Source organism: Nerophis lumbriciformis, linkage group LG34, assembly GCF_033978685.3.
Source record: "Nerophis lumbriciformis linkage group LG34, RoL_Nlum_v2.1, whole genome shotgun sequence".
Taxonomy (NCBI): Eukaryota; Metazoa; Chordata; class Actinopteri; order Syngnathiformes; family Syngnathidae; genus Nerophis; species Nerophis lumbriciformis.
Window position 1 is genome coordinate 9177297 of NC_084581.2, and position 72089 is coordinate 9249385.

At 40.8% G+C, this 72089-nt stretch overlaps 1 protein-coding gene across 1 annotated transcript in view; it reads right to left on the reverse strand.

Moving 5' to 3' along the window:
- plcb1l (phospholipase C beta 1-like) overlaps positions 1 to 348 on the reverse strand; it is a 331247-nt gene extending 330899 nt beyond the window's left edge. The window contains 1 exon segment of the mRNA XM_061929877.2: positions 1 to 348. This exon segment is cut by the window's left edge and continues 5 nt beyond it. Coding sequence (XP_061785861.2) covers positions 1 to 94 — 94 coding nt within the window. The 5' untranslated portion in view covers positions 95 to 348.
- Positions 349 to 72089: the final 71741 nt, after the last annotated feature.

Here is a 72089-nt window from a genome sequence, read left to right on the forward strand (position 1 = left end):
CCCATTTCATGAATTTGTTACCCCGTCTGAGGCTCTCAGGCACGGACACCGGCTTGAGCTGCAGCGCGTGGACTCCAGGCTGAGCCCCTGCCATTGACTCATCAAGTCCTCCACGCGGCACGGAAGGAAAACAAAGTCTCTCTTTCCTCCTCCTTCCTCGGTCCGTTTATCCTCTCAGGAAAAGACCGAGTGCGGGGTTTGTTGGGCGGCAGACGGGACGCCCACGGCCGCTGCCAGTGCGCCAAGCAGCCCGCATTGACGGCGGCGCGTCCGGGTATGGAGAGCCGTGTGTGGGTGAGGGTGGAGGCGAGGAGCGAGCTGGTTCACTGACTGACTGCATTAATGAGTGGGAGATTGAAAAAAGCTGAGAAGAGGGCGAGAGGAAGAGAGAGAGAGAGTGAGTAAAAGAGAGAGAGAGAGATGAAGTAGGGGACAGGAAGAGTGAGGTTTGAAGTCATCTAGCGCCCCCTTGCGTCAGAGGCAATAAGGAGCTTGTTTATTTCCATTTTTGACTCATCCTTTTTCAATGCTTAAAGGCCTACTGAAATGCGATTTTCTTATTTAAACTGGGACAGCAGGCCAGAGGTGTGGACTCGAGTCACATGACTTGGACTCGAGTCAGACTCGAGTCATGAATTTGATGACTTTAGACTCGACTTGACAAAATGTAAAAAGACTTGCAACTCGACTTAGACTTTAACATCAATGACTTGTGACTTCACTTGGACTTGAGCCTTTTGAATTGACATGACTTGACATGACTTGCTACTTTCCCCAAAACCCAAAGATGAAAAAGTTATTCGGGAGCGCTCCGTATTTTTCATTGTGTACTTGTCTATCAGCGTTGCGTGTGTCAGCTGGTGTGGTCTCAGTACAACAGCCAATCAAATTAGATCTACTTTGTTTTCATCACACAGCATTCATCCAATCAAATTGCAGGACAACCAACGAAGAAGACATGTCCAAACCACACGCCAGTGAACAAAAAATGATACCTAAAATAATTTTGTTTGGGTATAAAAATTACGAGGTGGTCAACACAAAACGGTTTGCAGTATGCAACACATGCGGTTCGAATATTACTGATGGAGAGGCAACAACTTCCAACTTCGTCCGGCATTTGAAGTTGCACAAAGAACGGTAAGTTTTGAATGTAAGATAACGTTTATTGGCTAAGTAACGTGACTTTTATTTGCTGTGTAGTTAAATCAGTGAGGCTGTAAACTCACTGCTAACGTTATAACGTTATTGCAAACATGGGAATCTGTTGCAGTTCACTACCTTATTCATACTTTTTGTTCAGTGATTTTTTTTAAGCAGGGTTACGTTAGTCAATATATCACACGTAACGTTAGACGGCGGTCAGCAGCACCGCGTATTTTAGCCACCTAAAAAAAGACAAAAATAGTAAAATAAAGGTCAGTTAAAATGTATACTATATTATGAATATGTGTACCGTTTTAGCTAGCTTTCTGACATACTGTTGGTTGTTTACCTCAGTGGTCCCCAACCACCGGGCCGCGGCCCGGTACTGGTCCGTGGATCGATTGGTATCGGGCCGCACAAGAAATAATTATTTTTTTTTTCTCTTTTTTTAATTAAATCAACATAAAAAACACAAGATACACTTACAAGTAGTGCACCAACCCAAAACAACTCTCTACCCCCTTTTGTTCTGGGCATTGAACATGAAGACTCTTCCTTCACTGTTCCGAGTGGCCATGAGAGTCTTGGCAGTGCCTGCCTCCAGTGCTCCAGTGGAGCGAGTTTTCAGCCATGGTGGCATCATACTACGCCCCCATCGTGCACAAATGACTGACAGACTCTTGGCTAATTTGGTCTTTTGCAGATGCAATGCAGCATAGGGCCCTGACATATAAAAAGTACAACTTTTTTGTTATGTTCACGTATATGTCATGTTTTTTCAATGTTAACACTTTTGTACAAATAAGTACATTTGCACTTTATTTTTCAATGTGTTTGTTCTGTAAAGGAATGAGTTAATGTTTAAAATGACTGGTTAATAGTGCTATTATAAAGTGCAATGTCAGCACAATTTTCTTTCCTGCAATTTAAAATGCACTTGTTTTAATAAATAAATACAGCGTTTGAAAAGCATACACAATCTGTGTTAATATATTAGTCTGTGGTTAAAAGGACTTGAAAGGACTCGAAACTCAAAATGCAGGACTTAGGACTTGACTTGAGACTTTCCAGTCTTGACTTTGGACTTGACTCGGGGCTTGCCTGTCTTGACTCGGGACTTGACTCGGACTTGAGGGCAAAGACTTGAGACTTACTTGTGACTTGCAAAACAATGATTTGGTCCCACCTCTGCAGGAGGCCCATTCTATGTGTCATACTTGATCATTTCGCCGATATTGCCATATTTTTGCTGAAAGGATTTAGTAGAGAACATCGACGATAAAGTTCGCAACTTTTGGTCACTGATAAAAAAAGCCTTGCTTGTACCGGAAGTAGCAGACGAGTAGCGTGACGTCACAGGTTGTGGAGCTCCTCACATACGCACATTGTTTACAATCATGGCCACCAGCAGCGAGAGCGATTCGGACCGAGAAAGCGACGATTTCCCCATTAATTTGAGCAAGGATGAAAGATTCGTGGATGAGGAAAGTGAGAGTGAAGGACTAGAGGGCAGTGGGAGCGATTCAGATAGGAAAGATGCTGTGAGAGGCTGGTGGGACCTGATATTCAGCTGGGAATGACTAAAACAGTAAATAAACACAAGACATACTCTATTAGCCACAACACAACCAGGCTTATATTTAATATGCCACAAATTAATCCTGCATAACAAACACCTCCCCCCTCCCGTCCATATAACCCGCCAATACAACTCAAACACCTGCACAACACACTCAATCCCACAGCCCAAAGTACCGTTCACCTCCCCAAAGTTCATACAGCACATATATTTCCCCAAAGTCCCCAAAGTTACGTACGTGACATGCACATAGCGGTACGCACGTACGGGCAAACGATCAAATGTTTGGAAGCGTACTCACGGTACAGTGTCTGCGTATCCAACTCAAAGTCCTCCTGGTAAGAGTCTCTGTTGTCCCAGTTCTCCACAGGCCAATGGTAAAGATTGACTGTCATCTTTCGGGAATGTAAACAATGAAACACCGGCCGTGTTTGTGTTGCTGAAGTCGGCCGCAATACACCGCTTCCCACCTACAGCTTTCTTCTTTGCTGTCTCCATTGTTCATTGAACAAATTGCAAAAGATTCACCAACACAGATGTCCAGAATACTGTGGAATTTTGCGATGACAGACGACTTAATAGCTGGCCACCATGCTGTCCCAAAATGTCCTCTACAATCCGCGACGTCACGCACTGACGTCATCATACCGAGACGTTTTCAGCAGGATATGTTGCGCGAAATTTAAAATTGCACTTTAGTAAACTAACCCGGCCGTATTGGCATGTGTTACAATGTTAAGATTTCATCATTGATATATAAACTATCAGACTGCGTGGTCGGTAGTAGTGGGTTTCAGTAGGCCTTTAATGATCACCAATCTTCATACTAATACTTTGGGTACTCTATATCAGTGTTTTTCAACCACTAGTGTGGCGTGAGATACAGTCTGCTATGCCGTGGGAGATTATGTAGCGAGGTCAACTTGCAGGTCAAAAGGTGTCTAATGCTTAAACAAACAAAACAAAAAAAGGTGAGTGCCCCTAAGAGAAGGCATTGAAGCTTAGGGATGGCTATGCAGAACAAAACAAAATCTGAACTGGCGACAAAGTAAACAAAAAAGAATGCTGGACGACAGCAAAGACTTACAGCGTGTGGAGCAGCAGAGGGCGTCCACAAAGTACATCCGTACATGACATGCCAATCAACAATGTCCACACGAAAAAAGATAGCAACAACTTAAATGTTCTGGATTGTAAAACAAAGCAGGTGCGGGGAATAGCGCTCAAAGGAAGACATGAAAATGCAATAGGAAAATACCAACACAACAGGAAAAGCCACCAAAATAGGAGCGCAAGACAAGAACTAAAACACTATGCACGGGAAAACACCAAAAAACTCCAAATAAGTCACGGCGTGATGTGACAGGTGGTGACACTACAACTACTTTGAGACAAGAGCTATAGTGATGCATGCTTGATAATGGTTTAAAGTCATACCCAACAATTGCGACAACCACTTTTTATTGTCTACTGAGTTTCATTTTTTAATGATTTCTGCTGGTGGTGTGCCTCCGCATTTTTTCAAAGAAAATAATGTGCCTTGGCTCAAAAAAGGTTGAAAAACCCTGGTCTATATATTGTCAAAGGACAACATTGGGGTTGTCCCAATACCAGAATTTCAGTAGTTGATACTGGTTCCTATGAATTTCCACGATTTGATACTTATTCGCCAAAATGATTCCCGAGCGCAGCCACCGCTGCTGCTCACTACTCCCCTCACCTCCCAGGGGGTGAACATGGGCATGGGTCAAATGCAGAGAATAATTTCACCACACCTAGTGTGTGTGTGACTATCGTTGGAACTTTAACTTTATACGACACCACGATGAAAAAACTGAACCTTGTACTTTTAAATTCACTAGTAAAATGCTTTATCAGTATCATGCTTCAAACCCCGCTTTGAAAAGCTATGCACTACAAAACTTGTTCATTGTAACAATTAATCCTGACTTTCTTAGAACGATTTTTTTTTTAATCAGCATACATGTAAATTGTTTTATAATTTTTGTAACACTAGAAGCTACTAGAACATACACACCAATTATTCAGTACTTTTTTCACTGAGTACTTACTCAAGTAATTATTTGGATGACTTCTTTTTACATTTACTTGAGTCATATTACCTAATCTAAAAGGCAGGCCATGAGGCAGCAAGTACCTCTGCCTCACAGTAGGGGGCGATATATTGTCAACTTGCAGTTCAATGCCTCTGCAGTACTCTGACTCGCCACACTGAGAGAAGTGGGGGCGCTCAAGCTAGCAGACACATGTCTCTCCAGCGGAAGCCAGCCTTTTGTTTTTTCTTTTTTTTTACTGTATTTATAACAAACATGGCATTTTTATTAGAGTAAGCCAGCGTTTGTGGGTGTTTTTTGTCAGATGCAAAAAATATTGTTTTATTGCTTGGAATGAAATTGAGTTAAATGAATGTGTCTGCCAATATGGAGGATTATATACTGCATCCAAGATTAAATAGTTCTCTAAACTGGACTTTAAGACAAAATGAATGTGATCATACAAAGTACGCTTTCATGGAGAATAGCTATTGCTGCTTCAGGTACAAATACACAAAGGTAAGATACACTCACAATAATTGATTTATTTTGTTAAAAGCAAAGGGGACCAAAAAGTATTAAATAACAACTTTATCAAATACTTTTTGGACCCATTTATCATATCATAACATCATTATGATAACGTTTTTATGAAAGCGAATAACTCCCTTCTTTTTCCTGTTACTCTAATGTGCAACCTAAATCAACAATGATTAGAGCTGCACATATGAATTTAAGTTAAAAAAAGAAGAGAAAAAAAACTCCAAAAGTATCTTTGCCTCACCTGTATAGTTCACCGCGCGTCACTGCCCTTAAACAAATAATTATTTAGCCTAAACCTCGTTTCAGCCACACTAAATCAGCGTTTAAGGTTCTCCTCCTTGGACACTTTTTTACACGGGTAAGTGCGCCGTCCATTTCTTGAATCTCCAGCTCTTAGCTTTGTATGGACTCATTGATCGTTTGCAAACGGAGTTCGAAGAGGAAGTGACGCCAGAAAGACCGTGTCCCGCACAAGAAGTGAAGTCAGAAAGATGGAGGCGAATCATCCAGATATGCCCGTGTGGAAATCACACAGGAATACCTTAAGAGAAGCAAACACGCGATTGCAGCTATTTCGGATACAACATATCTCAGATAGCAATATTGACGGTTGAGCGACAGTTTTGGATAAGGCCTGGAAGAACGGCAGCCTGGTGGGATATGTTTATCAATGAGTGTGTTGTGCCAGTGGAACGGCAAGAGAACTTTCGAATGTCCAGATCAGCTGTGATTCTACTTAGTGAAAAACATTGTCCATTTGTCAAAGGAGAGACAACGACAGACTACAAAAAAACAGCGAATACATTTGGACTGGCAAAGCAGACTATTATTGTTATTGTCCGCAATGTATGTCGAGTGATTACTCAACGTCTAGTTTTGTACTCCATAACTATTATGAAGCCATGAAGTGGTTGCGGCCGTCAAGTACGACCGCCAATTTCAGCCTACAAGCTCAGTGTCCTGAACAGATATCTATGAGTGTTGTAACATGTTCTTTATCACATTGCTTACTTTCACACATTCATTAAAGATATGATTCATGTATGATGGCTCAGGTGTGATTCACTACAATAGTCTAACAGCTGCTGATGGTGAGGCAGGCAAGGTTTACTGTTAAGAGAAATGTGGCAATAGTCTACATTGAAACACAGGGTAAGGATACACTTCCAGGTCAGAGGTGACTATGACACGCACATTTATTTCGCCCATGCATACTAGGTTGCGTAGCGCGGCGGACGGGGGGGTCTTAAACGACCATTGTGTGTGTGTGGACACGGATAAGGTTATGTGGGATTTACCCAGGATAACCCTGTAGAAGGGGCCTAAAGCAGTTTTTCTCAAAAGCGAAGCAGGTCTTAAAGGGGGGCGCCGTGGAGGGCCAGGGGGTGCTTGTGAATTCAGGGAACATGCTTTATCAGTATCATGCAGTATTATGCTTCAAACCAAATTCGAAAAGCAGTGCGCAGCAAAGCGTGATCGTTGTAGCACAACCAATTTTTTTTATTCATTTTTGTTTCGTAGTAGTTTCTATGTTGTGCTCCTGAGTTAATGTTGGTGATCAATTTGAATGTATTGTTATTGAATTGTATTTTTCATGATAAAATGGCTCAAGTCTGTCAAAAAAAATAAAGATATATATTTTTATAATTTCAGGCAAATTGATGCACTTTAAATACTTTCTGTTACAAACTAAAACAATGTTAATAAAGTTAGTCTTTGTTTTAAGGTGATGTATATTTCTTTCTTTTTCTTTGATGTTAACAATGATACAATGTTTTGCGGAGGTGTACTCGTAACAATTTTATAGACAAATTATACTATTCATAGTTGTGGCGGACAGTGGGGTAGCGCAAAATACTGTCTTCTTCCTGAGGGACGGAGCAACAGAAGATATTTGAGAAGCGCTGCTCTAAGTTGTGTTTTCTTAGCACTTATGGAAGTGATAACGTTTGGGTTGCACAATACCTTTCGTGACCGCTAGTTTTATTAGCAAATAAATGTATGATGCAAGATACACCTCTCTTTCACTTTTACTATGTACGTACTCGCTAAATATAGCAACAAAGTGGCTAAAGTGCATCACAGATCATTTCTGCTACGTCTTATTCTCTGGCAACCCAGGTGTGTATGAGGTGTGTTGTGGAGCCGAGTTACGTCACACCTACAGTTATTCTGCACTGCCACACTCCATTATGAATGAATGAATGAATTGAATGAATTGAATGTATTTATTCCGGCAGACAGACATATACTGTATATATCATCACTTTTTGTAATTTGACAGACATGGGAAAAGCAAGAATGCTTATCCATGTCCCGCCCCTAATTTAGAATCAACTTATATGTTGGTTATATATGTATACAAGTATAACATATGATAATGGATGATAATGACCATTACATTTGTTTATGAGCGAGGGCAAACCGGAAGCACCAAATCCACATTTGTGACAAACTTCCACGGACGAGTAAATATTTAAGAAACACTGGATCATTTTGTTAAAGACAGCAGGTGTTCTTCTTCAGTGCTGACTCAGAGCTTAAGTGCCCAGAATTGAGGCGCCTCATCAAGGAAAAAGTGCTGTAGTATTCTGTACTGATGATACTGAAAGAAGGAAGTATTGATGTACTGTAAGTATTGCATGTTGGTATCAACTTGGTATCAAAATATATATACTTTTGCAACCCTAGAAAATACTATATAAAGAACTGACATATACATACATATATACATAAGTAGTACTTTGGGATACGAGTGCCCCAGCTTATGAGTTTTTCAGAATATCTCCTGGAAAATTGTTATGCATCAGGTTATGAGGCTCCATACCACTTTTTTTGCTTAGCGAATGCCACACTGAACCCTGTAAGGTCCAACCAGGTATTTTACCATGTAAACATAGAATCCCATGAATAAGTGACTTAGTTTCTTGGCCTTTTTTCAGTACGACTGCAAAATAATCCACCACGGGGCCAAAGAAAGTTGCGAGTCCCAGCACTTTGATTAAAAAAAGTGAGAATTTATAGCAAAGTAAGAATGGAGCATCTGTGTTACCTGCTCCTCCTCCCTCCCCCATTCAACAAGCATTTTCGATGAAGGTAAAAGTTATTTAGATGTTCATGTAGCCATTTCATTGGTCATTTATATGTATTTCACATTGTTGTCTGCATGTGAAACTATAATCATTTTGAATTTTCTATTAACTGTGTTTTGTAGTCATGGGTCAAATGACACTGAAGCATCAATGCATTGTGCAACACAGAGTGATACTGGCTGCTCATCATGCTTAGACATTGTTTGTGGTGTCCACCAGAGGTTAGTATTTGACTCCAAACTGTTTATTTTTTATTTGGGGGCGGCATGGCGTAGTGGGTAGAGCAACCGTGCCAGAAACCTGAGGGTTGCAGTTTCGCTCCCCGCCTCTTACCATCCAAAAAAAAATCGCTGCCGTTGTGTCCTTGGGCGGGACACTTCACCCTTTGCCCCCGGTGCCACTCACACCGGTGAATTGAATGATGAATGTTAGGTGGTGGTCGGAGGGGCCGTTGGCGCAAAATTGCAGCCACGCTTCCGTCAGTCTACCCCAGGGCAGCTGTGGCTATGAAAGTAGCTTACCACCACCAAGTGTGAATGATTGATGGGTTCTACATGTAAAGCGACTTTGGGTACTTAGAAAAGCGCTATATAAATCCCAGTTATTATTATTATTTTTATTTTTTTTTCCATTAATGATAAATGAAATGTCTGTAATGAAATAAAACCTGTTTTATTTAATGACACCAATATATTCTTGTCGAGTCATGATCTGGTTGAGGTCATTTAAAACAGTGTTTTTCAACCACTGTGCCGCGGCACACTAGTGTGCCGTGAGATACAGTCTGGTGTGCCTTGGGAGAATATGTAATTTTTACCTATTTGGGTTAAAAATATTTTTTGCAAACCAGTAATAATAATCTGCAAATGTGCCGTTGTTGAGTGTCAGTGCTGTCTCGAGCTCGACAGAGTAACCATGTAATACTCTTCCTTATCAGTAGGTGGCAGCAAGTAGCTAATTGCTTTGTAGATGACGGGAACAATATGCAGACGACAGCGTGCAGGTAAGAAGGTATGTAATGCTTAAACCAAAAATAAACAAAAGGCGAGTGCCGCTAAGAAAAGGCATTGAAGCTTAGGGAAGGCTATGCAAAACAAAACTAAAACTGAACTGGTTGCAAAGTAAACAAAAACAGAATGCTGGACGACAGCAAAGACTTACAGCGCGTGGAGCAGACGGCGTCCACAAAGTACATCCGTACATGACATGACAATCAACGATGTCCCCGCAAAGAAGGATAGCGACAACTTAAATTGCCTTTATTGCTAAAACAAAGTAGGTGCAGAGAATAGCGCTCAAGGAAGACGTGAAACTGCTACAGGAAAATACCAACAAAACAGGAAAAGCCACCAAAATAGGAGTGCAAGACAAGAACTAAAAGACTACACACAGGAAGACACCAAAAAACTCAAAATAAGTCACGGCGTGATGTGACAAGTCGTGACAGTACTTTGAGACAAAAGCTATAGTGATTCATGCTTGGTTAGGGTTTGAATTCTTATCCAACACTTGCAAGAACAACTTTTTATTGTCAATATCGGCTACTGAGTTCCATTTTGTTATGTTTTCTACTGGTGGTGTGCCTCCGCATTTTTTCAATGAAACACTTTTTCCTTTGGCTCAAAAAAGGTTGAAAAATACTGATTTAAATGGTTAATTCAGAAATGAATCAATTAAAAAAAAATCGTAGATTAACATGAATAAACTATCATGACCCCAAGAGGGACAAGCGGTAGAAAATTGATGAATGAATGGATCACTCTGAGCAAAACAAATATAATGTTATTGTTTCTTCAGCCAAAACTGCTAAAGTTCACCGACCAACTAAAATATCCAACCGCAGAGATCATGTTCAAAACAAAACATAAACCACCAAGGCATATTCAGGACATGTTTAGTCAGAGAGGTGAATATATGCGATTTAAGGGGTTTGTGTATGAATGTTGTCATTCATCCAGGTCATTGTCATCTCAAGGCATTCAATCGATCGCAACTGGACTGTATGGTTTGTCTTCGTCGACGTTTCGCCTCTCATCCGAGTAGGCTTCATCAGTTCATGCTCATAGACTTAGATTGGTCAGATCTAGTGTTAGACTTAAATTGGTCAGATCTAGTCTAGTGGCTGGTGCCAAAACCCCAAATATTTATACTCCAAAGGCAGGAGGGTGTGCCTGGGCAAGGATGGTTTCTTCCCATGGTAGTGAGAAAATCAACTGCTTTAATGCAAACGAGCAATCCTACTGTCAAAGCCAACGACAGTCGTTGAAGTGTGATTCCACTTTCTTAGCATTGAGGTATTGTGTGGCAGAACGATCGCTGTGGATCGACTACTACCAGTCCAAAAATGTCGAAATCCTCCACGTTAGCATTCCATTCAGTTGTAAACAAATGGCACAAATGGCATTCTGGTCATAACTCGTGTTATTTATCAGAGGCTATATTGCATAATCTTTTAGGAATGGTTGAAAAGACAGTGTTGTATGTGGGAGATAGGTGGTGTCGCCGACGACCTCCTCTGTTCAGGGATGGTTTTCCAACCTTGTCATAGATGGCTTCCCTCACTCCTCTTTCGTACCATCCGTCTTACCTGTTTAGAATCTGTACATTTTTGCTCTCAAAAGAGTGCTGTTTCTCCCTGAGGTGCAGTTAGACAGCTGAGTCTTGGCCTGAAGAGATTGCCCGTCTATGCTGTTTCATATGTTGATCAGTGGTTGTTTTGTTTCCCCAATATATGAATCAGTGCATTCATCATTAGACTGCATAGCATACACCAGATTGTTTTTGTGAGTGTGGGGTGTCCGGTCTTTAGGATGTACTAGACTCTGTCACAGGGTGTAGCCTGATTTGAAGTGTACAGGGATGTTGTGTTGGTTAGAAATTCTTCTGAGTTTCTCAGGTAGACCTGATACATATGGAATGACAATATTTTCTCATCTGTCACCTTTTCCCTCCTCATCCAATCTTTCTTGTTGTTCCAGGAACTGGATGCACTTTTCACAAACAACCAGCTGGGGTAACCACAGGTTTTGAGGGATTCCCTCAAATGCCTATGCTCTTTCTCTTTGGCCTGTGAGCTGGTAGGAACATTATCATCTATGTGTTGTAGAGTTCTGATAACTCCCAGTTTGTGTTCCAGTGGCTGGTGTGAGTCAAAAAGTAGGTATTGATCGGTGTGGGTTTTTTGTAAACCTCGACATGGAGGCCCCCGTTTTCTCCAATGTGGACAGTCCAAAAAAGGCAACCTAGGCCATAAACAGATTATTCTGATTCTGATACGTGCGCACTATTAATTGGATTTGCAGTAAAATGTAGTGACTTTTTTAATCCAGCAGATGAAACCATTATGAAACAGCAACACAGTGCAGTGTGGAACACACTCACTGAGGTGTCATTTACTCATTACTCATTTCTAGGTATCTGGAACAAATTAAATGGATTTAAAACATTTTAGATTTGCTTTGGTTTTTATACATTTCATTTTTGGGCCTTTTTTAAAGGGATTATTAACAAAAACCGAGGTACTAATGTACTGACTGCACTGCATTTTGTTGTACTGGTCAGTGTAAAAAGTTGTGTGAGCGTGAAAGTGTGCGGTTTGGAACACAGCCTAAAAGAGGGTGACGCTTGAGTGCAGCAGAAAGAGAAGCACAGTGTCCGTCAATTAATAGTTCAAGTGCTGTCACATTCAGAGCCACTTGACTTTGGGACTTTTTTGTCTCTGTCCTTCCTTACGACTGCACTTAAAATAACTTCACTGAGTCATCGGAGACTAAAGTGTGCCTGAAGGTCTTTAACTTTCTTGCTGAATAAAACATAAGCCGACTCTCTGGACTTTACACGTATGAGTCTCCCACAAGGGATCATGATGGACTGTCAAACATGTCATGCCGTAGTTTAGTTGTGGTTTTTAAGGAGTGACGGAGTGAGACAGTGTTGGCAGAGGGTGAAGGATCAAACAGAAAATATATTGTGATGAGTCACAAAGCAGATTATTGATGTAAGAATAAAACAAGGAGAGGAGGCACTCATGTTTTTATACCCACAGTGAGTCACCCTTTCAGCGCCTTCATGTCCGTCATCCCCATCAGCCCTGAAGGCTCAATTCTGAGTTCACGCAGGATGAATACAGTTCTTCCACATTTGATGCTTCTCTTCAGACATTCTGCCACGCGAGACACGAAGCGTCTCTCCGGGGAGTCTGACTCGCAGATGTTCAGGCCAGTCCACTTTAATTTACATCTTTCGAGCCAAACTAGTAACTTGCTTCGGGAGGAGGATGCGCCAGCCGTGACTCAGTCAGTTGGCATATCCGTCTCTTAACTCGCTTTGGCAGGAAGCCGGCGAGGGAGAGAGAGAGTGAGAGCTGTCTCGTCCAGACTCTGATATGTCAGCCTGGAGTGGACGGACGCCTAAAGACATCTTAGAGACTTGTGGTTCCTTTCCAAATACAGCAACATGATCTCACTGATTAGTGGGAAATGTACAAATAATGAGTGTAAAATTATTGGAGCGGCGTGGCTCAGAAGGTAAAGCGGTCGCCGAAATCGTCTATTTGAATCCTGCTTCCTTCATTCCAGTCACTGCTGTTACGTCACGGGAAATATCATGCAGGATCGCCTGCACATTGCATACTTGCCAACTAGGGGTGTGGGAAAAAATCGATTCGAATTTGAATCGCGATTCTCACGTTGTGTGATTCAGAATCGATTCTCATTTTTAAAAAATCGATTATTTTATTTATTTATTTATTTTTTAAATGAATCAATCCAGCAAAAAAATACACAGCAATACCATAACAATGCAATCCAATTCCAAAACCAAACCCGACCCAGCAACACTCAGAACTGCAATAAACAGAGCAATTGAGAGGAGACACAAACACGACACAGAACAAACCAAAAGTAGTGAAACAAAAATGAATACTAACAGTATCAATATTAGTTACAATTTCAACATAGCAGTGATTAAAAATCCCTCATCGACATTATCATTAGACATTTATAAAAAAAAAAAGAAATGAACAATAGTGTCACAGTGGCTTACACTTGCATCGCATCTCATAAGCTTGACAACACACTGTGTCCAATATTTTCACAAAGATAAAATAAGTCATATTTTTGGTTCATTTAATAGTTAAAACAAATTTACATTATTGCAATCAGTTGATAAAACATTGTTCTTTACAATTATAAAAGCTTTTTACAAAAATCTACTACTCTGCTTGCATGTCAGCAGACTGGGGTAGATCCTGCTGAAATCCTATGTATTGAATGAATAGAGAATCGTTTTGAATCGGGAAAAAATCGTTTTTGAATCGAGAATCGTGTTGAATTGGAAAAAAAAATCGATATTGAATCGAATCGTGGGACACCCAAAGATTCATAGCCCTATTGCCAAACTTCCCGAATTTTCCGGGAGACTCCCGAATTTCAGTGCCTCTCCGAAAATCTCCCGGTACAACCATTCTCCCGAAAATCTCCCGGTTTCCAGCCGGACAACTATATTGGAGGAGTGCCTTAAAGGCACTGCCTTTAGCGTCGTCTCTCACCTGAAAAGGAGACTATTATATATGTCTCCGTTATCCATAGGTTTATCTATAACCCATAAAGTAGGCAGGCACGGACTTTTTTCTCAGCGTGTGTTTATTCCAGCCGGAACGTTAATACTGTAGCGGCTGGCTACGGGGTGTTAGCCAATGACTGTGGCTGGGTGGTGGGACTTCCGGGAGAGATAGGGAAGTGACGTTGTTAATAGGAAGTGGGTGTTCGAGTTTTGCCGGGAAAAGGGATAGACACACATTGGAGCTGTTGTGTGGTTGAATTACGTCTTGTGCAATAAAGACAAGACAAACAAAGAAGTTGTATGAGCCTACATTCCTGGGATTATTACAATACACTGACACACAACATCCGGATTCCCATCATGCATTGCTTCAAAACTACGGCACGTTGTAATATCCAAAATTTCCAGCCGGACAAACAATATTGGAGGCGTGCCTTAAAGGCACTGCCTTTAGCGTCCTCTCACCTGAAAAGGAGACCATTATATATGTCTCCGTTATCCATTGGTTTATCTATAACCCATAAAACGGTGGCCGAATGGATATAGTCACTCATGAACGGTCAGAGAAGCACAAGGCGGCGGCAACGCAGTATTATGGGCCACCTTGCAAGCAACATTCCGTTCTCATTTGCGGATGTTTTCAACAAATCCGTGAAGGATATGTTCTCGGATTCAGAGATCGCTCGCCAGTACTCAAATGGCAGAACAAAAGCTACTCAAATAGTGAAAGGTAAGTGTTTTTTTTTTTTTAAGTAAGCAGCAAGTACAGCACAGTTAGTAGAACAACTGTGTTTTCATTACTGTGTACTGTACTCTATATATATATATATATATATATATATATATATATATATATATATATATATATGAATTCTAGCTATAAATATACTCCTTCCCCTTAGCCCCACCTGGAGGTTGGCTGCGATAGCTGACCTCCTAATTTTAACTACACAGTAGACACTCTGTGGGTTGTATACACTCCCACATCACATGCACAGGTGGGATGTGGTCAGGGGTGCGGCGCTCCCCTCATCACCTCCTCATTACATTACGATAGCACGTACAAATAAAAATACTCGTACACACATCACACATGGGCCGGTTTAGTAAGTATATTAAAAGTATATTAAATCCTTAAAAAAAACACAAAATAGAGGAAAACACAAATAAGCCACGTGAGCTCTGGAAAATTCTCAACAACCAGCTTCCCGGTTGCAGCCAAAAACTTAAAACCAGACTCACCAACATCAACATCAAGGAGGGTGACTCCCTCATTACAGACACAATGGAGGTAGCAAGCAGACTTAACGCCTTTTTCACCAGCATAGCCGCAATTCTTGTCAACAAGCTGTCCCACCACTCTGGTCGCTTTGATGTAGAACACATTAAAGCCTTCTACAGAAAGCTAGGAGTATCCAACAATGATTTCAAATTAGAAATGGTCTCAGCGGATGAGGTGCTTAAAAAATTGAGCGCTCTCCACCCAAACAAGGCCACCGGCCTTGACAATATCCCCTCCAGATTCCTCAGGGACTCTGCCTCCATTATTGCCCCAATCATCACGCACATAATAAACCTCTCAATTTCACAAGGCCAAGTACCAAAAGATTTTAAGATAGCAAGAGTAACTCCCCTCTTTAAAAAAGGAAGCAAATTGGAACCTGGCAACTACCGACCTGTTTCTATTCTCAGTTACATTTCGAAAGTAATGGAAAAAATAGTTTATGAACAGGTCGATGGTTACCTTGCCACCAATAAACTCATGTATAAATTCCAATCCGGCTTCAGAACTAACCACTCCACTGACACATGCCTTCTCTATCTGACCGACCACATCAAACATGAGGTGGACGCGGGCAAATACTGCGGCATGGTCATGCTGGACCTTCAGAAGGCCTTTGACACCGTTGACCACGCTATACTGTTGGTTAAGCTCAGAACAATCGGATTTGACAAAACCTCAAAAACTGGATGCAATCTTACTTGGAGGGGAGGGAACAGGTAGTAGAGGTAAACGGCACCGTGTCCCCCCCCCCTCTCAGTGAGCTGTGGAGTCCCCCAAGGCAGTGTATTGGGGCCTTTACTGTTCCTAATATACATAAACGACTTGTCATCGGCATGCGACTGTGAATTGTTCTTGTTTGCGGATGACTCTGCCTTGCTGGTATCAGACAAGGACAAGTCACAGGTGGAGAAAATCCTCAATGCTGAACTCTGTAGAACTTGCACCTGGCTCGCTGACAACAAGCTATCCATACACTTGGGTAAAACAGAATCCATCCTGTTTGGGTCCCACATAAACCTTAAGAAAGTCAATGACTTCACTATAAAAGTGGGTGACATTGTTATCACCAGGAAGGATGAGGTCACCTACCTAGGTTCCATTCTCGAGGCTAATCTTTCCGGTGATAAAATGGCAACCAAGGTAATCAAAAAGGTCAACCAACGACTGAGATTTCTCTATAGAATCTCCTCTCTGGTCAACAAAAGCACCATGAAGATTCTGGCGGGAACTCTCGTCCAACCCTTTTTCGATTACGCATGCACCTCCTGGTACCCTAGCACCTCCAAAACCCTCAAATCTAAACTCCAAATATCCCAGAACAAGCTAGTCAGATTACTTCTAGACTTCCACCCCAGATCCCACCTCACTCCTACCCACTTCTCCAAAGTGGGCTGGCTCAGGGTGGAGGACAGAGTAAAACAACTTGCACTGAGCCTAGTCTATAAAATCCGCTACACCTCCCTGATACCGAAGTACATGTCAAACTACTTCCTTAACGTAAATGACCGCCATAACCACAACACCAGGGGGAGCTCTACTAACCACGTCAAACCCAGATTCCGATCTAACAAAGGTCTTAACTCATTCTCTTTCTATGCCACATCAATGTGGAATGCGCTCCCAACAGGTATAAAAGAAAGGGCATCTCTATCCTCCTTCAGAACCGCAATAAAAGTACACCTCCAGGCAACTTCAACCCTAAACTAACACCCTCCCCGGATTGTTGTTAATAATCAAATGTAAACAATCAAATACACATATTTTTCTCATGCCTTCTGATCTCTCTCTCTCTCTCTATGTCCACCACTTGCTGTACATATCCTACCAAGTCAGACCTAAACTGTTTCAATATCCATTTCTCTGTTCTCAATTGTTGATGACTGATGATAACAACCAAACCTAACCCCCCCCCTCCATACCCCGAATTGTAAATAATGTAAATAATTCAGTGTATACACCCTGATGATTATCTTGTGTGATGACTGTATTATGATGATAGTATATATCTGATAGTATATATCTGTATCATGAATCAATTTAAGTGGACCCCGACTTAAACAAGTTGAAAAACTTATCCGGGTGTAACCATTTAGTGGTCAATTGTACGGAATATGTACTTCACTGTGCAACCTACTAATAAAAGTCTCAATCAATCAATCAATCAATATAAACATTTTAGTTATACTGTAAAACTTACAAATGTCGTTTGAAGTTATGAAGGAAGAATCTATACAAGTAGAACCGTTACTGCCGGCTAGAAGACGGAACAGCACTTCTGCTTCCGGTTGAAAGCACTAAATGGAAGGACACAGCAAAGATAGTGCCATCCATCCATCTTCTTCCGCTTATCCGAGGTCGGGTCGCGGGGGTAGCAGCCTAAGCAGGGAAGCCCAGACTTTCCTCTCCCCAGCCACTTCGTCCAGCTCTTCCCGGGGGATCCCGAGGCGTTCCCAGGCCAGCCGGGAGACAGAGTCTTCCCAACGTGTCCTGGGTCTTCCCCGTGGCCTCCTGCAGGTTGGACGTGCCCTAAACACCTCCCGAGGGAGGCATTCGGGTGGCATCCTGACCAGATGCCCGAACCACCTCATCTGGCTCCTCTCGATGTGGAGGAGCAGTGGCTTTACTTTGAGCTCCCCCCGGATGGCAGAGCTTCTCACCCTATCTCTAAGGGAGAGCCCCGCCACCCGGCGGAGGAAACTAATTTTGGCCGCCTGTACCCGTGATCTTGTCCTTTCGGTCATAACCCAAAGCTCATGACCATAGGTGAGGATGGGAACGTAGATCGACCGGTAAATTGAGAGCTTTGCCTTCCGGCTCAGCTCCTTCTTCACCACAACAGATCGATACAGCGTCCGCATTACTGAAGACGCCGCACCGATCCGCCTGTCGATCTCACGATCCACTTTTCCCTCACTCGTGAACAAGACTCCGAGGAACTTGAACTCCTCCACATGGGGCAGGGTCTCCTCCCCAACCCGGAGATAGCAACTCCACCCTTTTCCGGGCGAGAACCATGGACTCGGACTTGGAGGTGCTGATTCTCATCCCAGTCGCTTCACACTCGGCTACGAACCGATCCAGTGAGAGCTGAAGATCCTGGCCAGATGAAGCCATCAGGACCACATCATCTGCAAAAAGCAGAGACCTAATCCTGCAGCCACCAAGCCGGATCCCCTCAACGCCCTGACTGCGCCAAGACATTCTGTCCATAAAAGTTATGAACAGAATCGGTGACAAAGGGCAGCCTTGGCAGAGTCCAACCCTCACTGGAAACGTGTCCGACTTATTGCCGGCAATGCGGACCAAGCTCTGACACTGATCATACAGGGAGCGGACAGCCACAATCAGTCCGATACCCCATACTCTCTGAGCACTCCCCACAGGACCTCCCGAGGGACACGGTCGAAAGCCTTCTCCAAGTCCACAAAGCACATGTAGGCTGGTTGGGCAAACTCCCATGCACCCTCAAGGACCCTGCCGAGAGTATAGAGCTGGTCCACAGTTCCACGACCAGGACGAAAACCACACTGTTCCTCCAGGATCCGAGGTTCAACTATGCGGCGTAGCCTCCTCTCCAGTACACCTGAATAAACCTTACCGGGAAGGCTGAGGCTGATAGTGCCATAGCACAAAAAAATAAAACACTTTCTCAGTGTGTTTGCTTGTTTTGATTTTTAAAACTATATTTGTCATGGCCATCGGCAATGGAAAATCCATAAATATGAGCCGCAGGGCAGCACGGTGGAAGAGGGGTTAGTGCGTCTGCCTCACAATACGAAGGTCCTGAGTAGTCGTGAGTTCAATCCCGGCCTCGGGATCTTTCTGTGCGGAGTTTGCATGTTCTCCCCGTGACTGCGTGGGTTCCCTCCGGGTACTCCGGTTTCCTCCCACCTCCAAAGACATGCACCTGGGGATAGGTTGATTGGCAACACTAAATTGGCCCTAGTGTGTGAATGTGAGTGTGAACGTTGTCTGTCTATCTTTGTTGGCCCTGCGATGAGGTGGCAACTTGTCCAGGGTGTACCCCGCCTTCCGCCCGATTGTAGCTGAGATAGGCTCCAGCACCCCCCGCGACCCCGAAGGGAATAAGCGGTAGAAAAATGGATGGATGGATGGATGGATGGATGAGCCGCAGGGTCCAAAGTGTAGGAAAAAAGTAGCGGCTTATAGTCCGGAATTTACGGTATGTAGAAAATTGTGATATTAGTAGAGATCGGATGATATGAAAAAAATAACTGTGATCCTTTTTTTCTTCTGCCATATTGCCCAGCCTAGGATCTGATAATCAGCTTGGAGTAATCACAAGTAAGGAAGCAACACTACACAAAAGTTTGTAAAACAATATTTCCTCCTCAAAAGTCCAACAAAGTCACGCACGCTAGGAGTTAGTATCCATTTGAAATAAACGTGCTTTACTTAACTGCCGCTGCCGCACTTCATCAACAGTCCTTGTAGCGATCCAGTAATCCACAGGCCAATATTAATCCACTCAAAAATGTGAAAAATGTAAGTAAAATCATAATTCATAAAGTTGCTCAGAAGCAAGATAGCATCCGCTGACAGGTCTCTAGTCGCTGTCTGATGTGTCTCCATCGTGTCGCATTTGCATGGCATCAAAACACACCTTGCTTGAATGTACATCCACCTAACATACTAATTGATTGTATTGATTTATATTACAAATTTTACATGACATAAAAGGTCTGTGCTCTGCACATGAATGCCATACATTTCAAGGTGAGTGTAAATGTAATGAACAGAAACAGAGTGATGGATCTGTGTGGTATTTATAAGATGATGACATATCAACTGCGAACATAGTTAAATTGTTTATGACTTAAAAAGCAGGTAAAAGACTTCCCAGCTGTGAGACATGATGTTGGTGGTGTGCAACCTCTTCTGCTAGTAAAAATGCTAACAAAAAGTGCATTTTTTCACATCTTTATTTACACCAATTGAATATAGTACCTATAAGATTACCGATAAATTTTGGTATTGATAAGGAATATCGATATTGGTAACGATATCAACAACATCCTAACGTTATACATCCCTACTTCGAAGTGCAAGAAATCAAGATATAACAACTGGACAGCACAGTTTTCATTACCAGCTCAATGTTAAATGTTGAATTCAATATTTTGATTTGAATTAAATTATTGCTTCCCAGGGACCGAGAATTGGTACCATATAGGTCCAAATGAGAACGATAAGCATTCCTATGCCCTGTACAGTATGCTATAGTCGCTGTGTGTATGGGCTACAAAAGTAAAATTACCACTGGGTTTTGTAATTTGTGACAAGTCAAAAACATTCGCATTAACAACATTGGCTCTGGGCAACATCTTACAGTAGTTTTTGTATTTATTTTTTTATCAACGCCACAAGACTGCAGTAGCTGCATGTGAAGTATAATGAGCGGTTATCATCCAGTAGCTTAATTAACATACCAATGATTGTCACACACACACTAGGTGTGGTGAGATTATTCTCTGCATTTGACCCATCACCCTCACCCCATGGGAGGTGATGGGAGCAGTGAGCAGCAGCAGTGGACGCGCCCGGGAATCATTTTGATGATTTAACACCCACATTCCAACCCTTGATGCTGAGTGCCAAGCAGTGTAGCTCTACATGTTGCTACTCAGCTGCTGTGAAAGTTGTAGTGTTGTTGCTCTTTACCACTATTGCAACATTGGTTCTGTTCTGTTGTGGACTTGGAGAAGGCATTCGACCGTGTACCCCGGGAAGTCCTGTGGGGAGTGATCAGAGAGTATGGGGTAACGGACTGTCTTATTGTGACGGTTCGCTCCCTGTATGATCAGTGTCAGAGCTTGGTCTGCATTGCCGGCAGTAAGTCGGACACGTTTCCAGTGAGGGTTGGACTCCGCCAAGGCTGCCCTTTGTCACCGATTCTGTTCATAACCCTTATGGACAGAATTTCTAGGCGCAGTCAGGGCGTTGAAGGGATCCGGTTTGGTGGCTGCAGGATTAGGTCTCTGCTATTTGCAGATGATGTGGTCCTGATGGCTTCATCTGGCCAAGATCTTCAGCTCTCACTGGATCGGTTCGCAGCCGAGTGTGAAGCGACTGGGATGGGAATCAGCACCTCCAGGTCCGAGTCCATGGTTCTCTCCCGGAAAAGGGTGGAGTGCCATCTCCGGGTTGGGGAGGATATCTTGCCCCAAGTGGAGGAGTTCAAGTACCTCGGAGTCTTGTTCACGAGTGAGGGAAGAGTGGATCGTGAGATCGACAGGCGGATCGGTGCGGCGTCTTTAGTAATGCGGACGCTGTATCGATCCATTGTGGTAAAGAAGGAGCTGAGCCGGAAGGCAAAGCTCTCGATTTACCGGTCGATCTATGTTCCCATCCTCACCTATGGTCATGAGCTTTGGGTTATGACCGAAAAGACAAGATCACGGGTACAAGCGGCCGAAATGAGTTTCCTCCGCCGGGTGGCGGGGCTCTCCCTTAGAGATAGGGTGAGAAGCTCTGTCATCCGGGGGGAGCTCAAAGTAAAGCCGCTGCTCCTCCACATCGAGAGGAGCCAGATGAGGTGGCATCTGGTCAGGATGCCACCCGAACGCCTCCCTAGGGAGGTGTTTCGGGCACGTCCCACCGGTAGGAGGCCACGGGGAAGACCCAGGACACGTTGGGAAGACTATCTCTCCCGGCTGGCCTGGGAACGCCTCGGGATCCCCCGGGAGGAGCTGGACGAAGTGGCTGGGGAGAGGGAAGTCTAGGCTTCTCTGCTTAGGCTGCTGCCCCCGCGACCCGACCTCGGATAAGCGGAAGAAGATGGATGGATGGATGGATGGATGGGTTCTGTTCTATGTTGTATCTCTGTAGTTGAAATTAGTTTTTTGGTCTATTTCTTTGGTCAGTTACATAACTGCAAACCACAAATGTCTACTGCAGAGGACGCTCACTCTCAGGAAGATGACCTTCGCTATCTCATGCTCCCCAAATCATCTCCAAATGTACTTGTAATACTGGAGACAATTCAGAGAGTGCAGACACTCTCTTAAACTCTCTTGTCAGTCATCCACTCCTTTTTGTCTCTGTGGGTGGAGGAGGGGCCGTGAGTGCTGGCATTCAAACAAACGTTTTTTTTAATTTTTTTATTTCATTTTAGACAGTTCCTAAAAGTTTCACCAAAATCTCCCTGTATTTTTTTGGGACTTTGTAGTTGGATGTTGCTAAGCGCACTGAAAACACAAGAATTATGGAACATATTTTTTAAAAATCAGAAAATGTTGGAACACGACACAAATGCTTATTTCTGGAAGGCTCCCTTCTAATGCAGCCACATTTTCCCATTTTGTGTAGCATATGCTGCTTCCATTCTTTGCAGATTGCCTATTTCCATAAAAGATTATTTTGCACAGTCGAATACAACAATTACGTTGTCACAAACCCAAGGAAAAATAATGTTTAATAATATTTGAGACAGCATTGACATAAGTGAGTGTAGCAATGGTGACATGCATCCTCTAATGAATAAACCTCAGGGAAAGACAAGAGATCTGTTTGTGTTTGCAAGCTTGCACCGTCCCCTGCATGAACCCAGTCGGAGTTGTAAATATGCATGCAAAAGGCGCACTCGCCCGCCTCCGTGTGGCTGAATGGCGTCACTGCAGTTTTGATCGTCGCACTGTATTTTTAACGTGGGCCGGTGTTATTTAAGAATACATATCATAAAGTAAATAGATATTTCTATTAAAATTACAAAACCGAGATAACATCATGAACAATCACTTAAGAGATTGGCCATTACATGTTTAAACACAAATAACCATGTTCGGACTGTGATTATAATGAAAACAGAATTAAGGTGAATAACTCGAAACAATTAACTTACTCATTATCTATTATTATTATTATATCTATTAGTGTGTGAATGTGAGTGTGAATTTTGTCTGTCTATCTGTGTTGGCCCTGCGATGAGGTGGCGACTTGTCCGGGGTGTACCCCGCCTTCCGCCCGAGTGCAGCTGAGATGGGCTCCAGCGACCCCCCGTGACCCCAAAAGGGACAAGCGGTAGAAAATGGATGGATTATCTATTATGAGTCAGAGTTATTGTGTCCAAGTATGAAATGAACAAAGTGAAATATATTTATTTTGCTAATTGGAGGATAGGATGAGAGGACAATATTTATATTCCAGGGAATCCAACTGAGTTAGTTTAAAACTAAAATGTGCCCGTTTGAAGGGTTAGTCAAGATACAGTACAATAATTCCAGCATTTACATTTAATTTAAGATGTTTTATTTATCATAGCACATAATTGCTAGAATTAACGTACAAGTAGACATAGGTATACAGCATAACTAAAATACAACTAAACGTCATTATTAGAGATGTCCAATAATATCGGCCTGCCGACATTATCGGCCGATAAATGCGTTAAAATGTAATATCGGAAATTTTCGGTATCGTTTTTTATTTTTATTATTATTAAATCAACATAAAAAACACAAGATACACTTACAATTAGTGCACCAACCCAAAAAACCTCCCTCCCCATTTACACTCATTCACACAAAAGGGTTGTTTCTTTCTGTTATTAATATTCTGGTTCCTACATTATATATCAATATATATCAATACAGTCTGCAAGGGATACAGTCCGTAAGCACACATGATTGTGCGTGCTGCTGGTCCACTAATAGCATACTTGCCAACCTTGAGACCTCCGATTTCGGGAGGTGGGGGGCGGGGGGAGGGGGTGGGCGTGGTCGGGGTGAGAGGGGGCGTGGTTGGGGGCGTGGCTAAAAGGGGAGGAGTATATTTACAGCTAGAATTCACCAAGTCAAGTATTTCATATATATATATATATATAATATACATATATATATATATATATATATAAAATAAATACTTGAATTTCAGTGTTCATTTTATTACACATATACACACATACCATTTATCTACTCATTGTTGAGTTAAGGATTGAATTGTCCATCCTTGTTCTATTTTCTGTCACTATTTTTCTAACCATGCTGAACTCTGATGATGCATTGATGTGTGGCACGCACAAAAGTGCTTTCATCAAATGCACTAGATGGCAGTATTGTCCTGTTTAAGAGTGTCACAACATTGCTGTTTACGGCAGACGAACTGCTTTACAGTATATAAAAACGTGACTGCTGTTGTTGTGTGTTGTTGCCGCGCTGGGAGGACTTTAATGAAACTGCCTAACAATAAACCCACATAAGAAACCAAGAACTCGCCCTCCATCATTCTACAGTTATAACGTGATTGGGCAGGTATGCTGGTTATATTGTGGGTATATTGCGCCTGAATTTCGGGAGATTTTCGGGAGAAAATTTGTCCCGGGAGGTTTTCGGGAGAGGCGCTGAATTTCGGGAGTCTCCCGGAAAATCCGGGAGGGTTGGCAAGTATGACTAATAGTACTAACCTTTAATAGTTAATTTGACTAATTTTCATTAATTACTAGTTTCTATGTAACTGTTTTTATATTGTTTTACTTTCTTTTTTATTCAAGAAAATGTTTTTAATTTATTTATCTTATTTTATTAATATTTTTTAAAAGTACCTTATCTTCACCATACCTGGTTGTACAAATTAGGCATAATAATGTGCTAATTTCACGACTGCATATAATCGGTTGATATCGGTATCGGTTGATATCGGTATCGGTAATTAAAGCGTTAGACAATATCGGAATATCAGATATTGGCCAATATCGGACATCCCTAGTCATTATCATTAAATATAAATGTAGCACCAAAGTCGTCCCTTGTTAATTGCTGTTAATTGGTTCCGGACATGACCGCAATAAAGGAATTTCCGCAAAGTCTTTCATTATAAATCATAAGTTATACCATTATTAATAGTTTATGACCTTCTAAATACATTTTTCAACATTATAAGAGCCCTTTTGAAATGATTAAGCTTTTAGTGAACTTTACACTCGTTTAATCCAATATAGTAATAGTGCAGGCTGAGCCAAACCGTGGAAAGTTTCCACTGGAAACGATACTGAACATGGGTTTGGTATCCTCTTCTAATGCCAATGCTACTGTGATATTAACATTTCTAGCTCCTTTGGCCATTTTTATGCTTGAAATGCTTAATTGAATGTGACGAGGGACGACTGTACTGCAAATAATGAGCGCCCTCCTGTGGCTCTGTTGTGCAAGCACAATCCCTGCATTATACAACTATAAGATTTGGTAATATACTTTTTGAGCAACCAGCAAGTCATGGAAATTAGTTGAACATAGCAAAATAAAATGTCATTACGTAAAGTCAACCAGCAGAGAGCGCAGTGACACAACAATCAACTTCTCCCTGCTGCGTCTGCTCGGCTTATAATGGCAGGAGGATGCTTTCCGAATGGAATTTGAATGAAATATTGTATGTACATGTTCATCCGCGACTTTTGTACAGTATATATAATCATTTATGTGGGCTTTGTACTGAGGATGTCGTTGTGGCTTGTGCAGCCCTTTGAGACACTTGTGATTTAGGGCTATATAAATAAACATTGATTGATTGATTGATTGATTTAGATTCTAGCTTACCGTGTGTGCAATATGTTGATGCTGCTAAAGACAGTCACGTATTATCATCACTACTTATATTTGATAATTACATTTTTATATTTCTTACAATTTTAAGAGTACTTTCTTCACATTTCTTAACAAATGTCTTGGTTACACTTTATTACTACATTCATAGAAACCACTGAGTTTAATTGTATATCGTGCGCAACGACAATTACAGCATAATCTAAAACATGTATGCATGTGTGTGTCTACACAATGTATGTATACAGTCTAATGTATATATATATATATATATATATATATATATATATATATATATATATATATATATATATGTGTGTGTGTGTGTGTGTGTGTGTGTGTGTGTGTGTGTGTATATATATATATATATATATATATGTGCGTATATCCATCCATCCATTTTCTACCGCTTGTCCCTTTCTGGGTTGCGGGGGGTGCTGGAGCCTATCTCAGCTGCATTCGTGCGGTATATATATATGTGTGTGTGTGTATGTGTATATATATATATATATATATATATATATATATATATATATATATATATATATATGTGTGTGGGTATATGTGTGTGTGTGTGTGTGTGTGTGTATATATATATATATATATATATATATATATATATGTGCGTATATCCATCCATCCATTTTCTACCGCTTGTCCCTTTCTGGGTTGCGGGGGGTGCTGGAGCCTATCTCAGCTGCATTCGTGCGGTATATATATATGTGTGTGTGTGTATGTGTATATATATATATATATATATATATATATATATATATATATATATATATATACATATATATATATATGTGTGTGTGGGTATATGTGTGTATATATGTATGTATATATCAGTGACGTGCGGTGAGGTTCATGGCTGGTGAGGCACTGACTTCATCACAGTCAGATTTACAAACATATGAACCCTAAAGAGTATCTTATTCACCATTTGATTGACAGCAGTTAACGGGTTATGTTTAAAAGCTCATACCAGCATTCTTCCCTGCTTGGCACTCAGCATCAAGGGTTGGAATTGGGGGTTAAATCACCAAAAATGATTCCCGGGCGCGGCGCCGCTGCTGCCCACTGCTCCCCTCACCTCCCAGGGGGTGAACAAGGGGATGGATCAAATGCAGAGGACAAATTTCATTATACCTAGTGTGTGTGTGACAATCATTGGTACTTTAACTTAACTTTCATTTTACACATACAAACTGTAGCACACAAAAAAGCACATTTAATAAAAAAAAACGTTATTATGGTCTTACCTTTACTTATAAATGAAGTCCATGCGCCGCTGTTGTGCTGGATTATTGCACCCCCGCCGTAGAATGCACCCCGTGACGGGATTGTTATATCAACTAAAGCCCTCATTTAAACTTTCCACGTGCAAGATTGAATCTATTTAAAAAAGTGTAACCGAGGGTTTATAAATGTCGCCTATACTGTATGAAACTACAAAATAACAAACACGGAGGCTCCAGTTTACACAAGGACCACTTTATTTACCTTCTTTCAAAAACCTCCGATCTACTCCAACGTGTCATCACTTCCGCTCTTAGCGCCTTCAAAATAAGAGCTCAAGGCATATACTGTATAACAGCGCATAACAGGAACTTAACATCACAAAGAGGAAAGCCCATAAAAATATGTTACAAAAGTTATTTAATAAGAAGCCAAAAAATGCAAAAACAATAATGTTCGTGTTGGAGGAGTTGTGAATTAGGTACACCTGCAGTCTGCAGGTGTACCTAATGCTGTGGCCCTGCAGTCATTCACAACTCCTCCAACATGAACATTATTGTTTTTGCACTTTTTGGCTTCTTATGAAATAACTTTTTTAAATAGATTCAATGGGTTGTACTTGTACTTGTATAGCGCTTTTCTACCTTCAAGGTACTCAAAGCGCTTTGACACTACTTCCACATTTACCCATTCACACACACATTCACACACTGATGGAGGGAGCTGCCATGCAAGGCGCTACCAGCACCCATCAGGAGCAAGGGTGAAGTGTCTTGCTCAGGACACAACGGACATGACGAGGTTGGTACTAGGTGGGGATTGAACCAGGGACCCTCGGGTCGCGCACGGCCACTCTTCCACTGCGCCACTCTTAAACTTTGCACGTGGAAAGTTTAAGTGTGGGCTTTAGTTGATATAACACTCCCGACAGGGGGTGCATTCTACGGCGGGGGTACAGGAGGCGGGATTACTGCGAGCCTCAGCCAGTGCATCTTTTGCAGCCGTTTTATGATCGCTCAGCACAAGAAATACGTTACACACATACAGTTGTTGACAAAATACACTGTACATTATATACCTCAGCTAACTAAACTATGAAAATGTATAATATAGTCCATATAGCAATACGGTCTCAATGCACAGCAGGCCAGCAGTTAGCCGAGTCCGCAATCCATGTTGAGGCACAACTGAGTGACGTACCTCAACTGGCTGCTGTTCACCGCACGTCTCTTCTCAGTATTTGAACGGCAAATGTGAAAATTCAGCGATTTTGAATAAAAATAATGTAAAACTGTTGAAGTTAAATGGAAAATAACTTTAAAGTATAATCACTGGATACATATAACAATTTTTTTTTTTTTTTTTTTTTTTTTTTTTTACATTTTTTTCTTTCCATGATGGCATACATGACATATATACCAGTGACCGCACGTCACTGGTATATATGTATATGTATGTAGGCGTATATATGTACTGTATATATACATATATATATATACATACATATATATACATATATATGTATATATGTATAGTATATATATATATGTGTATATGTATATATATATATATGTGTGCATACTGTATGTAGAGTATGTACTGTATGTATGTAAGAGATGTCAGATATCATGTGAATCTTCCAACGTTTCAAAACAGGTTACAAAAGCTCCTCTTGGCTGCTGTCATACGATGCAGATGTATAGGCACGGAGATGGCCTAAAAAAACTATTTAAAAAATGATTTTGTATAAAAAATATATACAGTATATATACAAATATATAAACATATATATGTGTGTGTGTGTATATATATATATATATATATATATATATTGATAAATATATCTGTATATGCACATATGTAAAGATATACATTATACGTATATATACGTGAATTGATATACAGCATATATATATATATATATATATATATATATATATACATATTTATACATATATAAATATACTGAACAAAAATATAAACGCAACACTTTTGTTTTTGCTCCAATTTTTCATGAGTTTATGATCTAAAACTTTTACTATACACACAAAAGACCTATTCCTCTCAAATATTATTTACAAATCTGTGTAAATCTCTGTTAGTGAGCATTTCTTCTTTGCCAAGATAATCCATCCCACCTCACAGGTGTGGCATATCAAGATGCTGATTAAACAGCATGATTATTGCATAGGTGTGCCTTAGGCTGTCCATAATAAAAGGCCACCCTGAAATGAGCAGTTTTGCTTTATTTGGGATGTAGGGGGTCAGAAAAGCAGTCAGTATCTGGTGTGACCACCATTTGCCTCACGCAGTGCAACACATCTCCTTCGTGTAGAGTTGATCAGGTTGTTGATTGTGGCCTGTGGAATGTCGGTCCACTCCTCTTCAATGGCTGTGTGAAGTTGCTGGATATTGGCAGGAACTGGAACACGCTCTCGCATATGCCGATCCACATCATCCCAAACATGCTCAATGGGTGACATGTCCGGTGAGTATGCTGGCCATGCAAGAACTGGGATGTTTTCAGCTTCCAGGAATTGTGTACAGACCCTTGCAACATGTGGCCGTGCATTGTCATGTTGCAACATTAGGTGATGGTCTCGGGTGAATGGCACAACAATGGGCATCAGGATCTTGTCACAGTATCTGTGTATATATATATATATATATATAAATAAGGGCGAACATCGACTGCCTTGACGCAGACAAAGCAGTGCGATATCACAAGTGTCAGCACATTGCCATTTCATGAATAATCATATATTGTGTCTAACTGGGGCTGCTGAAATTACCCCCCCCTTCCTTCAGAAGCAGCCTCAGTGATGTTACCATGGACCGCCCAAATAAATAGAGGAGCACGTGGGACTGTACCTTAGAGCGTAGGTTGGAACTGTAACTAAGTGTACACCAATACGTCTCTCCGCATTGAGCTAAATTGAACTCTGTCTCTGCATGATTCCTTGCTTCTTGTCTGTTTAATAGATCTCATCAGTGTTTGAACCTGACATATATAACAGTATATATATATATATATATATATATAAATATATATATATATATATATATATATATTAGAGATGCGCGGATAGGCAATTATTTCATCCGCAACCGCATCAGAAAGTCGTCAACCATCCGCAATCCACCCGATCTAACATTTGATCAGAACCGCATCCGCCCGCACCCGCCCGTTGTTATACTGTATATCTAATATAGACGATTAACTTGCAAATCACCCGATCTCTGTCTCTCCACCCCTCCCGCAGCTAGCTAGCAGCTAGCTGCTAAGCTAACGAAGCTAGCGCGGAGAAAGGCGTCGCCGGGCGCCGGTCAGAAGGAGTCTACTCCTGCACACCGTGACCAGGACTTCTCGGAAGACAGCAGGAACTTCACTCGGTGACAGAAAACACCGTGAGTATGGCTTCCTGCGCGTCTTGCACCTTACTCACGGAGAGGCTGGCTCTGCTAGAGGGCCGTGTCCGCCAGTTAGAGCAGAGTAATGTCGTAACTTTAGATGTTGCGGACACATCTGCTAGCGTTAGCTGTAGCGAGCTAACTAGCCCAGCATGTAGTAGTCCTAAGCGGCCTACAAGCTACGGTGTACCGGTTGAGACGCATAATAGATTTAGCTCTTTAGCTAGTCCTACACCCCAGTCTACCGGGCACCACACCTTAGTCATAGGGGACTCCATCACCCGAAACATAAAGCTTAGCAAACCAGCCACAATTAAGTGCATCCCGGGGGCCCGAGCACCTGACATAGAGGCTAATCTTAGGGAGCTAACTCGCAACAGGCCTAGTAAACACGTACGACAGGCTAATCGCACCACTAGTTATGCGAATATAGTTGTACACGTTGGCTCCAATGACACTAGAATGAGACAGTCAGAGATTACAAAGAGAAACATAGCCAGGACTTGTGATCTCGCTAGAAAGATGTCCAGGCATCGAGTAATTGTCTCTGGCCCCCTGCCTGCGAGAGGCAATGATGAGAGATATAGCAGATTAGTCTCGCTTAACAAGTGGCTGGCTAGCTTCTGTAGACAACAGGGACTAACGTTTATTGATAATTGGCCCTCTTTCTGGGGCAAACCAGGCTTGCTGATGAGGGACGGCCTTCACCCTAACCAGGAAGGCGCCATCATCCTGTCTAAGAATATAGACTACTGTTTAAGTCGCATTTGACTAACTACACTAGAGCAAGCCCGGTCACAGGCAATTACAGAGCCTGCTAGTCCGGGTGAGGAGTCAGTTAAGCTAGAACTAGCCAGCGCCAGGCTGGATAATTCCTGTACGCATAGCAATTTTCTTAGAATAACACACAACTCACATAATGTGTTTTCTGTTGTGAATGTGTCCGGGGTAGATATGCATTCTACTGAGGTGGCAAATCATGATGCGTTCAGTCGATCGCAGCATCAAGCAAACAATCTGAAAATTCCCGTCGTATCAATTCCTAGATATGGTCGAAACTATTTAAAGTGCACTACGTATAATAAACGCAACATTATTAATATTTCTACTACGGATAATTTAAACAAAAACTCGTCAAAACAGCCCAATACTTATAATATGGGCTTTTTAAACATAAGATCATTGTCTCCCAAAACGTTATTAGTTAATGAGGTCATTAGAGACAACAATCTTAACGTCATTGGTCTTAGCGAAACCTGGCTCAAACCAGACGAATTTTTTGCGCTAAATGAGGCATCTCCTCCTAACTATACGAATGCGCATATTGCCCGTCCCCTTAAAAGGGGTGGGGGGGTCGCATTAATATACAATGAAAACTTTAACCTTACCCCTAACCTAAATAATAAATACAAATCGTTTGAGGTGCTTACTATGAGGTCTGTCGCACCGCTGCCTCTCGATATGGCTGTTATCTACCGCCCCCCAGGGCCCTACTCGGACTTTATTAATGAATTCTCAGAGTTCGTTGCTGATCTAGTGACGCACGCAGACAATATAATCATAATGGGGGACTTTAATATCCATATGAATACCCCATCGGACCCTCAGTGCGTGGCGCTCCAGACTATAATTGATAGCTGTGGTCTTACACAAATAATAAATGAACCTACGCATCGCAACGGCAATACGATAGATCTAGTGCTGGTCAGGGGTGTCACCACCTCCAAAGTTATGGTACTCCCGTATACTAAAGTAATGTCCGATCATTACCTTATAAAATTCGAAGTTCTGACTCATTGTCAACAAACTAATAATAATAATAACTGCTATAGCAGCCGCAACATTAATGCCGCCACAACGATGACTCTTGCTGACCTACTGCCTTCGGTAATGGCACCATTCCCAAATTATGTCGGCTCTATTGATAACCTCACTAACAACTTTGACAATGCCCTGCGCAAAACCATTGATAGTATAGCACCGCTAAAACAAAAAAGGGCCCCTAAAAGGCGCACCCCATGGTTTACAGAGGAAACCAGAGCTCATAAATTATCATGTAGAAAGTTGGAACGCAAATGGCGCGCGACCAAGCTTGAGGTTTTCCATCAAGCATGGAGTGATAGTTTAATATCGTATAAACGCATGCTTACCTTAGCTAAAGCTAAATATTACTCAAATCTCATCCGCCTCAACAAAAACGACCCTAAATTTTTGTTTAGTACAGTAGCATCGCTAACCCAACAAGGGACTCCTCCCAATAGCTCCACCCACTCGGCAGATGACTTTATGAATTTCTTTAATAAGAAAATTGAACTCATTAGAAAGGAGATTAAAGACAACGCATCCCAGCTACAACTGGGTTCTATGAACACAGATACAACTGTATCTACGACGGATACTGCAATACAAAATAGTCTCTCTCTTTTTGATGAAATAACATTAGAGGAACTATTACAGTGTGTAAGTGGGATAAAACAAACAACATGTTTACTTGACCCACTTCCTGGGAAACTTATCAAGGAGCTTTTTGTATTATTAGGTCCATCAGTGCTAAATATTATAAACTTATCACTTTCCTCTGGCACTGTTCCCCTAGCATTCAAGAAAGCGGTTATTCATCCTCTGCTCAAAAGACCTAACCTTGATCCTGACCTCATGGTAAACTACCGACCGGTGTCCCACCTTCCCTTTATTTCGAAAATCCTCGAAAAAATTGTCGCACAGCAGCTAAATGAACACTTAGTGTCTAACAATCTCTGTGAACCTTTTCAATCCGGTTTCAGGGCAAATCACTCTACGGAGACAGCCCTCGCAAAAATGACTAATGATCTACTGCTAACGATGGATTCTGATGCGTCATCTATGTTGCTGCTTCTTGATCTTAGCGCTGCTTTCGATACCGTCGATCATAATATTTTATTAGAGCGTATCAAAACACGTATTGGTATGTCAGACTTAGCCTTGTCGTGGTTTAACTCTTATCTTACTGACAGGATGCAATGCGTCTCCCATAATAATGTGACCTCTGACTATGTTAAGGTAACGTGCGGAGTTCCTCAGGGTTCGGTTCTTGGCCCTGCACTCTTTAGTATTTACATGCTGCCGCTAGGCGACATCATACGCAAATACGGTGTTAGCTTTCATTGCTATGCTGATGACACCCAACTCTACATGCCCCTAAAGCTGACCAACACGCCGGATTGTAGTCAGCTGGAGGCGTGTCTTAATGAAATTAAACATTGGATGTCCGCTAACTTCTTGCAACTCAACGCCAAGAAAACGGAAATGCTGATTATCGGTCCTGCTAAACACCGACATTTATTTAATAATACCACCTTAACATTTGACAACCAAACAATTACACAAGGTGAATCAGTAAAGAATCTGGGTATTATCTTCGACCCAACTCTCTCGTTTGAATCACACATTAAGAGTGTTACTAAAACGGCCTTCTTTCATCTCCGTAATGTCGCTAAAATTCGTTCTATTTTATCCACTAGCGACGCTGAGATCATTATTCATGCGTTCGTTACGTCTCGTCTCGACTACTGTAACGTATTATTTTCGGGTCTCCCTATGTCTAGCATTAAAAAATTACAGTTGGTACAAAATTCGGCTGCTAGTCTTTTGACAAGAACAAGAAAGTTTGATCATATTACGCCTATACTGGCTCACCTGCACTGGCTTCCTGTGCACTTAAGATGTGACTTTAAGGTTTTACTACTTACGTATAAAATACTACACGGTCTAGCTCCGTCCTATCTTGTCGATTGTATTGTACCATATGTCCCGGCAAGAAATCTGCGTTCAAAGAACTCCGGCTTATTAGTGATTCCCAGAGCCCAAAAAAAGTCTGCGGGCTATAGAGCGTTTTCTATTCGGGCTCCAGTACTATGGAATGCCCTCCCGGTAACAATTAGAGATGCTACCTCAGTAGAAGCATTTAAGTCCCATCTTAAAACTCATTTGTATACTCTAGCCTTTAAATAGCCCCCCTGTTGGACCAGTTGATCTGCCGTTTCTTTTCTTTTCTCCTCTGCTCCCCTTTTCCTTGAGGGGGGGGGGGCACAGGTCCGGTGGCCATGGATGAAGTGCTGGCTGTCCAGAGTCGGGACCCGGGGTGGACCGCTCGCCTGTGCATCGGCTGGGAACATCTCTACGCTGATGACCCGTCTCCGCTCGGGATGGTGTCCTGCTGGCCCCACTATGGACTGGTCTCTTACTATTATGTTGGATCCACTATGGACTGGACTCTCACAATATTATGTCAGACCCACTCGACATCCATTGCTTTCGGTCTCCCCTAGAGGGGGGGGGTTACCCACATATGCGGTCCTCTCCAAGGTTTCTCATAGTCATTCACATCGACGTCCCACTGGGGTGAGTTTTTCCTTGCCCGTATGTGGGCTTTGTACCGAGGATGTCGTTGTGGCTTGTGCAGCCCTTTGAGACACTTGTGATTTAGGGCTATATAAATAAAGATTGATTGATTGATTGATTGAGGCAAGGCATTAGTGAGGTTATAAAGCTTTTGCCTGTTAAAGAAAGGAGACTGATCCAATGCAGCACAGACATTCGCGTGCCACGCTGTCACGACCCAGACGCACACCAGTGCGCAATCATATGGGAGCCGCACTGAGCGCACCTCCAAGCGCGTTTCGCTGCCGGCGACGGCCGGGTATATGGGCCCGACGCTCCAGCGCCATCCATTTTCAGGGCTAGTTGATTCGGCAGGTGGGTTGTTACACACTCCTTAGCGGGTTCCAACTTCCATGGCCACCGTCCTAGCTGCTGTCTGTATCAACCAGGGTGAGCCCCACCCCTTTCGTGAGCGCACTGCGCGCGGAGTGACCCCTGTTACGCGCCCCCGGCAACAGGGGTGGCGGGCAGGTAAGCTGCGCGGGCGGAGCGCGCGGAGTGACCCCTGTTACGAGCCCCCGGCCACGGGGGTGGCGGGCAGGTAAGCTCCTTACCTGCTGCGCGTGACGCCGGTCGCGGCGAAGGCAGACGAGGCGGGGTGTCGGTGCGGAGGGCGCGGTGGTGACCCTGGACGTGCGTCGGGCCCTTCTCGCGGATCGCCTCAGCTACAGCTCCCGGTGGGGCCCTCTCGGGGGAAGGGGCCTCGGTCCCGGACCCCGGCGAGGCGTCCCTTCTCCGCTCCGTAAAAGTGTCCATCTCTTTTTTTTTTTTTCTTCTGTTGTGGCATATGCTGCAGGTGCCTGCTCGTTTTTCGTATGTGGGTAACAACATTTAACTATGTATATATATTTCCGAATTGGTTTAACTGCCACCCGCCTGAATCTATTTAAAATCAAATTTTTTTTTATTTCAACCACCCGATCCGACCCGCGGATAAAATCTAATTTTTTTTAATTTCATCCGCCCGATCCGCGGATAATCCGCGGACTCCGCGGTTGTGCCCGCAAACTGCGCATCTCTAATATATACAGGTAAAAGCCAGTAAATTAGAATATTATGAAAAACTTGATTTATTTCAGTAATTGCATTCAAAAGGTGTAACTTGTACATTATATTTATTCATTGCACACAGACTGATGCATTCAAATGTTTATTTCATTTAATTTTGATGATTTGAAGTGGCAACAAATGAAAATCCAAAATTCCGTGTGTCACAAAATTAGAATATTACTTAAGGCTAATACAAAAAAGGGATTTTTAGAAATGTTGGCCAACTGAAAAGTATGAAAATGAAAAATATGAGCATGTACAATACTCAATACTTGGTTGGAGCTCCTTTTGCCTCAATTACTGCGTTAATGCGGCGTGGCATGGAGTCGATGAGTTTCTGGCACTGCTCAGGTGTTATGAGAGCCCAGGTTGCTCTGATAGTGGCCTTCAACTCTTCTGCGTTTTTGGGTCTGGCATTCTGCATCTTCCTTTTCACAATACCCCACAGATTTTCTATGGGGCTAAGGTCAGGGGAGTTGGCGGGCCAATTTAGAACAGAAATACCATGGTCCGTAAACCAGGCACGGGTAGATTTTGCGCTGTGTGCTGGCGCCAAGTCCTGTTGGAACTTGAAATCTCCATCTCCATAGAGCAGGTCAGCAGCAGGAAGCATGAAGTGCTCTAAAACTTGCTGGTAGACTGCTGCGTTGACCCTGGATCTCAGGAAACAGAGTGGACCGACACCAGCAGATGACATGGCACCCCAAACCATCACCCAACCATGCAAATTTTGCATTTCCTTTGGAAATCGAGGTCCCAGAGTCTGGAGGAAGACAGGAGAGGCACAGGATCCACGTTGCCTGAAGTCTAGTGTAAAGTTTCCACCATCAGTGATGGTTTGGGGTGCCATGTCATCTGCTGGTGTCGGTCCACTCTGTTTCCTGAGATCCAGGGTCAACGCAGCCGTCTACCAGCAAGTTTTAGAGCACTTCATGCTTCCTGCTGCTGACCTGCTCTATGGAGATGGAGATTTCAAGTTCCAACAGGACTTGGCGCCTGCACACAGCGCAAAATCTACCCGTGCCTGGTTTACGGACCATGGTATTTCTGTTCTAAATTGGCCCGCCAAATCCCCTGACCTTAGCCCCATAGAAAATCTGTGGGGTATTGTGAAAAGGAAGATGCAGAATGCCAGACCCAAAAACGCAGAAGAGTTGAAGGCCACTATCAGAGCAACCTGGGCTCTCATAACACCTGAGCAGTGCCAGAAACTCATCGACTCCATGCCACGCCGCATTAACGCAGTAATTGAGGCAAAAGGAGCTCCAACCAAGTATTGAGTATTGTACATGCTCATATTTTTCATTTTCATACTTTTCAGTTGGCCAACATTTCTAAAAATCCCTTTTTTGTATTAGCCTTTAGTAATATTCTAATTTTGTGACACACGGAATTTTGGATTTTCATTTGTTGCCACTTCAAATCATCAAAATTAAATGAAATACACATTTGAATGCATCAGTCTGTGTGCAATGAATAAATATAATGTACAAGTTACACCTTTTGAATGCAATTACTGAAATAAATCAAGTTTTTCAAAATATTCTAATTTACTGGCTTTTACCTGTATGTATATATATATATATATATATATATATATATATATATATATATATATATATATATATATATATATATCTATATATCAGTGACGTGCGGTGAGGTTCATAGCTGGTGAGGCACTGACTTCATCACAGTCAGATTTACAAACATATGAACCCTAACGAGTATCTTATTCACCATTTGATTGGCAGCAGTTAACGGGTTATGTTTAAAAGCTCATACCAGCATTCTTCCCTGCTTGGCACTCAGCATCAAGGGTTGGAATTGGGGGTTAAATCACCAAAAATTATTCCCGGGCGCGGCGCCGCTGCTGCTCACTGCTCCCCTCACATCCCAGGGGGTGAGCAAGGGGATGGGTCAAATGCAGATGACAAATTTCACCACACCTAGTGTGTGTGTTGACAATCATTGGTACTTTAACTTAACTTTAACTTTACACATACAAACTGTAGCACACAAAAAAAGCACATTTAATAAAAAAAAAACGTTATTATGGTCTTACCTTTACTTATAAGTGCGGGAACAGTGGTGTTCGTGTTGGAGGAGTTGTGAATGAATGAAATATGAAATCCATGCTGCAGTCTGCAGGTGTACCTAATGTTGTGTCCCTGCAGTCATTCACGGCTCCTCCGGCGCGAGCATTGTTGTTTTTGCACTTTTTGGCTTCTTGTTAAGTGACTTTTTTTGGGTGGATTCGGTCTTGCACGTGGAGGGTTTGGGTGTGGGCTTTGGTTGGTGTGGCGCTCGCGTCGGGGGGTGCACTCTGCGGCGGAGGTGCATTAACCGGCACCAGGAGGCGGGATTACGGCGAGCCTCACCCAGTGCGTCTTCGCAGCAGTTTTATGATTGCTCAGCACAAGAAATACGTTACACACATACAGTTGTTGACAAAATACACTGTGCATTATATACCTCAGCTAACTAAACTATGGAAATGTATAATATAATTCATATAGCAATACGGTCTCACTGCACAGCAGGCCAGCAGTTAGCCGAGTCATTGCGCAATCCATGTTGAGGCACAACGCAGTGACGTATTTGAACGGCAAATGTGAAAATTCAGCGATTTTGAATAAAAATAATCTAAAACTGGTGAAGTTAATTGGAAAATAACTTTATAGTATAATCACTGGATACATATAACAATTTAATCATTATTTTTTCTTTTTACATTTTTTTTCTTTCCATGATGGCAGGTGAGGCCCCGCCTCCAGTGACCGCACGTCATTTATATATATATATATATATATATATATATATATATATATATATATATATATATATATATATATATATATATATATATATATGGCAGGTGAGGCCCCGCCTCCAGTGACCGCACGTCATTTATATATATATATATATATATATATATATATATATATATATATATATACACACATATATATATATATATATATATATATATATATATATGCAGCCAAAAGTTAAGCATGTGTATATACTGTATGTAATTTATTTTTTCTTAAATTGGTTCTTTAAAATCATGGATCTATTTAGAATCAGAATAAATAAGAATTGTGATTTGGCTATGATTTTATTTTTTTCAGCACTCCTAGTATCTGTGTATGTATATATGTAAATAAATACTCTCTGTCTGGACTTATCTATGTATCGTATTTACAGGTATGTATGTATGTGTGTACAAGGGTATCAATTTATGTATGTAACACACCCACACGAACACCCACACATAAACACACACTTTAACACGTATGTGTTTTGCAAGATCACACAGCCAGTGTTGTTACATGCAGTGTAAACATGTCTGAGGGTGTGTGTGTGTTAAATAGTCATTACAAGAGACTTGGGGAGAGCCTGGGAGAAAAAACAAACAAACCCCACAGGAGAGCCGGTAAGGTGGTAGCGGCAGTGGGAGTGGGAGGTGCAATTCAAGTTCAATAAGTGACCCTTAACCTCACTCGAACTCGGGTTACACTGCTGGGCTGAGACGGATTGTAGGCACAGTTTGTTCACAGCTGTGGAAACTACACACACACGCATGCACGCACACATACTCACACACAGTCATGTACGTAGTAGCTAAAACAAAACAAAACAAAGGTCAGTTGGTAATGTCAACAAGCAGCTAAGTATTGGCGAATATCAAATGGCCTCTGAGATGACAGCTTCCCAATCTGTGTGATGTCAAGAGAGTGAGACCACACAGAGGCCTTTTCACGCGGCAGGAAGTCAAAGACATCAGTCACGAGCAGCTGGGCCAGTTTCACTCTGTCAGAAAGAACTCATTACACGCACGTCAAAATGATCCCCCCTAAAAGAAAAACATGGCCAACAAGTCCCAAATACGTGTAATGGTATTTGTCTGTCCAAATGACACACGAATCACATGCCAGAGAAACTTGCATCTAACATTATGTTGTACTGCTGTACAACTGTAGAATGAAGAAAGAAACCAGGGATGTGCCGATTAATTTTCATGAAAAAGTATGTGAACCATGACCGATTAATACCTTTTAAAGACGATCACTAACGCCTATCCCTCTGAATGACCATAGGGTGCACCGGATTGTAAGGCGCACTGCCGATGAGCGGGTCTAGTCAGGTCTATTTTCATACAAAAGGCGCACCGGATTATAGGGCGCATTAAAGGAGTCATATTATTTAATTTTTTTTCTAACTTGAATACACTTCCTTGTGGTCTACATAACATGTAATGGTGGTTCTTTGGTCAAAATGTTGCATAGATGATGTTTTACAGATCATCTTCAAGCCGCTTTCTGACAGTCGCTTCAGGATGCGCCGTTTTGTGGGCGGTCTTAATTACGTGGTTCACCTTCGACAGTGTCTTTTCTCCGTCATCTTTGTTGTACGGGTGTAGCGTGCAAGGAAGGGAGTGGAAGAAGTGTGAAAAGATGGAGCTAACTGTTTTAATGACATTCAGACTTTTATTCAAGTGCAACAACAACGCCAGAAATGTGTCCCGCAAAAAACCGTCTGACCGGAACTCTCTAATAACTAAAGTTCCGTGGGTGAATAATGTAAACTCACTACAACGGTATGTTTTAGCGCTTTCCTGGCGAGTTTACTGACAGATATGATAAATGATAATGATAAATGGGTCGTACTTGTATAGCGCTTTTCTACCTTCAAGGTACTCAAAGCGCTTTGACACTACTTCCACATTTACCCATTCACACACACATTCACACACTGATGGAGGGAGCTGCCATGCAAGGCGCTAACCAGCACCCATCAGGAGCAAGGGTGAAGTGTCTTGCTCAGGACACAACGGACATGACGAGGTTGGTACTAGGTGGGGATTGAACCAGGGACCCTCGGGTTGCGCACGGCCACTCTCCCACTGCGCCACGCCGTCGTATAAGTAAGAACTTTACACTACTTTATATTAGAAATGGCAACAGCGGAGGATGAATGTCCCGTAACAAGAAGATGGAGAAAAAGAAGAAGCTTATCGACTACGGTGTCGGCACGGACTACAAAGGCTGACGCACGCATATTTTCAGGACTTATGCCGTTCCCAAATACACATCAGAAGGTAAGAAAAGTTGCTTTTGCATAATATTGCGAAACAAAACGCCAGATAATGTCTTACCTAATGCACACACCATAATAATACTCGTATGCTCAATACGCCAACAATCCATCAAGCGGTGCGGCTTCATAGCTTACCAAAGTCGCACTAAAACATTTTGATAGATTTTTGAGCGCTGTGTGTATTGTTCTATATTTTCAATGGAAAATATAAAATTTGGGTGTTGTTTACTTGAGTCATATTGCAGTCGACACGTCTTATGTGTGACTGCCATCTACTGGTCACACTTATCATTACACCATGTACCAAATAAAAGAGCTTCAAGGTCGGTAAGCATAACCAAAATGATTCTGTACATTAGGCGGTTATAAGACGCTCTGTCGAGTTTTGAGAAAATGAAAGGATTTTAAGGGCCCCTTATAGTCCGAAAAATACGGTACTTATTTTTAGTCCCGCGGCTGACAAGCAGCAAATGATGTGTCTCCATACACAGTGCGGAGCCTGAGCTTCACCTAAGCCAGGGGTCGGCAACCTTTACCAGTGAAAGAGACATTTTGACCAGTTTCACAAATTAAAGAAAACAATGGGAGCCACAAAAATCTTTTAAAATTTAAAATGAAAAAACACTGCATGCAAAGTTGTTTTTTTTGCTTTGTGCTATGTATAAACCAAGGGTCTCAGACACACGGCCCACACCTTATTATGAAAATTGAATGTTAGTGCGGTCCGCGAGTTTTATATGAATGGCGCTTGACAGCGTCATACTTGTCATCCCTCCCAATTTTTCCGGCAGACTACGAATTTCAGGACAACTATTCTCTCGAACGTGCCGTGATGGAACAGCATTTAACGCGCGCTACAACCAGCGAGCCGGCACAGCCACACGTTGTATGGGGCTTCTGCTTGCTCACGTAAGTGACAGCAAGGCATACTTGGTCAACAACCACACAGGTTACACTGACGGTGGCGGTATAAAAACTTTAACACTCTTACTAGTATGCGCCACACTGTGAACTCACACCAAACAAGAATGACAAACACATTTCGGGAGAACATCTGCATCGTAACACAACATAAACACAACAGAACAAATACCCAGAATCCCATGTTGCCCTAACTCTTCCGGGCTACATTATACACCCCCGCTACCAAACCCCGCCCACCTCAACCGATGCACGAAGGAGGGCGGGGGGGGGGGGGGGGGGGGGGGGGTTGATGTGTGTGGGGGAGCAGGGTTGGGGTGGGGGCGGGGTTTGGTGGTAGCAGGGGTGTATAATGTAGCCGGAAGAGTCAGGGCTTCATGGGATTTTGGGTATTTGTTCTGTTGTGTTTATGTTGTGTTAAGGTGTAGATGTTCTCCCGAAATGTGTTTGTCATTCTTGTTTGGTTTTGGTTCAAAGTGTGGCGCATTATTAGTAAGAGTGTTAAAGTTGTTTTATATGGCCACCGTCAGTGTAACCTGTGTGGCTCTTGACCAAGTATGCCTTGCTGTCACTTACGTGTACAAGTAGAAGATACATACAACAAAAGGTTGGGCTGGCACGATGTTAGTACAGATTGTAGAGGGCGCTAAATACTGTACCATCTTGTCACGCCCTTATTATTGTTGTTAGTGTGAAAATCGGTGAATATTAATCTTGGGAGTTTTCTGCGAGAGGCACCAAAATCCAGAAATCTTCCGGGAAAATCGGGAGGGTCGGCAAGTATGCAGCTGAGCCGCATCAGAGGGATCAAAGAGCCGCATGCGGCTCCGGAGCCGCGGGTTGCCCACCCCTGACCTAAGCTAATAAAAATCACCTCCAACACAGCAAATAAACTGCATTTCTTAATATCTTTAGTATCATTATCAAGTAACATTATCACTTGAAGATGAGACTAAACACGTTACACACAGAGTCCAAGTCAAGACCAGGCATGCTACTAGCGAAGTTAACTGCTAACCTAGCTTTTAACACCAATAAATAAGTGCCTAGTAAAGTTTTAGAAGTGCAGATGAAAGCACGTTACAGCAGAAAGATAAGCCGATATTAAACCTATTATTTTCTTCCCTATTTGTACCTCTTTTGTCTATTTGGGATCCTCATAAGTCCTGAAAATTTGAAATCAAACTATGGAGGCATGGCTGAGAGATATTTATAAAATAATCTTGCCTTCTTTCATACTTCCCCCAAAAGAGCCATTTGGAATTTGCTCTGTCCTGTGACGTTTTCTGCCCTGTGATGTCAGCGGATATCTCCCTCCATGGCGAAGTTTTCCCCAAAAAGCTTTGCAGTCGATAAGCTCCTTTGTTTTCTCTATCCTCTTTTTGTGGTGCAGACTAGCACATGCATGCTGAGCTGTTGCCATTTCTAATACAAATTAGTAGGGGTGTCAACATTTTTTTTTAAATGAATCACAATTTTTATATGTAACAATTCTTAATCCATTAAAACTAAATCTAAATTTTTTTTTTTTTTTTTTTAATTATTTATTTTATTTTTAAATCTGTCCTGTCCAGCCACTGAGGGAAGTCCTAGTGTTGATGAATAGATAGTTATTGGTATTGTGTACTATTGACATTGTAAGTACATGTGATCGGTATTGATATCGGCCAATCTCACTAATGGATGATCGCTATCTGAATCGGCAGAATAAAACCCTGATGGGAATAGGCCTAACAAAAACTGTATAACTGTAAGTTTACTGTACATCAATCTTTTACAAGTTTAATTGGTTATATACTTACATATGTGTTACAGAATGACACCAACAAAAGGCAGTCAAGAGAAACCAGAGCACACAGAACAGCAGGAATGAGTGGATGAAGGCGCACATGGACAAGAATAATGGCTCACGCAATCAAAGAACTATAAGCAATTTTGCCCATTATTCACAATCCTTACGTGAGACCGGGAACACGTCTTTCCTTTTTCTGTCCGTTGTTGATTGTAAAAACTGTGAGCAAAAGAGGCTAGCAAATGCAACAGTGAAGGTTGAAAACTCTAACCAGAACATCTGGTCTTACTCGCTAGCATTAGCTTATTGCTAGATATAGACATAACTTTGTTGTTCCAATCAAGGAAAGGAAGAAAGTGAGTGTGAAGGATAGTGCTGAGAAGGAGAAGAAGAAGCTGATGATTTTCATTGAAATAAAACAAGAAATTATCAAAAACATGACCGAGCTTGTAGCTAGCCAGCTAGCTAACTAGCACTGCTAATATGCACCATATTAAAGCAGAATGAGTTGATAACGCCACTCCAGGATGATAAAATAATATCTAAACAGCAGACATTTATCCATTAAAATATGGAGAAGCTGCTAGTAATGTGTTTGAAGGAGAAGCAGCTGGAAGGAGATAAGGTAAAAAATACGCTCTTCAAGGTAAATGCTGTACATTATTATTACATTACCTTATAAACATACTGTTGTTGTTTGTACAGCATTCTATTCTATTCTTTTTTGCACAATATTTGTTATCTAAAAGTTTTTCTTTTTAAAAATAATCTTACATGTTAAAAATGTGTTGTTGTGGGCAGCAAGCACAGATTAAATTGGTTTTAGTTCATTTCAATAGGTGATGCTGTTTCACAATATGAGAGCATTAACATACGAGCTATGTCACAAAACTAACTAAACTTGGATATTGTGGTACCATTGTACTTTATTCTCTAATATATATATATATATATATATATATATATATATACACATATATATATATAAAAATGTATATATATATATATATATATATATATTTACATATATACACATATATATGTATATATATATATATATATATATATATATATATATGTGTATATATATTTTAGAGAATAAAGTACAATGGTACCACAATATCCAAGTTTAGTTAGTTTTGTGACATAGCTCATATGTAATGTTATATATATATATATATATATATATATATATATATATATATATATATATATATATATATATATACATATATACACATATATATGTATATATATGTATATATGTATATATATATATATATATATATATATATATATATATATTTTAGAGAATAAAGTACAATGGTACCACAATATCCAAGTTTAGTTAGTTTTGTGACATAGCTCGTATGTAATGTTATATAAATATATATATATATATATATATATATATATATATATTTACATATATACACATATATATGTATATATATGTATATATATATATATATATATATATATATATATATATATATATATATATATATATATATATATATATATATATTTTAGAGAATAAAGTACAATGCTACCACAATATCCAAGTTTAGTTAGTTTTGTGACATAGCTCGTATGTTAATGCTCTCATATTGTGAAAAAGCATCATCACCTATTGAAATGAACTAAAACCAATACAATACCAATACATATATATATATATATATATATATATATATATATATATATATATATATATATATATATATATATATAAATACTGTATATAAATATATGTATTGGTATTGTATTGGTTTTAGTTCATATATATATATATACATATATACACATACATATTTACATATATATATGTATAGATATATACTTATATACACATACATATTTACATATATATATGTATATATTTGGCCCTGCGATGAGGTGGCGACTTGTCCAGGGTGTAACCCGCCTTCCGCCCGATTGTAGCTGAGATAGGCTCCAGCGCCCCCCGCGACCCCAAAGGGAATAAGCGGTAGAAAATGGATGGATATGTATATATATATATATATATATATATATATATATGTATGTATATATAAGCTGGAAAGCTTAAAATACCACAACGGAAACCCCGATCAGTTGAACAACTTAAGCTGTACATCAAGCAAGAATGGGAAAGAATTCCACCTGAAAAGCTTAAAAAATTTGTCTCCTCAGTTCCCAAACGTTTACTGAGTGTTGTTAAAAGGAAAGGCCATGTAACACAGTGGTAAAAATGCCCCTGTGCCAACTTGTTTGCAATGTGTTGCTGCCATTAAATTCTAAGTTAATGATTATTTGCAAAACAAATTAAGTTTCTCAGTTCGAACATTAAATATCTTGTCTTTGCAGTCTATTAAATTGAATATAAGTTGAAAAGGATTTGCAAATCATTGTATTCTGTTTTTATTTACGATTTATGCAACGTGCCAACTTCACTGGTTTTGGGTTTTGTACTAAAAAGTCTAATCAACCAGGAATGTCACAACCCCTTTGCAGTAATTCTGTTGAAGATATCTAGTATGAACTCTTTGTAGGACTCAACATAAGACAAGACTGGCACATTCAGCCTAATGGCAAAGACTACTCCCGGACAGAGTAGTCTAAACACTACTGCCATCTGATGTTTTGGAATTGCACCTGCATGGAAAGTCTACTACAATACCTGCAAATGAGACTCAGAAGTGTAAGAAAACAAGATATTACAACAGGACAGCACAGTTGTCATGATGAGCTCAGTGTAGTTAAATGTTCAATACACTGTTTCCAAATGTTAGTAATAAACAAATTAACACATAACATTAACAATGTTTAACACATGAACTCATACAAAATGTACCAAAAAATGGTACTGTTGAGTATCGGTATTGCCTTCCATGTACTAGGAATTCGTACCGTATTAATTCAAAATGTAAAAAGGTACCCATCTCTAATCTTGACAAACACCCTCATGATGCCAGACAGAAAAAACTCGAGTGTGTCTCTTCTGTTCTGAGGTCAAGGTAATGTAGGCTCCAGCTACAGGCAGCGGAAGGCTTGCAGGAGATGACATGCTTGTGGGTGCAGCATAAAAAAGGTTCTAATCTCGTGCTGCATTACCACAATCGTGCTCATACTGTATTTCTGAGAGGCTGTGGTAGGGAGGGACAGTGAATGGAAATCTGCTTCCTGCTAAAGCAGAGGTTGGCAACCCAAAACGTTGAAAGAGCCATATTGGACCAAAAATACAAAAAACAAATCTGTCTGGATCCGCAAAAAATTAAAAGCCTTATAAGTCTTAAAATGAAGGCAACACATGATGTAAGTGTATGTATTAGCTATAATAGCCTACTATCAAAATGACTATGTGTCGCAGGCTGAAGCAAATCTTTGTTGACAGAAATGCTCAAATTTTATATTTATTCTACACATTTTACAACATTAAAAACAATTAGTAAATCAGAAGCTACTCAGAAGGTGAGATAACTGGAAATGACTGGCTTTTAATGGCCAAAGGTATAGATGTGTGTGTCCAAGTTAAAGGAAACGGCAGGCTGTCTTCCTCTAATAGATAACAATCGTTGGCAAGCTGGTAACGTTTGCTGTGGTCTGGAACACCATGGCATACAAAAAACTATCAGAAATGCAGCCAATATTACATACAGATAATGTGTCATGAAATATGCAAAACTAAATTATATACAAAGAGGATAAAAGTAAAGGATATTCAATCAACTCAAATATACCTACAAATGAGGCATAATGATGCAATATGTACATAAAGCTAGCCTAAATAGCATGTTAGCATTAATTAGCTTGCAGTCATACACTGACAAAATATGCCTGATTAGCACTCCAACAAGTCAATAACATCAACAAAGTGCACCTTTGTGCATTCACGCACAGCATGAAACTTTTGGTGGACAAAATGAGACAAAGAAGGAGTGGAAGATTTTGCATGTAAACAAACTGTTGCATCACAGTCCACACTATGGTGAGTTCAAGAACCGCCGAAATTAGTAGGACAAAATGATGTTCACCAAATAGTCTCATCAGTGAAGCATACACACAAACATATCAAACAGTGGGCTTTCTAACAATTGGGAAGGTTTGTGTCATGTTTGTCCTCAAATAAAAAACATACTAAAACAAAAATTTTTATTCCCCATCTTTTTCCATTTTCAATCCTGTTTTAAAAATGCTCCAGGGAGCCACTAGGGCGGCACTAAAGAGCCGCATGCGGCTCGCGAGCCGTGGTTTGCTGACCCCCGTGCTAGAGCAACAATAGGAAATGAGTCACCTTTCTTGTCCATAGCTGTGAAGCCTTCTTTCTCATTGTTATGTGGAGCAACACTAGATGGCGCTGCAGTCACATTTTAACACAGGCTTCTTCTTTTTTTTTTTTTGCTCACATAAGTCTGTGTGGATCCAATATTTATGGATGGGTAAAACCAACATGGAGCAGGGAGTTGACCAACATATCGAGTGTCAAGGTCTTGTCAGAAAGCCCCTAAATTTGCATCGTTACGCACGCTCTCTGGGGAGACGGCGCCTAATCCAAACCATTTCCACACAGCTGGAAGAGATGGCGCTCGCTCGCTCCTCTGCAAAGGAATAAAAACAAAAGAAAAGCTTTTTTCAAAAGACATACTTTTGGGAATGGTGGCTTATGAATCGGGCGGTTTGGTTGAAGTTGCAGATGTCCAAACAGGATTGATTAGACTTTTGCAAGACGTGTCAATCATCTGCGCACAAAGGGTCTGTTGTCCGAGGTCGACCATGGCACGGATCCAGAAAAAAACCCTCTGATAGCAATCTGTAGCTAAAGCCCTTCTCTCAATCCCTACACGCCGCAACAACCCGCCGCCAACTAAGCCTTGGCCGTGCTAAGATGCTGATCTAAGGTCAGTTTTGTGGCTTTGCAAATGTGGATTAGGCGCAGGTAAGCTGGTCAGAGGCCCGCGCCTTGGGCCAGGTGCGGAGTTAGGGATCAGGGGGCCGCTGGAGCTCCCCGCCGTCAGGTTGGCCTAAATCCTTTTAAAGAAAGAAAATGTTGATGTTTACATCCTCGCCGTGACCCTCTCTCGGCCTCCGCGCTCACACATTCCTGCCATAGCTGCGACACATCTCGCTAAGCTGTAGGACACCAGGGGGATGGTGGAAACAACACTTAATCACAGCCAAAGGGCACCACCGTGATAACAAAGCCACCTGAAGCCCTTCTCTCTTGGTGTGTGTTCCCTAATGCAAGTGTGCAGGAAAGTTGCTCTTTGGGGAAATTAGGGATCAACTACTTTTTTCTTTTTTTTTTGACAGAATGAATGTTGGAACTCTGATTTACTGTAACACTTCACAACTACACACAACTATGATATGTTCTGATGACAAAGTTTGCACTAATTGTGTGAATGCTCCAAAGCATTCACACAATTCAACTTCTTCTTCTTCTCCAGATTTTGGCGCGCTCTACCGTCCACATTTTTCACCCGATTCAAACTGTTTCAACTTCAAACTGTTCAGCCTATTTGGGAATCGCGGGATTTCCCTTGAAAAATTCCAATAATTCCCAGATTTCCCGGAATTATAGGTTTTCCGGGACATTTTCCCCATTCAAAATTAATTGGCCATTTTTCAAACTTCCACCATTTTCAACCGATTCAAACCATTCCACCTTCAACATATTTCACTCATCCTCGACAGTCAAGTTAAAAAAAAAAATGTTTCTCGAAATTCCAGGAATTCCTTAATACCATGTGGCTACTTCAACATTTCTCGACCGATTTGAAAAGTTCCAACACTAACCATTTAAACTTACTTAGAACATTCAAGTCTCTTAACATTTACCCAAAAATTCCCAAATTTCCATGAAATTCCCATTGAAATGAATGGGACATTTTTCAAAGTTTCATAATTCCCACATTTTTCATCTTATTCGAACCATTCTAACTCCAAAATATTCAGCCTGTTGAAAATGGTGTGCTCTCTTTCAACAATTAAAAAAAAAAAAACGGATTTCCAAGCATTCCCAGTTTTCAGGGACATGTTTCCCATTCAAAATGAATTGGCCATTTTTCAAACTTCCACCATTTCCACATTTTTCAACCGATTGAAACCATTCCACCTTCAACATATTTCACTCATCCTGGACAGTCAAGTTAAAAAAATTCCAGGAATTCCCAGAATTCCCGTTTTTTCAAACCCCTCTTTGACCCTTTTTTCTGGCGACTACTCTTTCCCCATTTTTCAACCCACTTCAACCGTTCCACCGTCCAAACATTTCTGTTAATCAGAAGAAAAAAGAAAGTTGTTTTTCTAACTATAAAAATTCCCAATTTCCCGAAATTCCTTAATACCATGTTGCTACTTCAACATTTCTCAACCGATTTGAAAACCATTTCAACTCATTTAAAACATTAAAGTCTGTTAACATTTACCCAGAAATTCCCGATTTCCCCGAAATTCCATGAAATTCCCATTGAAATGAATAGGACATTTTTCAAAGTTTCATAATCCCCACATTTGCCATCCTATTCAAACCATTCTAACTCCAAAATATTCAGCCTGTTGAAAATTGTGTGCTCTCTTTCAACAATTAAAAAAAAAATCCCGGATTTCCAAGCATTCCCAGTTTTCAGGGACATGTTTCCCATTCAAAATGAATTGGCCAACTTCCACCATTTCCACATTTTTCAACCGATTCAAACCATTCCACCTTCAACATATTTCACTCATCCTAGACAGTCAAGTTAAAAAAAATTCCAGGAATTCCCAGAATTTCCGTTTTTTTCAAACCCCTTTTTGACCCTTTTTTCTGGCGACTACTCTTTCCCCATTTTTCAACCCACTTCAACCGTTCCACCATCCAAACATTCCTCTTAATCAGAAGAAAAAAGAAAGTTGTTTTTCGAACTATAAAAATTCCCGGTTTTCCCGAAATTCCTTAATACCATGTTGCTACTTCAACATTTCTCGACCGATTTGAAAACCATTTCAACTCATTTAGAACATTCAAGTCTGTTAACATTTACCCAGAAATTCCCGATTTTCCCGAAATTCCCAAATTTCCATGAAATTCCCATTGAAATGAATGGGACATTTTTCAAAGTTTCACAATTCCCACATTTTTCATCCTATTCAAACCATTGCAACTCCAAAAATATTCAGCATGTTCAAAATTGTGTGCTCTCTTTCAACAATTTAAAACAAAATTCCAGGATTTCCAAGAACTCCCAGTTTTCAGGGACATTTTCCACATTCAAAATGAATTGTCCATTTTTCAAACTTCCACCATTTCTACATTTTTCAACCGATTCAAACCATTCTATCTGCAACATATTCCACTTATCCTGGACAGTCAAACGATTATTTTTCCAAGTTCAAAAAAATTCCAGGAATTACAAGAATTCATGTTTTTTCACACCGTTTTTTGACCTTTTTTTCTTTCTCTTTCCACATTTTTCAACCCACTTCAACCGTTCCACCATCCAAACATTCCTCTTAATCAGGGGAAAAAACAAAATTCCCAGTTTTCACAAAATTCCAGGAATTCCTTAATACCATTTCTCAATAAAAAATGTTACTACTTCAACATTTCTTGACTGTTCTGAAAAATTCCAACACTAACCATTTCAACTCATTTAGAACATTCAAGTCTTTTAACATTTACCAAAATATTTTCGCTTTTCCCGAAATTCCTAAATTTCCATAAAATTCCCATTGAAATGAATTAGACATTTTTCAAAGTTTCACAATTCCCACATTTTTCATCCTATTCAAACCGTTCTAACTCCAAAATATTCAGCCTGTTCAAAATTGTGTGCTCTCTTTCAACAATTAAAAAAAAATCCCGGATTTCCAAGAATTTCTAGTTTTCAGGGACATTTTCCCACATTCAAAATGAATTGTCCATTTTTCAAACTTCCACAATTCCCACAGTTTTCAACTGATTCAAAGCATTTCACCTTCAACACATTCAACTCATCCTGGACATTCAAACTACTTCAAACCATTCCAACATTCAGACTATTTTTACATTCACACGACATTCTGTCAGTATTTCAGTTCAACTTCAGCATTGAAGCGTTCACACGCAATTCCTTCAGGATTTGCTCATCGGGTTTGCCATCAAAATAGTAACAATGTGATGAAATAATATCTCAATACAACATTTTCACTTGTGATATGATACCTTGGATACTTTGTATCTGTAAGTAACTAGAAGTATTTGATACTTGTTTATTTTGATAAGTGTTCTGTTTTGGACTGCACTATTGTTTGATAAAGGACACTTAACTGTTGTGTATCTGCTAGCTCCTAGTATCCTTTAGCTCGACGTCGGCAACCCGCGGCTTTAGAGCTGTATTTAGCGCCGCCCTTGTGGCTCCCCGGAGCTTTTTCAAAAATTTATGAAAATGGAAAAAGAGGGTGGGGAAAAAGCTAGGGGTGTGGGAAAAAATCGATTCGAATTCGAATCGCGATTCTCACGTTGTGCGATTCAGAATCGATTCTCATTTTTGAAAAATCGATTTTTTAATTTTTATTTATTTAATTTTTTTTTCTTTTTAAAACTTTTTTTTTTTAATTGTATTATTTTTTTTAATTAATCAATCCAACAAAACAATACACAGCAATACCATAACAATGCAATCCAATTCCAAAACCAAACCCGACCCAGCAACACTCAGAACTGCAATAAACAGAGCAATTGAGAGGAGACACAAACACGACACAGAACAAACCAAAAGTAGTGAAACAAAAATGAATCTTATCAACAACAGTATCAATAATAGTTACAATTTCAACATAGCAGTGATTAAAAATCCCTCATTGACATTATCATTAGACATTTATAATAAAAAAAAAAAAAGAACAATAGTGTCACAGTGGCTTACACTTGCATCGTATCTCATAAGCTTGACAACACTGTGTCCAATATTTTCACAAAGATAAAATAAGTCATATTTTTGGTTCATTTAATAGTTAAACAAATTTACATTATTGCAATCAGTTGATAAAACATTGTCCTTTACAATTATAAAAGCTTTTTACAAAAATCTACTACTCTGCTTGCATGTCAGCAGACTGGGGTAGATCCTGCTGAAATCCTATGTATTGAATGAATTGAGAATAGTTTTGAATCGGGAAAATATCGTTTTTGAATCGAGAATCGCGTCAAATCGAAAAAAGAAAAAGATTTTTAATCGAATCGTGACCCCAAGAATCGATATTGAATCGAATCGTGGGACACCCAAAGATTCGCAGCCCTAGAATTTTTTTTTTTTTCTTTCAATGTGGTTTCTTTAGGAGGACAAACATGACACAATACTTCCTAATTGTTAGAAATCCCACTGTTTATATTAAACATGCTTCACTGATGAGAGTATTTGGCGAGGGTTGTTTTGTCCTACCAATTTCAGCAATCCTTGAACTCATCGTAGTTTGTTTACATGTACAACTTCTCTAACGCAGCCACAGAAAAACATGTTTTATGCCGAAGGTAAGCTTTGTTGATGTTATTGACTTGTTGGAGTCCTAATCAGGCATATTTGGTCAGTGCTTGCCTGCGAGCTAATCGATGCTAACATGCTATTTAGTAGTGATGGGCAAGCTACTGGGAAAAAGTAGTAAGCTAAACTACAAGTTACTCTCGATTAAATGTAGCTATCCCCGGAGAATTGTAGCAAGCTACACTACAAGCTACACTCCAAAAGTAGCTTGCTACATCAAAGCTACATTTAACGGCATTTATATCTATGAGCCCACATGTATAATATCAACGTTAATGTAACTGAGAGTGTAGAAATGGACCCAATCAGGGTCCATTTCTATTAACTATCTCTCATTTAGCTCCTACAACTACCTCTAGGGGCCCCCGCACCCCACTGTATGTATTTATTTAGTTTGCCTTTTCTATGGCCCACCTCTATAATGCTATTCATTTTCTCTACCACAGTAAAAACAGCATCTATCTATATCTTGACAAAAAAACAATGACGTGTGTATTGTTTGTAAACAGTTGGTAATGATTACGTGCAGTAAAACTTCTCATGAACTCAACGCACCTTAATGTGTGCTCCTAAATTTGCGTTGGATGTCTTAGATAAGGAGAGCTGTTATGATTTTGGTTTACTGAGTAAACAACTAAAAACTAAGGTTCGGGGCATTGTTTTCTCTAAACGCATACATTTGTCTAAATATGGCCAAGGACACGCATTATTGTGGGTTTCCTGAACGTCATCTTTATCACTAAAAAATCTTATCTCCGGGAAAGCATCCCTCTGCCATTTTCAGATATGTTATTTTTTTTGGAGTCGTCAGCTTGAAGCCTCCCTCTGTCTCAGACTCCCTTGTCGTCATGTGACATGAGTGCCGGACTGTTATGATTTTGCTTACTAGTTTCTATGACCCGCCTTATCTTGCCTCTGATTGGCAAGTTCGTAATGTTTCGCCCTAACCTTAGCCAATTGTGACTCATCATACGAACACCAACCAATCATTATGGATATTCTCCCTATGTAAGGATGTTCTCATTCATCCAGGTCATTGTATTTTCTCCATATTTTTTTGGTCCGGATTCGCAATCTATTTTCTCTCTTTGTAGCTTTGATGTAAGCTACCTCGCTACATGGGTCTAAAAGTAGCTAAGCTACAGGAAAAGCTACTTGTTAAAAAATAGCTAAGCTACCGCCAAGCTACTGGAAAATGTAGTTAAGCTACGTAGCTTAGCTTGTTACTGCCCATCATTGCTATTTAGGCTAGCTATATGTACATAATGCATCATCATTATCATTACCTTCCTGCTTGGCACTCAGCATCAAGGGTTGGAATTGGGGGTTAAATCACCAAAAATGATTCCCGGGCGTGGCCACTGCTGCTGCCCACTGCTCCCCTCACCTCCCAGGGAGTGAACAAGGGGATGGGTCAAATGCAGAGGACAAATTTCACCACACCTAGTGTGTGTGACAATCATTAAAAAAGAAGAAAGAAGATTATGCCTCGTTTGTAGCTACTGTATATTTGAGCTCATTTAATTTCCTTTACTTATGTCCTCTGTGTAATTAATTTATATGTGCATGTCTCATGACATTATCTGTATGTAATATTGGCTGCACTTCTGATAGTGGTTTGTGTGCCGTTACAGACCACAGCAAACGTTACCCGGCTTGCAAAGATTGTAATAAATCCATTAGAAGAAGACAGCCTGCAGTTTAACTTGGACACACACATCTATACCGTTGGCCACTCTAAGCCAATCATTTCCAGGAGTTATCTCACACTCCGAGAAGCCTCCGTTTTGTGTAGAATAAATATTACATTTCAACATTTCTGTCAAGGAAGATTAGCGTCAGCCGGCGACAAACATAGTCATTTTGATAGTAGGCTAATATTGACACATCATGTGTTGCATTCATTGTAACACTTATATAAGGCTCTTCATTTTTTGCGGTTTCAGACAGATTTTTTTCTTTCTATTTTTGGTTTGGTTTGCCGACCCCTACTGTAACTTAGCATGTTTACCTTTTGTAAATGACTTCACAAAAATACAAGAAAAACAATGTGTGCTTTTTGGAGGACATTTAGATGTTAACCAGCTTTGCACGCCTCAACGCGCTGCAGGACTGCTTGTTTCGGAAAGTTTAGATGCAATCTGACATAATTCACTTGTTTTTGATATAATGACAATTTCCAATATCGGATCAGGACAACGCTAGAAATAATCCATATCGAACAATATTTTAATGAGGTACGGTATAGGGAAAGTATTTCGACCACTTAAAAGTTCTCACTATTTGTTTCATTGCAGCCATTTGCTGAAATAAAAAAAAACTTAATTGTATTTCTCATTAATGTACACTAGGAGGGGCTCAACTGGGCTAAACAGATTTCTGGTGGGGCTATTGAAATAAATGGGACACTTTTCAAAGTTCCACAATTCAGGGTCGGGGGTTGAGGTGGGCGGGGTTTGGTGGTAGCGGGGGGTGTATATTGTAGCGTCCCGGAAGAGTTAATGCTGCAAGGAGTTCTGGGTATTTGTTCTGTTGTGTTTGTCATTCTTGTTTGGTGTGGGTTCACAGTGAGGCACATATTTGTAACAGTGTTAAAGTTGTTTATACGGCCACCCTCAGTGTGACCTGTATGGCTGTTGATCAAGTATGCTTGGCATTCATTTGTGTGTGTGTAAGAGCCGCATATATTATGTGACTGGGCCGGCACGCTGTTTGTATGGAGAAAAAGCGGACGTGACGACAGGTTGTAGAGGACCCTATAGGCAGTGCCTTTAAGGCACGCCCCCAATAATATTGTCCGGGTGGAAATCGGGAGAATGGTTTCCCCGCGAGATTTTCGGGAGGGATACTGAAATTCGGGAGTGTCCCGGGAAAATCGGGAGGTTGAAACCAATACCGATAATTTCCGATATTACATTTGAAAGAATTTATCGGCAGATAATATCGGCCTGCCGATATTATCGGACATCTCTACACATGACCATTGCTGGAGAAATACTATACAGAAACACATTTAAGCACTACTGCGTATAGTACAAAACAGATTATTTTCTGGCGCATTTTAATATCAATAAACCTGCATCAGCAATTAAAGCATATCTTATGTAGTACTCTCACAATTAAAATTGCAAAAAACATTTCAAACGTGAAAAAAATTAATAAATAAAATATCTGAACTCACATTTCATCGACAGCTGAGCTAGCCTCCGGGGTTGGCCGAGATGGTCTCACAAGATGTAGTTTCTCTTTAAATATCCTTCTTGAAAATGGCCTTGCAAATATGTGTTGTCTTGTCCAATCATAAAAGATGCAGACAAGGCGTGTTGGCTGACTTCTTCAAGTTTACTCCACACCGGCATGTCTACATTAAACAACCTAAACGGGGCTACTGCGCATGCTCTCCACTACTGTGGCATGCTGGGTAGTGAAATTCTTATATTACCTGGCTCATACATCACTATATATCTGCCTTAGGCCATCTAGAAGGCCTTACTGACAACAACGCGCGATCTGATTGGCCACTGTCTATAAACTGTATGTCCCTGTTCATTTAAAGTGCACTGACGCCTGCATTGATTCTGAAGGCCTGTGGCAGATTTGGTACGGCATGGCAACATAAGCTAGCTGACTTCTGATTGGATAAAAACTCTATAAACTAAAAACAACAGCGCTGGAAGGAGCATAATATTGAAGAGAATATGAATACTTTTAGATATTTAGGGAAAGTGAATTAAAAATTACTGGCGTGGCGAAGTTGGTAGAGTGGCCGTGCCAGCAATCGGAGGGTTGCTGGTTGCTGGGGTTCAATCCCCACCTTCTACCATCCTAGTCACGTCCGTTGTGTCCTTGGGCAAGACACTTCACCCCTTGCTCCTGATGGCTGCTGGTTAGCGCCTTGCATGGCAGCTCCCGCCATCAGTGTGTGAATGTGTGTGTGAATGGGTGAATGTGGAAATACTGTCAAAGCGCTTTGAGTACCTTGAAGGTAGAAAAGCGCTATACAAGTATAACCCATTTATCATTTATCATTATAATTATGATCATGATTTCTAGTTATGTTAGGCCTGCAGAGAAGGCCTTGCTGGCCCTGACGGCACACCATCTATTAAAAAGGCACTAGTTGGCGTTGGCTGTTCTAATACTTTTTCAAGAAAATCAACTGGTACTGATCGGTGGTCAATGGGCCCATCTCTAATGGGTACCAAAGCTTTACCCCCCTTGTGGAAACAATGCCACAGTGAATGTGTGCTGTAATCAAAGCTAAATACGGTCCAACGAAATATTAATCTGTGCCCTTTTTGCAGTGTATTAGTGAGTGGGAACAGGCTTTTCATAAATATGCTCCTGTTCCAGGCCAAACACATTATGCAAGTATCTTCAGCCATGCATGTGTGTGTTTCAGGCACACTGCAATCTATATTTCATCAGTTGGGCCAGGTCTGAAGACCTTGGCCAAAGCTGTCAAAGTTTGTCATCAATTCTCCACGCCTTGTCATCGGTCTTTATCTGATCGCTCCGTGTTTCTGGCTGGACGTTCTCCTCCCTCGTGGCCATTGGAGAAGAGCCAAGAAGCATGAAGGGGGGTTTGCGGGGCACCTGAAACATTTCAGGGTTGCTGAAGAATTGATATAGACATGTTTTAATGTGGGTTCTGACAATGTGAGGTTGTCTTGTGCTCTCGTTTGCTTCCTCTACAGCTACTTTTAATTAGGGGTGTACCATAATTATTGGACTGATATGGGGAATTATGACATCACAACGATAAATCCAATACGCTTTAAAGAAAACTCACATAACAGATTGAAAAAAACAACACTTCAATAGTGAGTTTACCCATACTGTGCTGGATGTGGGTCAAGGTGCTGAAATCATAGACTACTTTTGTCTTACGAGCTAGCATTAAAGTCCTGCTATTTTTTAAATGTACTAATCTTAATTTAGGATGTTTTATCAAGGAAAATGATCTATCAGAGTGGCCCCAGAATTCTTCAATGCTTGTTTGGACACTTATGGTTTAGTGCATATTCTTGTAAATGCAAGTGTGCCACTGTCGTGTTTTTGACCCTGCAGGACTGAAAATCTGTTGAACAAAAAAGCAATCACACACAGCTCCTTTACTGAGGGTGCAGTACAGGGTATGTGAGTTATGGTTTAAATAGTACCTTTGATATATGACAAAGCCCTGCAGTGCCTCCCATCTAGGAAACAGACGGAGAAGAGGATCTTAGCAAACTTGTGCCATAGTGAAGCGCTGGCAGAACCAGAATAACAGGTAACAAACCCAAACCCGAAGCGAAAGACTTGGTGAATCTTCCCACTTGAAAGGGTCGGACGTGCACCTCGCCTCTCGCACACCAGCTCTTTGGTCTTCTGCTCAGTGCTATAGAAAAGAGCATTCCAGGCATTCACGCCTTAATTGCACTGTGCATCAGTCCCCTTTGAAAGGGGGAAGACGTGTTACAAAGACGCTCGGGATCTGGTGATAGGGCACGGCGTCCGTCCCCAGCCACCTCAAGGGCTATTTAAAGGTACAGTAGGCTGTATTTTCCGCCGCACAGCGAGGCACCCACCCTTCCGCCTGGCTCCATATTGGAACCAGATGATGCTGGATGCGAGGCCCTGCTAATTCAAGTGGACAGGGCAGATGGAAGCAACTGGGCCCTGCTCGCATAACACCCCATGTTGGCTTTGGTGTCATTAAAAAGTATGCAGAGTATAAGCTTGTATTCATAAAGTAATGCACATAGACGACCACCATACATACCACTGGGCATCCTACAACATCTGCTACTGAATACAAACAGTACCAGTCAAACATGTGAACACATTGTCTTGATGCATATTTCTATCCCAGCAGGCACAAGACATTAAAACAATGTTAAAACTTGTTGAATTCTAAGAATGACCTGGCCAAGATGGCAGCAAAAACTAAGTTACAGAAATAAATATAAAAACAACAGAAAACAGCAGCAGTCACACACCACAGTTAGAAATAGATTACTTAGATATATTGACATAAAAACAATGTATAAAATGTTTCAGCAAAAACAATTTAAAAACAAGTACAATGCCCAATAGAAACAGTTTCTCGATCCTTTAAAATGGGCTGAAATTCCCCCAAAAGTGATCAGCTCAGGTAACCGCAGAACCTTCTTTAAGTTATTCCATGACTATGGACCATCTGATAGCTTTTTTTTCCAAGATTTGTTTTGGCTCTATGAACAAACATTCTAAGTATGTCCTGCGACTTGAAGCTGTAGCGACTGGAGTCTCTCGACATAAAAGAACACAAATAAGGGGGAACCAGACCAAGAAGTGATTTATATATAAAACACAACCATTGAGAAAATCTGCATATTGATAAAGATGGACAGTTTGCCTTTGCATACAAAGTGCAATGATGGACAAGGTTGCCACAACCAGTAATAATAACGTAAGGCACAGTGATGTACAGTATCCAGTTTTTTCAAATAAGAGTCGGGTGCATTCATAAAAAGCAAGTCAGCATACCTGTAGTCTATTGGCGTAAAAACAGTCAGAATCAAGCATTTCCGAACTTGTAGGGAAAAACAGGACTTGTTTCTAAAGAAAAATCTCAATTAAATTTTAAGTTTAGCCACAAGTTTTTTTAATGTGAAATTTAAAAGACAAGTTCTCCTCAATGACAATTCCGAAGTACTTAAATGTTGTGACCATTTCAAGCAGTTAATATTTTTATAACTTTTATACCTTTAAGTCTAAAAACTTGGATAATACATTTTTAGACTTACTTTGTCATTTAGTATATAATATACTGTATAAACAACTTTTATTTTAAGCTGCATTTTAAATGTAACCCTTTTTTTTCCCAAGATGGCACCGCTGTAGTGGCTGCTGTTGGCAGGAGCTCTGTGCTCTTGTGTCATCCTTTTGTGTTTCCCTCTTGTTTTCATGTGTTATTATTTATATATATTGTTTTGCCTTTTGGTTCGGGACCCTTTGGAACTGTGTGACAAGGGGTGGCACTTTCGTGACTTCTGCGGTGCTTTTTTGTGGACTTCTGGATCTGCTTCCCGGGAGCCTTTTGGCCATGGAGACCAGCTGCTGGGTCTCTGCCACACCAGAGTCCGTTTGGAGAGACTGGAGGAGATGCGGATGAAGAGACAGGGCTGCAGAGCTAGCACTGAGCGCCTGGACGGACAGGCTTTACAGTGTCTTGGCTGAATGAGCAGGTATCGGACACCTCGGTCTCCTTGGACGTATCCTCACTCATCCATGCGGACTAGACACTGGCCGAGAGTTGGTGGGCGGCCGAGAGTGGAATCGGCTCTCTTGGTTGCTTTGTTTGGTCTGCTCCTGTCTCTGGCCATGCTCCCTCCACCCCAGCAGATGATGGCGTGTAACACCGCAGAGGCCACTACTGTGTATATGTTTCTTTTACTTTTTATTCGTAGCTGTATTTAGAAGTGGCTGGTTGCATCAGCTCTGCTCTTTTAATGTCTTTAATGTCCTTTGTGTTCATACTTGCCAACCTTGAGACTTCCGAATTCGGGAGATTTTGGGGGGGGTGTTACGGGGGGAGGAGTATATTCATAGCTACAATTCACTGAAATCCAAGTACTTCTTATATATATATATATATATAAATAAAATAAATACTTGACTTTCAGTCAATTCTAGCTCTATATATATATATATATATATATATATATATATATATATATATATATGTATTTTACTATATATTTATATACATATAAATAAAAGAAATACTTTAATTTCAGTGTTCATTTATTTACACATATACACACACATAACACTCCTCTATTCATTGTTGTATTTGGAAAGTGCAATGCAATGCAACTGACTTCCCATACTTGCCAACCTTGAGACCTCCGAATTCGGGAGATGAGGGGGTTGGGGGGTGGGTGGGTCGGGGGGCGGGGTTAAGGGGAGGAGTATATTTATAGCTAGAATTCACTGAAATTAAAGTATTTCTTATATTTATATATACTATATATATATATATATATATATATATATATATATATATATATATATATATATATATATATATATAGTGCAGTAAACAGTAATGAAAACACAGTTCTACTAACTGTACTGTACTTGCTGCTTACTTTAAAAAAAAATAACACTTACCTTTCACTATTTGAGTAGCCTTTGTTCTGCCATTTGAGTACTGGCGAGCGATCTCTGAATCTGGGAACATATCCTTCACGGATTTGTTGAAAACATACGCAAATGAGAACGGAATGTTGCTTGCAAGGTGGCCCATAATACTGCGTTGCCGCCGCCTTGTGCTTCTCTGACCGTTCATGAGTGACTATATCCATTCGGCCACCGTGTTATGGGTTATAGATAAACCTATTGATAATGGAGACATATATAATAGTCTCCTTTTCAGGTGAGAGGACGCTAAAGGCAGTGCCTTTAAAGCACGCCCCCAATATTGTTTGTCCGGCTGGAAATTTTGGATATTACAACTTGCCGTAGTTTTGAAGCAATGCATGATGGGAATCCGGATGTTGTGTGTCAGTGTATTAACGTGCCGGCTGGAATTAACACACGCTGAGAAATAGCTCCGTGCCTGCTTACTTTTTGGGTTATAGATCAACCTATGGATAACCAGTGTTGGGTTAGTTACTGAAAACCAGTAACTAGTTACAGTTACTAGTTACTTTATTTCAAAAGTAACTCAGTTACTAACTCAGTTACTTACACCAAAATGTAATGCGTTACTGTGAAAAGTAACTATTTAGTTACTTCTTCTACTTTTTTTTTTTTAAAGCTCCCATTAATGCCCTTTTAGCCTTCATTTCAGTACTGTTATTGCACTGGAGAATAATACAATCTGTTGATCAACTTGACATACCGGTACATTTGCATCACTGAACTCTGCTAAGCAATGTGCTCTACATACAACACACAAAGACAAAGATATGTTTCAAAGGGCCAATTTATTTCAGGCCAGAACAAATTGACAAAACTATTTTAAATAGCTGCAACATAACATACATAAGTAACAAACCGCATAATAACACTAACACTAACACTAACCACGTTAAACCCAGATTCCGAACTAACAAAGGTCTTAACTCATTCTCTTTCTATGCCACTTCAATATGGAATGCACTCCCAACAGGTGTAAAAGAAAGGGCATCTCTATCTTCCTTCAAAACCGCACTAAAAGAACACCTCCAGGCAACTACAACCCTAAACTAACACCCTCCCGTCCACATAATACCTCTTCGGATTGTAAATAATCAAATGTAGACACTTTTTCTTATACTTTCTGATCTCTCTCTCTGTGTCCACTACTTGCTATACATATCCTACCAAGTCAGTCCTACACTGTTTCAATGTCCATTTCTCTGATGATGCAATTGTTGATGACTGAAGTGTTGATACCAACCAAACCTAACCCCCTCCCACCCCCCCTCCATATCCCACACCCCGGATTGTAAATAATGTAAATAATTCAATGTATATACCCTGATGATTATCTTGTGTGATGACTGTATTATGATGTTAGTATATATTTGATAGTATATATCTGTATCATGAATCAATTTAAGTGGACCCCGACTTAAACAAGTTAAAAAACTTATTTGGGTGTTACCATTTAGTGGTCAATTGTACGGAATCTACTAATAAAAGTTTCAATCAATCAATCAATCAACAACATAGCTGTAAACCTGGCTTCACCTAAGGAAGGCACACGTGACATACACAGAGCCTAACCAGGCAGATTTGAATTGTTGTTTTGGGCAGTAGACGGGATCTTTGATCCAAGACACAACTTACATTTAACTAAAATGTTCTTTTCTTTGTGCTCGACAAAAGAAAAGAAGTGAGAATATCTCATACTTGCCAACCCTCCCGAATTTCAGTGCCTCTCCCCGGGACAACCATTCTCCAAATGTCTCCCGATTTCCAGCCGGACTTAAGGCACGCCCCCTCCCGGTCCGTGCGGATCTGAGTGGGGACAGCCTGTCGTCACGTCCGCTTGGCCAACCAAAAAGTAACCACAGAACACTATACTGTATAGTCGTATAGTGTTCTGTGGTTACTTTTTGGTTGGCCAACGGTTTACGTTGTATTGCGCACCCCCCCTCCCCTACCCTTCCCAAACCCAGACACACACACACAGAGAGAGCGCAGAGGAAGAATCAGAAGCACGTCTGTGCTTCGCTGCAATAAAACACGATCAGATCCTCAGTTTCTAGCCGATACTAAATCAAAAATAACGTAAAATAACAGAGTAACGCATCATGTAGTAACGGTAACTGAGTTACTGAATATAAAAAATAACGCGTTAGATTACTAGTTACCGCCGAAACTAACGGCGTTACAGTAACGCGTTACTTTGTAACGCGTTAGTCCCAACACTGTGGATAACGGAGACATATGTAATAGTCTCCTTTTCAGGTGAGAGACGACGCTAAAGGCAGTGCCTTTAAGGCACGCCCCCAATATAGTTGTCCGGCTGGAAATCGGGAGATTTTCGGGAGAATGGTTGTCCCGGGAGATTTTCGGGAGAGGCACTGAAATTCGGGAGTCTCACGGAAAATTGGGAGGGTTGGCAAGTGTGTTTGTGTTCTTTGATGTTTCCCTCTTACACACATGTAAGAGGGATGTGTGCTATGGCTATGAGTTGTTTTTTCCCTTGGCCTCAGTCTGGACCCCCTCTCCAGGGGCCCAGGCTTAGACCGATTTTTTATTTTTTTTGTCACCCCCACCCCCATTGTTTACCTGTATCTCACCTTTTTTGTTGGCAGACCCGTCAGCAATCCTGTTCTGTCTCCCTGTAATGTTTGTCTGATCTTGAATGGGATTGTGCTGAAAATTGTAACTTCCCCTCGGGGATTAATAAAGTATTTCTGATTCTGATTCTGATTCTGAACTATGTAGAAAATCCCAAAATATGTGTATTGTACTATAAAGACTTTGCCAAAACTCAGCCCTAATTTACAGTAAGGATAGCATGTCGCTACTCTCTGTTTAGTATTCCGTATGTTCAGTAACTAGCGTTAAACAGTTAACGCCGAGCATCTCTGCTTGTTTTGGAAGAGGAACCAAATTCTGTCTTTAAACCAGCATGACGGACTGAGCCTGCAACCTTATATCCCCTCGTAACTTCACGGCGGTGCCTAGCAACCGTAAGAGCTATTGTGCCACCCCTCGCAGTGCACATGTGCATAAAAAATGTAGCTCCCCACATAGTGTGCAGAGGTCATATAGAGTATATAAAAACAAGACTTTATCATGACACATTTTTTGTAATCCATCTTTTGTAATTGCATCATATTGAAGTATGCAGGTGTACCTAATGTTGTGTCTATAATGCAAAAACAGAAAATATATGCATCAGTGGACAACGAATGCGCCGAGAGCTCACGGCTCCCTCCTCCCGAGGCAGCATCTGGTGAATGTACACTATCTGTGAAGGGAAAACTTGGAAGATTGGCCAAGAAAATTTCGTCTTTGATAGCGTTTGTTTATTTAGCTGGACTCCCTTGACCCGCGCTGACCTCCCCCTCTTCTCCAGCTCAGCGGTCTGCAAGCCAAGCCCGCCAAGTGAGCGCTCTGCCCCGTACGCTATTAAAATGTACTAGTCTGTGATTAAATGTACTACTCTGTGATTAATAGTCATAAAACATAGCGTATTGATTGTAAGTGGGCTTGCATCACCCACGAAGATATACTTCATACTCTGCACACTTGACTTGCAGCAACATTAGGTACACGTAATGTTTAAACAGGGTTGGGCATCGATGGGAACCGGGTTGGTCTTACATTCCGATTCTCCTGGAACCTTCCACATTTTTATTCATCGATTCCTTTTCTCAATGCTCAGTCCGCTGACCGGAAAAAGTAGCTGCCACTGAGGCAGCGAGCAGCTAATTGTCTATCTCCATACACCGTGTGGAGCCGCTCCTTAAAGTCAGTAATCCCCCATTGTGACAAATAATCTATATTAATAGCTACAAGTCCCATTATCACTGGAGGACGAGGCTAAAGCTGTTCTAAGCTTAGCTAAACAACTGCTATATTCCTCTGCTGTTTAGCAGCCACTGCCAGGCATACACGTACATGAGGGTTCCAAGTTCGATTCCAGCTTCCGCCATCCTAGTGACTGCCTGTTGCGTCCTTGGGCAAGGCCATGCTCTCAGTGCCACCCACAATGGTTTAAATGTAGATAATGGGTTTCACTATGTAAAGCACTTTGAGTCCAGAGTAAAAAGCGCTATATAAAATATAATTCACTTCACTTCACGTAAGAGGAAGACAAATCCATCCATTAATCGGTAGTTTTGATACCAAGGGTAATATTAGTATATCTATAGTTAGAATTTTTTTTTATTAGATATTTATACTTTCAAAAAAACTTTTTTTTGGTTTTTGTTTTGAAAGGAGGAGCCAGAATCGTGCACATTCAGACGATACCCAAACCTATGTTTAAAAGTGTCATGATAGCAGCAATCAAAGAGAGTGAATCCAAAAGATTTGGCGGTAGCGAGCGACTACCAAAAGCTGACCTGACCGACGGGACAAGTCAGTCATTTTATTAAGTTGTGACTTCCTTTCTTTCCCTTCCTTACATGGGGAGTTCAGAGGTCAAGAGGATCTGTCAGCAGTGACAGAGAGGATTATGGGTGTAGGCATTCCATTGGCAGTCATTACTAGCCTCAGTCAGCACCCGGTCTCTAACCTCCACCCCTCATCCTCCGTCTTCTCTGGTTCTTCTCTCTCTTGTCCTCTGACAGACTAAGAAGCAATTAGTGTCACAATAGAGTTAGACATCTTCTCAATGGTGCTGCTTGGTCACACTGAAGCCGAGGTTTTGTTTGACGCCGCTGTGCTTCACCAGCGAGTCGGGTTGCGGACTTTGAAGGCACGTTTCCAAGCCGAGTGGCACGGTTCAGTTTGGATCAGTAAGTCCTGCATTCGAACCTGCGAACCCACCACGAGTGTCAACCACCTAGTGTAACTCGACAAAGAAAACCTTGATGTTGCATGCAAAAATGCAAACAGAATCAAATAATGAACAAAACAGTAGCATATGCGATCTACTCTCTATTTTATGCTGCTGCTGTCACATATACTGTATATACTGTAATATTGTACATGGTCATTGGTATACATTGTATGTTTGTTTTAGACATAATATAATATATCTGTATATATATTATTCTGTACACATATGTATATATTCGTATATATGTTAGATTTTTTTTATCGCTATATTAGTCTATTAATACCTGCATTGTCCTTTCCATCCTTACACTTTCCATCATTGTAACTGAGCTACTGTGTTGAACAATTTCCCTTGTGGATCATTAAAGTTTGTCTAAGTCTAAGTCTAAGTCTAATACCTGGATACAAGTTTAATTGGTTCTGTGATGCAGCTCATACCTTGAAAAACGTGCTTTGCAAAACAGCCTCATCCATCAAAATAAATTAAAATCAATGCAATTGTCCTTGGCCCCCCAAAACTGCACAGTTTTAACATATAACATGGCTTTTTTTTTTTAAAAGAAAAACAAACTGAGTTTAGAAACACTGTATGAAAAACAATACAATCGAGTGTAGTACAAACAACGGTACTTTTATGAAGTTATGTAATAATGTACAAGATTTAGGAGAGTGGACTTTGACGGTATCTCCTCCTCCGTCAAACATCCCATCAGCAGCTTTTTCTTGTTTTCATGGATGAATGACTGCCATTTAGATATTGTTTTAACATCCTTGGCTGGCGTTATCATAACCTTTATCATTGACTCCTGCTAGTGCTATGCTGCTTCACTAAGTCTGCAACCCACACAACTCGGTCATGTTTTGATTATTTCTTCCTTTAATTCAATGACTATCAGCCACTTCTTCTCAGCACTGTCCTTCACACTCACTTTCTTTGTTCCCATGATTGGAAAAACAAATCTATGTCCATATCTCGCTATAAAATAATGCGATCGAGTAAAACCAGATGTTTTGTTCGGATCATACAGGGTTCACTATGATATTCGCTACGCCAACTAGCGGTTGAGAGGCTCGTAACCCAAATTTTTGCTTGCAAACCCAAAAACGCGGAAGCTGGTGCACTCATATCCTGAGGTACCACTGTAGTCGTTCCTCACCACATCGAACTTCAGATTTAAACATTGTTTTAAAGCATATTCCAAATACTTTTTAAATAGGGTGTTAAATTAAGTCTTATATGAATTACAGTGCAGCACTTCTATCATTTTATTTATTATGATGTGGTGATTGATACAGATATTCACAAAACGGGAATTTCAATTCCAGTTTAAGGGTGAACGATGTAAACAACAACACGACAACTAATCTTGCTGCTGTGTTCCCCGCGACAATCAAGTTGACCAAGCTTTGGCAGAAAATGTTTGATGCACTTCATTATCAACACCTGCCTCATCAATAACACATTTCCACATTGATGAGCCTTTTGGTGTGACCACTGTCAAAACATAGCAGTACCAATGCTAACAAGACTGCTATCAGCAGCTGTCCAGGCAATGCTAAGTGGAGATGAACTCTGTTGATGCACTTCATCTTCGACATCATCAGTTCCACATGACATTGGTGAGCCTTCGACGCAAGCTTGTCTAGATCCACCATATTACCGTGCCCAGTCCCCCGACCAAAGGAAATGCCCCAAAATCTTGGACTGTGAAAGCAAAGTTCTTTCCAGAACTCTCTTAAACACTTTACAACGGGCACATATCTTTGCCGGCCACATTTCTGCCTCCTTACAATACCGTAGCCAAATACAACCGCAAAAAAAAAAGGAAAAGGAAAAAGCACCAGAGTGAGGTTTGGACCCCTGCGTTCGAACCTCAGCCCAGTAGGATTCTTCACATTCCAGCCCATGTTGGAGCTGGAGTCTGGTCGGAGGCCCGAGCAAACCATGCTGGGCTCAGCACATTGCATACCCTCGTCCTCCGTTCCTCAGCTTTTCTGCTTCGGAAACAAGACGGCTTTTCTCTCCCCTGCGGTTTGGGCTTCCTGAGAACAGAACTCAGGTACCCGCTTTCCCCCCCACACGTCGTAGGAAAAGCACGGATGATTACAATTTCTCCCCTTCGCACAGCTGTAACGGGATAGTGGGAGTTTACATGAGGCCTGGCGCTCTTTGACAGTAATGCAAGGGACATTTGTTTACCTAACCTTATGGGTCACACTGCAGTTTAGCAGGGAATGAATGACTTCATTTTGGGGGTTTAAATTAAAGGGTTCCTCCTCTCTTGAACTTAAAACAGATTTGTACAGGCTGTGGAATGAACAATGTACTCCCTCAGTGCTCCAGCATTCCACTCGCTCTGGCTATAAAACAAGAAAGAGACAAATGAATTACGGCGGTTGGCGCTAATGAAGCGCAATCGAACTCCTGAGGTTGTGCATGTTTGCATACAATTATGTTAGTCTTTACTACTCATTTGATTATGTTTGATCTCGCTAATGCTTCACACACGTCGTAAAAAAAAATCTTTCATTGGCCCTGACATGGTGTCAGTTACTCCAGCAGTTATTGGGCCACGCCATATTTGAGGGAAATTGCTACCTTATGCGCCTTTTAAAAAAGCGATGGCTTTTGAATGGAACCCTTTAAAAAAGGGAGTAGTGTTTCATTTAGAGGTCGTGGTCATTTTGGCAATGCGATTCTTACCACCGGGGAGCCTTGGAACCTTTGACGCTCACACATGGCATCAAGGCCTGCTGTGGTGTGACAGAGTGCTCGGGAGATGCCTGGACACCATGAGCACACAAATTAGAGCCTATATCCGCCGTACGTATGGTAGCTCCGCTCAAGACTTTCATGCCGCTCGCTCGTCAAAGAGGAGAGAATTGATTAAAGGCCCTTTTGAACGGCTTCCTTTTGAGAGCTATTATTTCCCAATAACCAAAGGGGGGCAGATTGAGATCAGTCGCCGTATCTGTTGTTCCGGTCTCCTTCTTATTGGTGTTTTTGTTTGAGCCCCGCAAAAAGAGCTCACCCCATTTTCCCTGTCAGTCATCAGGTTGTAATACAGGGGCTCTAAGATGTAACTTAATGCCGCTTCAGGGCTTTTTTTTTTGCTGGGTGAAATGATTTGATATTCCACAGAGTACTCCAACAAATAAGGCACGCCACAAAGATCCTGTGACTCTCAAAAATGCTTTGATGCCGCCAAAGAAGGGGCTTCTTTACCCACCGCCAGCCATTGCGACAGATTCACAGCCAGGGGAGGCCATAGTTGCCTTCAAAATGTCCTTGCGGTCTTCGAGTCACTGACCTCTGACATCTGTCAACTGCACAATCCATAAGTGAAGGGCAAACTTGGAGGAAGGTTTAATCCAGACGCAACATTACAAAATAAGCACAATGAAACACAACCGTCACAATCTGGTAGGATTTAGTTGAAATATGAGTGTCTGAACATTACAGCTAAAAACTGATAGAATTCAAAAAGAGATTCAACTACAGCAATTTAATTATTTTACATGTGTAGAATCTCTCCGAAATTAATGTTTTTCATAAGCCTACCTGCCATTAGACATGTTCAAAACCAGATTGGAGATATAAATGCACTTAACAGTCCTTCCAGGATTTCACAGGATTTTTTGGGAATTGTTGTGGCCTAAAATGCCTGAATTTTGAGAAAGTTGTGGAAAAAGTTGTGATTTCTTCAGGCCTATTTGTTATCAATATTTTGAGTATTCCTTGAAATTTTAACCATAAAACAGCACAGCGTTTCAACAAAAATCGTAAAACAAATAATGTATTGACATTTTACTCGTTAGATAGGTAGACATTTATTTGATGGCAATAAAGTACTCAGAACTCATAGTAAAAATGTTGTGCTGTTTTAATTAATTATAACTAATAATAGTAATTAGGGATGTCCGATAATGGCTTTTTGCTGATAACCGATATTCCGATATTGTCCAACTCTTTAATTACCGATACCAATATCAACCGATTCCGATATCAACCGATACCGATATATACAGTCGTGGAATTAACACATTATTATGCCTAACTTGGACAACCAGGTATGGTGAAGATAAGGTCCTTTTAAAAAAAATTAATAAAATAAAATAAGAGAAATAAATTCAAAACATTTTCTCGAATAAAAAAGAAAATAAAACAATATAAAAACAGTTACATAGAAACTAGTAATTAATGAAAATTAGTACAATTAAGTGTTAAAGGTTAGTACTAATAGTGGACCAGCAGCACGCACAATCATGTGTGCTTACGGACTGTATCCCTTGCAGACTGTATTGATATATATTGATATATAATGTAGGAACCAGAATATTAATAACAGAAAGAAGCAACCCTTTTGTGCGAATGAGTGTGAATGAGTGTAAATGGGGGAGGGAGGTTTTTTGGGTTGGTGCACTAATTGTAAGTGTATCTTGTGTTTTTTATGTTGATTTAATAGAAAGAAAAAAAAAACAAGAGAAAAAAAACCCAATACCGATAATAAAAAAAACGATACCAATAATTTATGATATAACATTTTAAAGCATTTATCGGCCGATAATATCGGCCTGCAGATATTATCGGACATCTCTAATAGTAATAGTTAAAGGTAGCACGGTGAAACAGGGGTTAGTACGTGTGCCCCACAATACGAAGGTCCTGGATTCGATCCTGGGCTCGGGATCTTTCTGTGTGGAGTTTGCATGTTCTCACCGTGACTGCGTGGGTTCCCTCCGGGTACTTCCTCCCACCTCCAAAGACATGCACCTGGGGATAGGTTGATTGGCAACACTAAATGGTCCCTAGTGTGTGAATGTGAGTGTGAATGTTGTCTGTCTATCTGTGTTGGCCCTGTGATGAGGTGGCGACTTGTCTGCCTTCTGCCCGTGTGCAACTGGGATAGGCTCCAGCACCCCTCGCGACCCCATACGGGACAAGCGGTAGAAAATGGATGGATGGATGGAGTAATAGTTAGAAAGCAACACCACAAAAGGCTTCCTTATTGTTCACTGTCTGCTCTGTTTTCCACAAGTTGTAGACATTATCTGTGTATGTTTTACACTTGAAAAGTGTTTGTCCATCTTAAACATTCATTAATGTCGAGGGCTGCAGAAATTAATAAAATAAATTGATTCGTTGGATGAAAAAAAGAGCATTGATATGTATTTTGTTGTTTCGTTGATTCGCTTAATGAGTAAAATACGCAACATTGTTTCCGCTCCAGCGCACATGAGAACGGTGCTCCTATTAGTGACGCAGATCACGCTGCTGGTGATGTGGCCTTGCATGTGTGTGTGGGGGTGGCACCAGCGGTGTGCCGATAAAGAGAGATGAGGAAAAACAACAAGGTGGAAAGAGAGCAAAGGGCCATGAGAGCATTTAAAAGTGAAAAAGACAGAAGTCAAGGTGAAACGTTTGCACTTTCAGATAGAGCTGACATTTCACAATAGCACTACATAGGTGATGCACTACAATACCATTAAGCACCTTTCATATTTAAGAGCAGTAAACAAGCAGAAACATGGTAAAAGTATTTTATCCATCTTATGTTTGACTTACATAACAAATGTTTTATTCAAACACGTGAAGGCATGTTAGAATCTACAGTTTGTATAATAATGCCAACAAGTTGTTTGTCCATATATAATACATTTTTAAATGTGAATGCATTAAATTGCTAAAATATTATAACTCAATGTATCATGCTTTATCAGAGTTTTTTTGTTTATTTTGGCTCTTTATCTATTATCTGGCTTTAGACAACACAGGTTTTGTTTTTGTTTTTTTAACAGATTTTTTTATATGATATATAGTGATGCTTGAATGTTATGTGTATTTATATTTTTTAAGAGAATTAAGGTCATTAGAAA